Consider the following 72,089-nt stretch of genomic DNA (forward strand, 5'->3'; position numbering starts at 1 on the left):
CTTCTCCGTTGTCTTCCTCCCGGGGGCTCCATGGTTGCCAGCTTCGGCGTTTCTTCAGAGGAGCATTGTTGAACTCGGGAAGACCCCTCCGAATAGGACCTGGAAGGGGGACGTCCTCCATGTAAAACCACTCCGAAGGCCAGTCTTCGAACGTCTTCTTCGGGGTACCTGACAGGTATCCAATCCCAGCGATGCGCCATATTTCGGCTCCGCCCACTTGATATAGTGACCCCTCCTGTGTATGGGGCACAAGGCATAATAACCTCTTCCACAGCTCGAAATGAGCCTCGTAGCCCAGAAACAGCTCACAAAGGGCAACATAACCAACGATGTGTAATATGGAAGCGGGGGTAAAATTATGCAATTGGAGGCCGTAAACCTCCAGGAGCCCACGAAGGAATGGATGGATTGGAAATCCAAGTCCCCTTAGTAAATAAGGGACAAGGCATACCCGCTCCCCCTTGGAGGGATTGGGGAAGCTCTCCGCTTGCTCCACGCCATTATAGGTGGCGAGCCCGGCTCGAACGGGGACCATATATGCTGGAGGGAGAAAACCCTAGGTCTGCAACTCTACTAATTGGTTGTGCGGGACGGAACACTTCTCCCAATCACCGGGCTTAGGGCTACGGCAGTGGGAGGAGGAGTTGCGATGGCCAGCCATGTTGGAATGGATTTTTCCGAGGGCGCCCCGATGGATACTCGCCATGGGAGGATGGTGTGGTTTGGATCTAAGAATCCCCGTCCCTTTAATAGACAGTTTACTTACATGGCTAGGGTGGCAAATGTAAAAATGCCCCGGCTCCTACATGTGGAAGATAGCCCTTATTGGGTGCAGAAGCCAAGAAGTGCAACATTTATGGGGAGCCGGACACTACTCAGCGGATATTCAGAATTTGGAGAAGAACCCGCCTTGCAATGCCGAAGACAATCTGCGCGCCGGACTCATCGTCATTGAAGCCTGGTTTGGGGGCTACTAAGGGAGTCCTGGATTAGGGGGTCTCCAAACAGCCGGACTATATCCTTTGGCCGGACTTTTGGACTATGAAGATACAAGAGAAGACTTCGTCACGTGTCCGGATGGGACTTTCCTTGGCGTGGAAGGCAAGCTTGGCAATAAGGATATGTAGATCTCCTCCATTGTTATCGACTCTGTGTAACCCTTGCCCCCTCCGGTGTCTATAAACCAGAGTGTCTAGTCCGTAGGACAACAACAATCATACCATAGGCTAGCTTCTAGGGTTTAGCATCTTCGATCTCGTGGTAGATCAACTCTTGTAATACTCATATCATCAAGATCAATCAAGAAGGACGCAGGGTATTACCTACATCAAGAGGGCCCGAACCTGGGTAAACATCATGTCCCCTGCCTCCTATTACCATCCGCCTTAGATGCACAGTTCGGGACCCACTACCCGAGATCTACCGGTTTTGACACCAACAGTGGCCATGGCCAAATCATGGAGGAGGTGATGCGATGACGACGCCTTGAGGAGAAGGATGGCGAGGGTGTTAGGAGGGGGTCATCACTAGGAGACAGCACGTCGGCTTAAGGTGGAGAGACAGATCGGGGATTCGGCTGCGCGGGGGAGGACAAAGGGGTAGCGAGGTACTGAGGGAGGGAGCAGTCGTCGGAGGATCGAGTGAACGTAGGCGTTAATGGGCCGGCCCAAATACGCCGTTGTGACATGATGTGAAAGGTAGACGAAAGATAGAAGTGGTGGGACAAGGTGAAAGTGAGGCGAGACTGCCAACTAAGGCATTAGGAGTAGAGACTACACCTATATTGCTACCAAATATATAGAGAGATCTTTACATATAGTTAAGCAGGTGTGTTTCTATAACTCTTTAATCAATAAACTTACTATGTATTTCCTTTCTTTTTCTCCCTTCTTCCCTCTCCTCCTGCCTGGTTAATCTTCTGTATTTTTTCAGCTATCTTATTAAGCTTCTAGAAAACAGAAATCAAAATGCTCACATGAGGGATAAAACCAGAGAAATCCAATTATTTTAGAGTGGCAAAGAAAATTAAAAGATGAGTCAATACCTTGATAATAATATGTGCAGATCCACTTGTATGACTGCTTGGGTCATAGTTCAAATACATTCTCCAAATGAGCTTGTTGTTCATAAGCACAATTCAACACTTGCATTGCACTTGCATCTGTCAAATGGATTTAATCAGTCAAGTATTGTTAAATCACAACGCATGGCCGACAGTTCGAGTAGCCTAAGGTGATGATAAATGAAATTAATAGTAACATAGAGCAATAATAATGCCTTGATTACAACTTCCAAACTATCCCCAAAACTTTAATTCTGAAAGCATAAAATAAAGTTGTGAAAGAATCTGCAAACTGTGGTAAGTAGACAAATTACCATCAGACTACACCGTGGATAATGATCCAAGTAAATGATATACATATTTGTATCGCTGCACTGCTACTGAGAATCTCTATTCTTGATTAACACCTTCACTCATGTCATAAGCTTCTGGCAGTTTGGCTCTCCACCTCAAGCCGACACGGTGTCCCACGGCGATGATCCCCTCCTCACGCCCTCGCCGTCCTCCTCCTCAATTATGAACTAAATACATTGGCATCAAGAGATCAGATTTGCACTCTCAACATGCTCCTTAACAAGATCATTAATCTTATTCTTGTATCTTGCACACATAAATAGATAATCATTAAATGCCCAGGTTTATTTGAAATGCACTTAATAAAGGCCTATGTGTACACATCTAGCTAAAAGATAAAATCTGTAGCATAATTATCATATGTGCATATCCTCACTCCCTGTTACAAAGATATCAGTGGCAATTCACTCTATGGGGGACTCAGTTAAAATCAGTACCAGAAGTATTTTTGCCACATGTTATGTACCAGGGAATTTCGTGGTCAATTAGAACAATACATGAAGTATTTTTTCCACACATGATCAGGAGACCCAGCCATGGGGGAAAACGAGGAGAAGGCCGGGGTGAGCTCGTCCATGGATCCGGCAGCAACCGTCATGGCCACATCGCTGGTGTCATCAGTTGTGGACGGGGAAGCTGCGTTAGTTGTGGCCATGGCCGGATCCATGGAGCACGGCGACGGGAGGTCGGGGAGGGAGAAGAACGTTGACAGCGGAGGCACACCTCCATCGAGCTAGTGACATGGAAGGATCCATCCGGGAGGAGATTGACGGAGGTTAAGGGACGGCGACGTGGAGGTGAGGGATGGCCGGTGGTCGTGGAGAGGAGGGCATCTGTATTGGCCACTGCCAAATCATGGAGGAGGGGATGCGACGACGACGCCTTGAGAAGAAGGACGACGAGGGTATTAGGAGCGGGTCATCGCTGGGAGACACCGCGTCGGCTTTAGGTGGGGAGATAGATTGGGGATTCAGGTGCGGCGGCGGCAGACAAGGGGTAGCAAGGGACTGAGGGAGGGAGCAGGCGTCGGAGGATCGAGTGAAAGTAGGCGTTAATGGGCCGGCCCAAATACGCCGTTGTGACATGATGTGAAAGGTGGGCTATGGGATCGAAAGTATGTCTAGAGGGGGGTGATTAGACTACTTGACCAAATAAAAACTTAACCTTTTCCCAATTTTAGTTCTTGGCAGATTTTAGCTATTTTAGGACAAGTCAAGTAATCATCACACTATTCAAGCAAGCATGCAAAGAGTATATTGGCAGCGGAAAGTAAAGCATGCAACTTGCAAGAATGTAAAGGGAAGGGTTTGGAGATTTCAAACGCTATTGGAGACACGGATGTTTTTCCCGTGGTTCGGATAGGTGGTGCTATCCTACATCCACGTTGATGGAGACTTCAACCCACGAAGGGTAACGGTTGCCTGAGTCCACACAGGGCTCCACCCAAGGGCAACGGTTGTGCGAGTCCATGGAGGGCTCCACCCACGAAGGTTCCACGAAGAAGCAACCACGCACAAAGGGTCCACGAAGTAGCAACCTTGTCTATCCCACCATGGCCATCGCCCATGAAGGACTTGCCTCACTAGCGGTAGATCTTCACGAAGTAGGCGATCTCCTTGCCCTTACAAACTCCTTGGTTCACTCCACAATCTTGTTGGAGGCTCCCAAGTGACACCTAGCCAATCTAGGAGACACCACTCTCCAAGAAGTAACAAATGGTGTGTAGGTAATGAACTCCTTGCTCTTGTGCTTCAAATGATAGTCTCCCTAACACTCAACTCTCTCTCATAGGATTTGGATTTGGTGGAAAGAAGATTTGAGTGGAAAGCAACTTGGGAAGGCTAGAGATCAAGATTCATATGGTAGGAATGGAATGTCTTGATCTCAACACATGAGTAGGTGGTTCTCTCTCAGAACAAATGAGTTGGAATGATGTGTGTGTTCTGTTGGCTCTCTCTTGGAATGAGAAAGAGGTGGAGGGGTATATATAGCCTCCACACAAAATCCAACCGTTACACAGTTTTCCAATCTCGGTGGTACCGAATCAATAAACTCGGTCTGACCGAGATAGTAAACCTAGTGACCGTTAGTGATTTCGGTGGGACTGACATGCAACTCGGTAGGACCGATTCGGTTAGGGTTTGGGCATAACGTAATCTCGGTGAGACCGATCACACAAACTCGGTGAGACCGAGTTTGGTAATTAGCTAACCAGAGAGTTGGTCAGGCAAACTCGGTGGGACCGATTTGCTCTTTCGGTGGGACCGAGTGAAACTCGGTGAGACCGAAAAGTTACAAAGGGGAAACACTGAGTTTACATTGCAATCTCGGTGGGACCGATTCTCTCTTTCGGTGGGACCGAAAAGTTACGAAAGGGAAACAGAGAGATTGCAACCCCATCTCGGTGGGACCGAGAACCTTATCAGTAGAACCGAATTGCTAGGGTTTGGTAGTGGCTAATGACAAGTGAAACTCGGTGGCGCCAGATAGGAAAAATCGGTAGGACCGAGTTTGGCTTAGAGTTTAGGTCATATGTGGATATGGGAAAGTAGTTGAGGGTTTTGGAGCATATCACTAAGCACATGAAGCAAGAGGCTCATTAAGGAACACCTCATCCCTCCTTGATAGTATTGCCTTTTCCTATGGACTCAATGTGATCTTGGATCACTAAAATATAAAATGAAGAGTCTTGAGCTTTTGAGCTTGAGCCAATCCTTTGTCCTTAGCATTTTGAGGGTTCCACTTTCACATCCATGCCATGCCAATCATTGAGCTTTCCTGAAATAATCATCTTGAAATAGAATTAGCTCAATGAGCTATATGTTGTTATGAATTACCAAAACCACCTAGGGATAGTTGCACTTTCAATCTCCCCCTTTTTGGTAATTGATGACAACATATAGATCAAAGCTTCGACAAATGATAATAAGCATGAAATATATCGTCGCTTTGAGAAGTATGTGATAAGCAAGAGCTCCCCCTAAATTTGTGCATATTTAAAATTTGCTTTGGACTGCAAATGCACAAAGAGTTAGAATCATGGGTTACTCTTCCATGTCACAGACATCTTGGTGGAGCGCTCAAAATGATAAGATTGAAATACATGCACTGATCACCAAGAATAGTGAATGATCACAAATGATAGATAACATGATAATATTTAAGCAAGCATCAAGCAAACATTAAGGTAGCTTATGATCAAACACATGATCATCGATGTCTCACAAATAATGACATAGTATCAAGCACTCACAAGCAAACAAAGTTCGAAAAACCACCAAATAAAGCAAGAGAGAAAAGCAACACTCTCTCTCTCGAAGCCTATGATCTATACATCTTCTCCCCCTTTGGCAACAAGTTACCAAAAAGTTTCTAGAAAATGCATAGCACTAGATCGACGCTCAGGCTTGATCTTCAGGTGGTGGTGGAGTCCAGATCACTCCAAGGACGAAGGCTTCTGTAGATGTTGAAGTAGTCGCTGGAGTTGGAGCTGAAGTAGACGCTGGAGCTGAGGCTGTGGCTGGTGCAGACGTTGTAGCTCTGGTGTCAGCAATTGGCAGTGCAGACGACCTCGGACCTCGTGGCACTCTAGAAAAAGCATGAGTCGTGGTCCTGCCTCTCCTCTCATTCATTTCCTCCTGAAGCTGCTCCACTACAAACTGAACTTCCGTTACCCTGACATCCAAGTCATAGAACTTCTGTTCCATAATCCTTTCTAGGCTCTGCTGATTCTTAGTGAGGTTGGCTAGACTTTGCTCAATTCTCAGCATGGATGCAATCAAGTAACTGAGCTGCTCTTGCTTGGTCTTCAAGAAATAGTCAGATGCCTCCTCTTGAGTAGGCATCCTGCCAGCTTTTTCCTTCTTTGCCTTCTCCTTCTTTTCATATGCTTGTGCAGACGATGGCTCATTTTCTGTCATCACAACTTCATTGTCCTCGAAATCTGGACGGATGGGCAGGTGTTCCTTATCCAAGAAATATACGCCCGTGCCCATCTTGGAGTTGATGAGCTCCTGAATCTGAGGGGCATATCCACAGCTCCTCTTCTGATCTGCAGCTGTCCTCTTAATGGTTTCCACAATGAGACTCATGACCTTGAATTTCTGAGGCACGTCAAAGACATGAAGCAGGTTGATCGCGTGACCTCTGATCATCTTGTGATCTCCAGACTTAGGCAACAGTGTGCCTTAGTATCCAATTGATAGTAGGCAATCCTGAGAGCAGATAGTGCACTGAGCCAAACTTGAATGTGTCAAGAGCTTCATTGGGAATTTCCTTGTACATGTTGGACATGGAGTTATGGTCCATCTTCTTCTTGGCATAGATATCCAAGTCCTCATCTTGCTCTTCTAGGCATTGATGATCTGTGCCCACTCAGCCACTGTAGATTGGTACCTTGTACCCTCTGACATCCATATAATCCTTCCATCCGGAAAAAAGTGAGCTGTGGAGTAGAACTGCATGATGAGTTCCTCGTTCCACTTTGTGAGCTTCTGCCCAACAAAGTCCTCTACTCCACATGCTCTGAAGTTGTCCTGAACTCCTGGGTGGTGCTCTTCATTCTCCTTGATGTATGTCCAGTCGACCCATCTCATGTCACAAACGATTGGCTTCTTGTCAAGCAAAACAGTCTCATAAAAGTCTTGCTGCTCCTTGGTGTGAAATCTGTAATCCACGGCAGTCCTTCTCCTAGAAGCATACGGGTCTGCTTCTCTCCACTTCCTTAGCCATGAATCTCTCCTGAGCTTCATATCCTCAGCCACGAGATGAGCATCATTGTGGTCTGGGATCTTGGGCTTGAGCTTCCGAAGGACACTCTCTTCCTCTTCTTAAATAGCTTCAGGCACTGGGGCCTTGTTCTTTTCTGCAGCAGGTATACTCCTTGTGTTTCTCTTTGGAGCTGTCTTAGGCTTAGATGCAGCCTTAGGAGCTTCCTTGGGCTTGGATGCAGCTCCCCCTGACCTTATGGCATCTCCCATAAGTTTAGCTGCCTTGGGTGCTGGTGCAGCAACCTCTTCTTCCTCCTCCTCTTCTACCATGATGGAGGCTCTCCCAAGCACTTTGGCTACAGTCTTCTTTACTATCTCTTTCCTCTTCTTACTTTCAGTAGCAATGGGCTCAATGGGAGCAGGTGCATGCTTCTCAGTTGAGGCTCTAGCCTTTGACATTGGCTGCCTGCCTGCTGGCCTCTTGACTTTCAGGCCTGGCTTTGAGCCTTGAGCTGGCTCAACCCTTTTGGAAGTGGCCTCTTCCTCTGCCACATAGTCTTCATCCTCAGAATCAGACGTTCTCTTCTTCCTTTGACGTGTGGCAGCCTTAGGCAGATTGCTGGGGGTGCTCCTGCTGCCATCATCAGAAGAACTTGAGGGGCTAGTGCCCTCACTCATCACAACTTGCTGCTCTGAGAGGTTTTGGCTGTCACTTTGATCAGACATGTTGCAAACTGACTGCTGACCCTGTGAATAGATTATAGAAGAGATAGAGTGGATGAGCATCACAAAAAAGCAGAGATTTTTGCAAAAGATTAACTCAAAAACTTAGTTTTAGTTTTCCACAGAAAGCATCTCGGATCTACCGATTTTCAAACTCGGTGACACTGAAGCAGTTTTGGCACCAGAACTGGTGAACTCGGTCAGACCGAGTCACAGTTCGGTGGCACCGAGACTGCTAGGGTTTCACAGAATTCCAAAATCGGTCGCACCGATAAGTTATTCTCGGTCAGACCGAGTTTAACTTGTGTAATGGCAAAAGCCAGATCGGTGGGACCGAGTTTTTCAACTCGGTGGGTCCGAGATGGTTTCGGCGGAAACCTAACCCTAAAATTTTCGAATTAAACCTAATCTACGAGCATTTTGACTGGATAGAAGTTTATCAATCGTGGCAAGATTCATGATGATCACAATGTGCTAGGAATCAGATTGAGGAATAGCACAATGATCAAGTCCATACCCTAGTTCGGCGTGGACTTGCTACGGCAGCAACGGCGGGGCAGAAATCCGTTGACGGCGGCGAAGACCAGCGACTGGAGGCTGCTGGCGGCGAGGAGACGATCCGGAGACCTCGGGGGCAGAGCAGGCTATTGCGCGGGCGAGGAGGTTTCGGAGAAATTTCCAAAATTCTGCCCGTCACTATATATAGCCCGACCCTGTCGGTGTGACCGAGTGGAACGACTCGGTGGTACCGAGATGCAAAACTGTGTGCAGTTTTTGCAACTCGTGTGACCGAAAAGTTCAAATCGGTTGCACCGAGATCGAAAAGCTAGATCAACTTAATGAACTCGATAGGACCGAAATGGAGTATCAGTCAGACTGAGATTCATAAAGAGGTTTTGGAAGTTTAAGTCTATGACGAATCGGGGACTCCGAGCGCTCCTCACACAGAGTGGTTCGAATCTGAATTGATCAAATTTTGTGATGCAGCATGAATAGAGTTTGAGACAAGAAAAGCATAGATAGCTAGAGGAGGTTCTTAGGCATTCTTGTCCATCCACTTGGCAAAAGAAGATAAAGCCAAACAATCAACGCAACAAGTGGATGTCCTCGAATGAGTAAAATATGCAATCAGCATGCTCACACAATAAGATGGCAAATGAAATATGTGGCAAAGCATGCACAACCAATTCTAGCATCTATCAAGCAATTTGCGATGACTAGGTCATCTATATATGAGTATATTGACTTAGGAGTCAAGTGAGAACACTTGATCGTAGGTCATACTCATCGTTTAAGCTCAAGTGGGGTTACCACTTTTACATAAAGCATTGTTTTGTTCACATCTTTAGAGTTGCTTTAGCTCAAGTCTTAGAGTAAAGCTCCCCCTAGATGTGATATCCCCCTAAGAGGGATGAACTAACCTTGGGTTTTGTCGATGATGACTTCATGTAGATATTGAAGATGTGGATGCTCAATGTTGATGTAGATCTCTTGGAGCTATCCTTTTGAGTGAATTGCACTTTCAATACCTACATGGGTTAGTCTCACAAGTAACAAACAAGGATATCCATAGACATAGAGTGATGCACACAAAAGATGATGTCCATGAAAACTTTAGGTTACCTTGTCCCTTGTCCTACCAACAAGAGGGTTTGTGACTCCTTGAACTAGTGCAAGATGTGGAAGTTGAGTGCACTTGTTCTTGCCAAAATGATAAGAGTGAAGTATGTTGGCGGAGTCACCCTCAAGAACTCTCTAGTTCTTCTTCTTTTGGATCCACATCATCTTGATGGGAATCCTTGGAGTTGTAGTCGTACTTGATGAAGTGGAACTTGAAGTAGTCTTGGGAATCCACTTGACTAAGGTCTTAGGAGCTTCTTCAAATGCATCAATTTCCTCTTGAAGCTTGTCCTTGCCTTTTTGCTCGTAGTCTTGTGGTGGAAGATCATCTTGAGCTTGTGTCCCTTTGAAAAACTTCTCCTGTTGAGGGACAAACTTCGTCTTGGGGTATTGATCTTCTTCCCATTCAACTCCATTGGCATTGAACTTTCGTTCAAAACCAACACCTTGATTCTTCCGGTGCATTCCTTGCTTGCGCACAATTTCCTCGAATTGCTTACTCCCGGCAAGGCTTTTGTACACTCCTTTCTCTATAATTCCCTTCAATAAGCTATTTTCTTGCTCAAGTGTAACTTGGCTAAGAGAATCATTAGTGGAATCAAGAGAACTACTAGAAGCAACAATATTGGATTTAGCATGATCATTGTTACTACTAGAGGAAGAATCTTTCTTGTTAGACTTGACTTGAGGCATGTAAGTGGATAAGAGTAAACGCTTGGCAGTGTAAGAAGAACTTTTCTTGCGGAGATCATCATTGATTGCCTTTAAGAACTCATGCTCTTGCTCAAGATTGAGCTTTTCAAAGCGTAGCTTCTCATGAGCTCTTAAAAGTTCTCGATGATCTTCGAAGATAGTGTCATGAGCTAACTTAAGAGTTTTTAGTTCTTTAGTTAGGGCCTCAATCTTCTCCTTATCATTGTCACTCGTCTTATCTTGATTAGCATGATTAATTGGTCTTTCATAATAGTATTCATCACTAGAGTTGTCACCAATCAAATCATCTCCTAACAAGTCATCCTCATCACTATTGAAATCAACATACTCGGGGTGTGTTACCTTTGGACCTTTGGCCATGAAGCATCTTCCAATTCCTTCATTTGGTGAGTCAAATATGTCGTAGGAGTTGGTTGACACAAGTGCTAGACCGGCAACACCTTCATCTTGAGTATCTTCGGAGTCGGAGTGATAACTTCTCTCGGAGTGGCTGTCGGAGTCGGAGCCGGATACCCATTCACCAACATGAGCTTGATGTCTTCGTCTTGTGTAGCTCCTTGATGATTTTTCCTTCCTTTCCGAGTCCTTGCTTCTCCGTGAGTATCTTCGTTCATAACGATCATCTCTACTCCCTCTCTCTCTTGGTGGTGATCCTTTGCTTCTTCTTTTTGGAGAATCTTCTCTTCTCTTGTAAGTAGCTGTACACTCGTTGGAATAGTGTCCGGGTCTTCCACAATTGTAACAGTTTCTCTCTCGACTAGAAGATCTTTTGTCCTTGTAGGACCTTGATTTGGAGCTTCTATCTTTGCTTCTATTCTTGTAGAACTTGTTGAAGTTCTTCACCATTAAGCTCAATTCTTCATTGAAGTCTTGTTTCTCACTTGATGATGTAGGGGCTTCACATGAGGCTTTATAGGCACCACTTGATTTGTTGTGAAGTTCCTCTTTATCCTTAAGTGACATCTCATGAGCAACAATTCTTCCAATCACTTCCGTTGGCTTGAGATCTTTGTAATTGGGCATCATTTGGATCAATGTGCACACGGTATCATATTTTCCATCCAAGGCTCTTAGGATCTTCTTGATGATGAATTTATCGGTCATCTCTTCACTTCCTAAGCCGGCAATCTCATTTGTGACGAGAGCAAACCTAGAGTACATTTCAGCGACACCTTCACCATCCTTCATCTTGAACTTGTCAAGTTGGCTTTGAAGCACATCCAACTTGGATTCCTTGACGGAGTCGGTACCTTCGTGCATATCAATCAAAGTATCCCAAATTTCCTTTGCATTCTCAAGGCGGCTGATTTTGTTGAATTCTTCGGGGCATAATCCGTTGAAGAGAATATCACAAGCTTGAGCATTGTATTGCAACATCTTCAACTCATCCGCGGTAGCTTCACGGTTTGGTTCTCTCCCTTCAAAGAAGTCACCTTGCAAGCCAACACACACAATAGCCCAAACGGCGGGGTTATGTCCAAGAATATGCATTTTCATTTTATGCTTCCAACTAGCAAAATTAGTACCATCAAAGTAAGGACCTCTACGGTGATAATTTCCCTCGCTAGATGCCATACTCTCCTAGGTTGTGAAACCAAGGCTATGACCACCAAAAGCTATGGAGATCAAGCAAATGGAGACCAAAGCTCTGATACCACTTGTGGGATCGAAAGTATGTCTAGAGGGGGGTGATTAGATACTTGACCAAATAAAAACTTAACCTTTTCCCAATTTTAGTTCTTGGCAGATTTTAGCTATTTTAGGACAAGTCAAGTAATCATCACACTATTCAAGCAAGCATGCAAAGAGTATATTGGCAGCGGAAAGTAAAGCATGCAACTTGCAAGAATGTAAAGGGAAGGGTTTGGAGATTTCAAACGCTATTGGAGACACGGATGTTTTTCCCGTGGTTCGGATAGGTGGTGCTATCCTACATCCACGTTGATGGAGACTTCAACCCACGAAGGGTAACGGTTGCCTGAGTCCACACAGGGCTCCACCCAAGGGCAACGGTTGTGCGAGTCCATGGAGGGCTCCACCCACGAAGGTTCCACGAAGAAGCAACCACGCACAAAGGGTCCACGAAGTAGCAACCTTGTCTATCCCACCATGGCCATCGCCCATGAAGGACTTGCCTCACTAGCGGTAGATCTTCACGAAGTAGGCGATCTCCTTGCCCTTACAAACTCCTTGGTTCACTCCACAATCTTGTTGGAGGCTCCCAAGTGACACCTAGCCAATCTAGGAGACACCACTCTCCAAGAAGTAACAAATGGTGTGTAGGTAATGAACTCCTTGCTCTTGTGCTTCAAATGATAGTCTCCCTAACACTCAACTCTCTCTCATAGGATTTGGATTTGGTGGAAAGAAGATTTGAGTGGAAAGCAACTTGGGAAGGCTAGAGATCAAGATTCATATGGTAGGAATGGAATGTCTTGATCTCAACACATGAGTAGGTGGTTCTCTCTCAGAACAAATGAGTTGGAATGATGTGTGTGTTCTGTTGGCTCTCTCTTGGAATGAGAAAGAGGTGGAGGGGTATATATAGCCTCCACACAAAATCCAACCGTTACACAGTTTTCCAATCTCGGTGGTACCGAATCAATAAACTCGGTCTGACTGAGATAGTAAACCTAGTGACCATTAGTGATTTCGGTGGGACTGACATGCAACTCGGTAGGACCGATTCGGTTAGGGTTTGGGCATAACGTAATCTCGGTGAGACCGATCACACAAACTCGGTGAGACCGAGTTTGGTAATTAGCTAACTAGAGAGTTGGTCAGGCAAACTCGGTGGGACCGATTTGCTCTTTCGGTGCGACCGAGTGAAACTCGGTGAGACTGAAAAGTTACAAAGGGGAAACACTGAGTTTACATTGCAATCTCGGTGGGACCGATTCGCTCTTTCGGTGGGACCGAAAAGTTACGAAAGGGAAACAGAGAGATTGCAACCCCATCTCGGTGGGACCGAGAACCTTATCGGTAGAACCGAATTGCTACGGTTTGGTAGTGGCTAATGACAAGTGAAACTCGGTGGCGCCGGATAGGAAAAATCGGTAGGACCGTGTTTGGCTTAGAGTTTAGGTCATATGTGGATATGGGAAAGTAGTTGAGGGTTTTGGAGCATATCACTAAGCACATGAAGCAAGAGGCTCATTAAGCAACACCTCATCCCTCCTTGATAGTATTGGCTTTTCCTATGGACTCAATGTGATCTTGGATCACTAAAATATAAAATGAAGAGTCTTGAGCTTTTGAGCTTGAGCCAATCCTTTATCCTTAGCATTTTGAGGGTTCCACTTTCACACGCATGCCATGCCAATCATTGAGCTTTCCTGAAATAATCATCTTGAAATAGCATTAGCTCAATGAGCTATATGTTGTTATGAATTACCAAAACCACCTAGGGATAGTTGCACTTTCATGGGCGAAAGAAAGAAGTGGTGGGACGAGGTGAAAGTGAGGCGAGACTGCCAACTAAAGCATTAGGAGTAGTGACTACACCTATATTGCTACCAAATATATAGAGAGATCTTTACATATAGTTAAGCAGGTGTGTTTCTATAACTGTTTAATCGATAAACTTACTATGTATTTCCTTTCTTTTTCTCCCTTCTTCCCTCTCCTCCTGCCTGGTTAATCTTCTGTAAAAAAAATTCAGTTATCTTACCAAGCTTCTAGAAAACAAAAATCAAAATGCTCACATGAGAGATAAAAATTGAGAAATCCAATTATTTTAGAGTGGCAAAGAAAATTAAAAGATGAGTCAATACCTTGATAATAATATTTGCAGATCCAGTTGTACGACTGCTTGGGTCATAGTTCGAATACATTCTCCCAATGAGCTTGCTGTTCATAAGCACAATTCAACACTTGCATTGCACTTGCAGCTGTCAAATGGATTTAATCAGTCAAGAATTCTTTAATCAAAAGCATGGTCGACAGTTCGAGTAGCCTAAGGTGATGATAAACGAAATTAAGAATAACATAGAGCAATAATAATTCCTTGATTACAACTTCCAAACTATCCCCAAAACTTTAAGTCTGAAAGCATAAAATGAAGTTGTGGAAGAATCTGCAAACTGTAGTAAGTAGACAAATTACCATCAGACTACACCATGGATAATGATCCAAGTAAATGATATACATATTTGTATCGCTGCACTGCTACTGAGAATCTCTATTCTCGATTAACACCTTCACTCATGTCATAAGCTTCTGAAAGTTAGGCTCTCCACCTCAAGCCAACATGGTGTCCGCCGGTGATGAGCCCCTCCTCACGCCCTCGCCGTCCTCATCCTCAATTATGAACTAAAGACATTGGCATAAAGAGATCATATTTGGACTCTCAACATGCTCCTTAACAAGATCATTAATCTTCTTCTTGTATCTTGCACACATAAACCGATAATCATTAAATGCCCAGGTTTATTTGAAATGCACTTAATATAGGCCTATGTGTACACATCTAGCTAAAAGATAAAATCTGTAGCATAATTATCATATCTGCATATCCTCACTCCCTGGTACAAAGCTATCTGTGGCAATGCACTCTATGGGGGACTCAGTTAAAATTAGTACCAGAAGTATTTTTGCCACATGTTATGTACCAGGGAATTTCGTGGTCAATTAGAACAATACACGAAGTATTTTTGCCACACATGATGTGCCATTCCTACAGAGCTGCTTGTAACAAAGAAGTGCCAGTGATCAGGAGCCCCAACTGTGGGGGAAAACAAGGAGAAGGCCGGGTGAGCTCCTCCATGGATCCGGCAGCTACCATCATGGCCACATCGCTGGTATCATCAGTGGTGGACGGGGATGCAGTGTCGGTTGTGGCCACGGCCGGATCCGTGGAGCACGGCGACGGGAGCTCGGGGAGGGAGAAGAACGATGACAGCGGAGGCACCCCTCCATCAATCTAGTGACATGGAAGGATCCATCCGGGAGGAGATCGGCGGAGGTTAAGGGACAAGGACGTGGAGGTGAGGGCTGGCCGGTGGTGGTGGAGAGGAGGGCATTGGTGGTGGCCATGGACAAATCATGGAGGAGGGGATGCGACAACGATGCCTTGAGGAGAAGGACGGCGAGGGTGTCAGGAGGGGGTCAACGCTGGGAGACACCGCGTTGGCTTGAGGTGGAGAGATAGATTGCGGATTTGGGTGCGGCGGCGATGGAAAAGGGGTAGCGAGGGACTGAGGGAGGGAGCAGGCATGGGAGGGGTTAATGGGCCGGCCCAAATACGCCGTTGTGACGTGATGTGAAATGTCGATGAAAGATAGAAGTGCTGGGACAAGGTGGAAGTGAGGCAGGACTACCAACTAAGACATTAGGAGTAGAGATTCCTTGGTTTCACAACTGAGGGAAATACTTAGCGTAGTTGTGTTGCATCATCCCTTCCTCTTTGGGGAAATATAGACGCAGTCTAGCCACGTCAAAGGAATTTCTGGCGCCATTGCTGGGGAGACATCATCAACATCTATTAGGTTTCTAATCACAAATATCATCACCTTGCAATTTACATTATTTGCCATTTGCCTCTCGTTTTCATCTCCCCCACTTCACAAAATTTTGCCTTTTTATTCGCCTTCTTTTTCATTCGCCTTTTTCTCGTCAGATCTATCTTTTTGTTTGCAATCTTGTTTGCCTACTTCATCGTTATGGATAATTCTTCCTCTATTGCATGTACCCCCGAGAACGAGGTTCTTAATTTCAGACAAAGGGGAGGGGATAATCTATAAGATTCTTGGTATAGGATTTGCAATGCTCATAATAGATCTATTCGTAAGCAATCTACCATCATTCTTCTTCAGAGTTTTTATGTGGGCATTACCACTTGGTATACATTTGTCATTGATACAATTACCGGTGGGAATTTCTTGATGTGTCCATCTTTGGATGCTTTTAATGCCATGGGAGATCTAGTGGGTGCACCACCTATCATTATTAATGAAACAATCTTAACTCTTGAGCATGTTATGCAAAGGTTAGATGCTATTAAAAAGAAGATGGTCACCTTAGAGAAAATATAAAATCTGGATAAAAAGATGCAGAACCTTGCTAATAAATTTGGGTCAAAAGCGGGCGATGTTTTTAAATCACTAAATGAGAAGGAAACCGTAGTTAACAAAAGAGTTGGAGAAAGTCCTTCTCGGATTGATAAGTTGGAAGAATTTTTTAGTAACTTAAGCTCGGCCTTCTCGTATGCTAAAACTATTGAAAAAACTCCCGTAAAAATTTGCAATTCTACTCAAGTCACTAATAACAAAGGTGCTACCTCTAACAGCAACAAAGAGGATCTTAAAATGATTAGTATACATCCTAATTTTGTTGAAGTAGTGAAATGCCATACGTGCAAGAATGAATTTTTTACTTTTATTCTTAGAAGTATTGTTATTGAAAATATGCATGCTAAATCCTTGAGGAATTCTAGTTGTGTGATTAAGGATTTGAAAACCAAATATGACAATAATTGAATCTATGCATTATGCCTTGCTAGGTGCATAAAACGATAACGCTTGTTGAGAGGCAACCCAATGAATGAATTTATTTTTGCCTTTTTATTTATGTTCTTGAGTGTTTACACTATTATGCTACTGTTAATATAATATCTTTATGTTTCAATTTGAATTTGTGCCAAGTAAAGCCTTTGCGATAACTTTAGGTGATAGTTGATTTGATCATGTTGAAAACCAAAAAAATTGCATCAAGTGGCAAAATTTTATAAAATCATAGAAGTGACGAAAAATTCTGAATTTTTTACAAAAGATTGATATACAAATTGCCTATGTTGTACTAATTTTTCATAATTGTTCGAGTTACATAAGTATGGTTAGAGTTCAGATTACTATAGACTTTTCTGCTTTTGACAGATTCTATTTTCATTGCATTGTGTGCTTATTTTGATGAATCTATGGATTGTATTGGAGCATATAAGCCATGGAAAAGTTAGAATATAGTAGATATAATGAAATAAAAATATGAATGGGTTTCCAACAGTACTTATAGTGGTGATTTTCTTTATTATACTAACGGATCTCACAAAGGTTTTGTTAAGTTTTGTGTGATTGAAGTTTTCAAGTTTTGGGTGAGATCACAATAGATGAAGGAATAAGGAGTTAAAAGAGCCTAAGCTTGGGGATGCCCATGGAACCTCCAAGTTAGTATTCAGGGATAACCAAGAAACTAAGCTTGGGGATGCTCGGGAAGGCATCCCCTCTTTCTTCTAACAACCATCGGTAATTTTACTTGAAGCTATTTATTCGTCACATATCATGAGTTTCGCTTGGAGCGTCTTGTATTATATGAGTCTTTTCTTGTTTTTCTTTTTAGTTTGTCTCATCTATCCTTGCTGGACACACCTATTTGAGAGAGCCAAAATTATGCTATGATTTGTTAGAATTGCACTATGTGCTTCACTTAAATTTTTTGAGCTATGGAATTCTCTCATGCTTCACTTGGATTTATTTGAAAGTTAGTAATTTTTTTGAAGAAATTATCGCATGCTTCACTTATATTATTTTGAGAGATGAAAAATTTTATGCTCATGATCTTCACTTATATTTATTGAGCTTATCAAAAGCAATTGCAACATATGAAATTAGTCCCAAAGTGATAGATATTCAAGAGGAATATAATAAAAACTTCCATGAAGCTCACTGGACAAAATAAACTTGAGTCCTCGTAATAGTTCTGAGATATGACTATAGTAATATGTGAGTCATGTTGGTGAGTAATTATGCTTTAGTAAGAATACTAGTGTTAAGGTTTGTGATTCCCTATGCAAGCACGAAAGTCAATAGTTATGAATGAAATTATATCCTACTTGTGGTGCATTATTCGGTCTTAGTTATGCTCAATGCTCCCTTATGTGAATTTTCGTTTCTTGGTTGGATGCTTCTCAATCTATTTGCTAGCATTTCGTTGTACTAAGTAGAAATGCTACTTGTGCATCCAAATCCTTAAACCCAGTTTTTCCATATGAGTCCACCATACCTACTTATATGCGGTATTTCTGTGTTGTTCTAAGTAAATTTGTATGTGCCATCTCTAATTTTCAAAATGAATTTCCTTTTTGTGTGCCATCTCGTACTGCTCGTGAAGCGGCAGGGGGTGGACAATATTTTCCATGCTAGATGTCTTATTCTCAAGATGATTGTTTATTCACTTGTCATTGCACAAGAGCACGATGGTATTAGGGATTCCAAGTCCCGAAATGAAAAGGAAATTTACTTTATGTTGTCAAATAATAAATTCCTTGGAAAGTGTTGGTATGGATGGTACTCGTGGATACGGCTAGCTGTGGAGTGTGAAGGTATGATGGAAAAAGGAATAAACTTTATTTTATGTTTGGGAACCCCCTATGATATATCTAGCATGGAAAGTGTTCGGAATTACTAGGTCGTTTTCGTGGACGGGAAAAGTATGCCTCCCAAAATGTTTTTATCTCTCAATTTAAGCTGTGAGCTCTGGCACCTCTACAAATCTCTACTTCCCTCTACAAAGGGCCTATCTATTTACTTTATGCAAATTTTATTTTTATCTGAGTCTTCATCTTCTCTTATAAAGCACCAACTAGGGAGCACTATGATCATACTTGAGCATTGGATGTAGCTAATATGCGAGTGTGTTTCATGAATGGATCAATGATTCGGCACAATGGGCTAGGGATAACTTTCTTTAGTGTTGATATTTTGAAAGACATGATTTCTTGTTGATATGCTTGAGTATTGAAATCTTCATTTCAAAACTAGACTATTTCTTGGAACCATATAAAAGTCCATATATGTCCATGCTACAAAATAAAAAGAATATATGATGAACATGTTAGGTAGCATTCCACATCAAAAATTCTGTTTTTATCATTTACCTACTCGAGGACGAGCAGGAATTAAGCTTGGGGATGCTGATACGTCTCCAACGTCTCTATAATTTTTTTATTGTTCCATGATGTTATATAATCATTCTTAGATGTTTTACAATCATTTTATAGCAACTTTATATCATTTTTTGGGACTAACCTATTGACATAGTGCCCAGTGCGAGTTGTTGTTTTTTCTTGGTTTTTACTTTGCATAATATCCCTACCAAATGGAGTCCAAATGCAGCGAAACTTTTTGGAGATTTTTTTGGACCAGAAGACAGAGCCAAGGAAGCACTTGGGGGAGGCCTGTGGGGCCCACAAGACACTAGGGCGCGCTAGAGGCCCCTAGCGTGCCTGATGAGTTGTGGGGCCCATAGGGGTCTCCACCACTGCCTCTCAGCTCTATAAATACCCAAATATTCCAGAAACCCTAGGGGGTCAAGAAACACAATTCCCGCCGCCGCAAGTTCCTGAACCACGAGATCCAATCTAGAGCCCTTTTTTGGCACTCTGCTGGAGGGGAACACGGTCACGGAGGGGTTCATCATCCTCATTGTTGCTCCTCTAATGATGCATGAGTAGTTCACCATAGACCTACGGGTCTCTAGGCAGTAGCTAGATGGCTTCCTCTCTCTTGTTGATTCTCAATACAATGGTCTCGTGGAGATCTATTTGATGTAATGACCTTTTGCGGTGTGTTTGTTGGGATCCGATGAAGTTCGAGTTATGATCATATTTTTATCCATGAATATTATTTGATCTTCTTTGATCTCTTATATCCATAATTATTTATAGCCTCGTATTTATTCTTCGAATCTTTGGTTTAGTTAGGCCAACTAGATTGATTTTTCTTGCAATAGGAAGAGGTGCTTTGTGATGGGTTTGATCTTCTGGTGTCCTCTCCCATGCTAAACCTAGATTCATTAGGTGGGTTCTCTTGCTACAAGAAGTTGATTTGCATATTACTGATAGGAAAGTAGCTGAGAACCCCGTAGCTGATAACTTGTCTAGGTTAGAAAATATTCTTGATGAGCCACTACCTATTGATGATAACTTTCCTGGTGAACAACTAGCTGTAATAAATGCTTCTCATAATACTCCTTGGTATGCTAACTATGCTAATTATATCGTTGCTAAATTTACACCACCTAGTTTTACGTACCAACAAAAGAAAAAATTCTTCTATGACTTAAGACATTAATTTTGGGATGACCCATATCTTTATAAAGGAACAGATGGTATTATTATACGTTGTGTACCTGAGCATGAACAGGAACAAATCCCACAGAAATGTCACTCCGAAGCTTATGAGGACATCATGCAGGAGATAGAACTGCACACAAGGTATTACAATCTGATTTTTATTGGCCCACTCTTTTCAAAGATGCCCTTAAGTTTGTCTTATCTTGTGATGAATGCCAAAGAATTGGTAATATTGATAAGCGTAAGGAAATGCCTATGAGTTATTCACTTGTTGTTGAACCATTTGATGTTTGGGGCTATGATTATATGGGACCTTTTCCTTCCTCTAATGGGTATACACATATTTTGGTTGCTGTTGATTATGTCACTAAGTGGGTAGGAGCTATTCCAACTAGCAGTGTTGATCATAACACCTCCATTAAAATTCTTAAAGAAGTTATTTTCCCAAGGTTTGGAGTCCCTAGATATTTAATGATTTATGGTGGTTCACAATTTATTCATGGGGCATTTCGTAAAATGCATGCTAAATATGATCTTAACCATAGAATTGCATCACCTATCATCCTTAATCGAGTGGTCAAATTGATCTTATTAATAGAGAAATAAAATTAATCTTACAAAAAACTGTCAATAGGTCCCGAAAGAATTGGTCTAAGAAACTTGATGATGCACTTTGGGCCTATAGAACAGCTTATAAAAATCATATGGGTATGTCGCCATATAAAATGGTTTAAGGCAAAGCTTGTCATTTGCCTCTTGAGTTAGAACATAAGGCATATTGGGAAATTAAAGAACTCAATTATGATTTCAAACTTGCCGGTGAAAAGAGGTTATTCGATATTAACTCACTAGATGAATGGAGAACCCAAGCTTATGAAAATACCAAACTATTCAAAGAAAAAGTTAAAAGATGGCATGACAAAAGAATCCAAAAGAGGGAATTCAAAGTTGGTGAATATGTTCCATTGTACAATTCTCGTTTTAGATTTTTTTGCAAGAAAACTTCTCCCTAAATGGGAAGGACCATATATCATCGAAGAAGTTTATTGCCCTAGAGCTATCAAGATTAATAATGCCGAAGGTACCAATCCGAAGGTGGTCAATGAACAAAGAATTAAACACTATATTTTAGGTATGCCTATTAGTGTTGAAACTAACATTATGCAAACCATGACACCGGAGGAACACATAAAAGAAACCTTCCAGAACACTCGAGAACCCTGAAAAGGAAGAGGTACGTGATACAGTAAGTAAACAGACTCCAAAAATTCCGCAAAAATATATTTTGTCAATTTTGGAATATTGTAAAAAATAAAAAAATAAGAAACAACCGGGAAGGCGACCCAGGTGGCCACAAGGCACCAGGTCGAGCTTGCCCCACCTGGCGCGCCGTGGTGGGTAGTGGGCCCCTCAGGAACCTTCCTAACTCCGTTTTCCCTCCATATGCTTGTTTCCCAAGATAAAAAATCTTTATATATACCCCCGGACGATTTGACCTTCGTATCGCGGAGAAATCCTCTGTGCTTGTTTCTTCTTGTTTTTCTGGCAGATATGAAAATATGTCGTCTCAAGATTCGGAGAGAGCTATGTTGGTAATTATATCAAAAACCCTAAGGTCTATGGGGAGGTTGATCATTACGATCGGACCACGGATGAGGAGGAAGACGTCGGCATGGAGGAAACAATGGATGATAGCTCCGAGGAAGATGAAGATCCACTACCTCAACCTGGAGATATGCACGTGAATTCAAGAAGTTAAGCCTTCCTAACTGTCGGCGTCAAAAAGTAGGGGCCCTTCTGTACCCCTTTACTTGTGCATGGGCAGTCGCAGCCAAACATGTGGCCGGGCTCGGTGGGGCAGAGGAAGCAAAGATACAAGGCTACCGAGGCAGCCCCCAAGCCAGAAGCATAAAGAGCGAAGAGACAACATGGGCTTCCCCCGGCAAGTGCCTTGCCGGGGCAGCCTACATGGTGGCATGAGAGTCATGACGCTGTCGACAATGTCAAGACCAAGGCTCGAGAGCGCGTGCATGGTGGCATGCAGATCTTTGTGGAAACCAAAGGCCTGCAGGCCTAAGTGAGTACCAGAAGACGAAGACCCCCGGCAAGATCTTGCTGGGGACAACTGAAGACCCCCGGTAAGACCCTTGCCAGGGACGCTCGCAACCCCCCCTCCCCCGGGCAAGGGCCTTGCTGCGGACGCCCATGAGATCCCGACAAGGGCCTTGCCCGGGGCGTCTACGGGGCCAAAGCCAACCCCGCACTTACCAAAGCTTCGTTGCCCCGCGCCCGTTCCGGCGTGGCGACGAGCCTACCAACTAGGCACACATTGTTGGGGAACGCAATAATTTCAAAATTTTCCTATGCACACGCAAGATCTATCATGAAGATGCATAGCAACGTGAGGGGAAGAGTGTTTTATACGTACCCTCATAGACCGTAAGTGGAAGCGTTATGACAACACGGTTGATGAAGTCGTATGTCTTCACGATCCGACCGATCCTAGTACCGAAAGTACAGTACCTCCATGATCTGCACACGTTCAGCTCGGTGACGTCCCACAAACTCTCGATCCAGCTGAGTGTCGAGGGAGAGCTTCGTCAGCACGATGGCGTGATGATGGTGATGATGATGCTACCGGAACAGGGCTTCGTCTAAGCACCGCTATGATATGACCGAGGTGGATAATGGTGGAGGGGGGCACCGCACACGGCTAAGGGATCAATGACCAACTTTGTGTGTCTATGGGGTGCCCCCTGGGCACGTATATAAAGGATGGAGGGAGGAGGAGTCCGGCCCTCATAGGGCCCACCCAAAGTGTGGAGTCCTACTAGGACTCCCTAGTCATAGTAGGATTCTACCTCCCACATGGAATAGGAAAAAGAGAAGGGAGAAGGAGAAGGAAGGAAGGGGGCACCCCCTTTCCCTAGTCTAATTAGGACCAGTCCATGGGGAAGGGGCGCGCTCACCCTTGACGCCTTTCTCTCCTTTCCCGTATGGCCCATTAACGCCCAATACGAATTCCCGTAACTCTCCGGTACTCCAAAAAATACCCGAATCACTCAGAACCTTTCCGATGTCCGAATATAGCCTTCCAATATATCGATCTTTACGTCTCCACCATTTCGAGACTCCTCCTCATGTCCCCGATCTCATCCAGGACTCCAAACAAACTTCGGTCATCAAATCACATAACTCATAATACAAATCGTCATAGAACGTTAAGCGTGCGGACCCTACGGGTTCAAGAACTATGTAGACATGACCGAGACACATCTCTGTTAAATAACCAATAGTGGAACCTGGATGCTCATATTGGCTCCTACATATTCTACGAAGATCTTTATCGGTCAAACCGCATAACAACATACGTTGTTCCCTTTGTCATCGGTATGTTACTTGACCGAGATTCGATCATCGGTATCTCAATACCTAGTTCAATCTTATTACCGGCAAGTCTCTTTACTCGTTCAGTAATGCAACATCCCATAACTAACTCATTACTCACATTGCTTGCAAGGCTTATAGTGATGTGCATTACCGAGAGGGCCCGGAGATACCTCACAGATACACGGAGTGATAAATCCTAATCTCGATCTATGCCAACTCAACAAACACCATCGGAGACACCTGTAGAGCATGTTTATAATCACCCAGTTATGTTGTGACATTTGATAGCACACAAGGTGTTCCTTTGGTATTCGGGAGTTGCATAATCTCATAGTTAGAGGAACATGTATAATTTATGAAGAAAGCAGTAGCAATAAAACTGAACAATCATTATGCTAAGCTAATGGATGGGTCTTGTCCATCACATCATTCTCTAATGATGTGACCCCGTTCGTCAAATGTCAACACATGACCATGGCTAGGAAACTTAACCATCTTTGATTAACGAGCTAGTCAAGTAGAGGCATACTAGGGACACTCTGTTTGTCTATGTATTCACACATGTACTAAGTTTCTGGTTAATACAATTTTAGCATGAATAATAAACATTTATCATGGTATAAAGAAATATAAATAACAACTTTATTATTACCTCTAGGGTATATTTCCTTCAGTCTCCCACTTGCACTAGAGTCAATAATCTAGTTCACATCGTCATGTAATTTATCACCAATAGTTCACATCTTTATGTGATTAGTTCACATCTCCATGTGACTAACACCCAAAGGGTTTACTAGAGTCAATAATCTAGTTCACATCGCTATGTGATTAACACCCAAAGAGTGATCATGTTTTGCTTGTGAGAGAAATTTAGTCAACAGGTCTGCCACATTCAGAGCCATATGTATTTTGCAAATTTTCTATGTCTACAATGCTTTGCACGGAGCTACTCTAGCTAATTGCTCCCACTTTCGATATGTATCTAGATCGAGACTTAGAGTCGTACAGATCTATGTCAAAGCTTGCATCGACGTAACTCTGTACGATGAACTCTTTGTCGCCTCCATAACCGAGAAACATTTACTTATTCCACTAAGGATATTTTGAGTCTTGTCCAGTGATCCACTCCTGGATCACTATTGTACCCTCTTGCCAAACTTATGGTGAGGTACACAATAGGTCTGGTACATAACATAGCATACTTTATAGAACCTATGACTGAGGCATAGGGAATGACTTTTCATTCTCTTTCTATTTTCTGTCGTGGTCGGGTTTTGAGTCTTTACTCAACTTCACACCTTACAACACAAGCAAGAACTCGTTCTTTGACTTTTCCATTTTGAACTACTTCAAAATCTTGTCAAGGTATGTACTCATTGAAAATATATCAAGCATATTGATCTATCTATATAGATCTTGATGCTCAACATGTAAGTAGCTTCATCGAGGTCTTTCTTTGAAAAACTCTTTTCAAACACTCCTTTATGCTTTCCAGAAAATTCTACATTATTTCCGATCAACAATATGTCATTCACATATACTTATCAGAAGTGTTATAGTCCTCCCACTCACTTTCTTGTAAATACAGGCTTCACCGCAAGTCTGTATAAAACCATATGTTTTGATCACACTATCAAAGCGTATATTCCAACTCCGAGAGGCTTGCACCAGTCCATAAATGGATCGCTGGAGCTTGCACACTTTGTTAGCACCTTTTGGATCTACAAAACCTTCTGGTTGCATCATATACAACTCTTCTTTAAGATATCCATTAAGGAATGTAGTTTTGATATCCATTTGCCAAGTTTCATAATCATAAAATGTGGCAATTGCTAACATGATTCGGACGGACTTAAGCATCGCTACGGGTGAGAAGGTCTCATCGTAGTCAACTACTTTAACTTGTCGAAAACCTTTTGCAACAAGTCGAGCTTTGTAGATAGTAACACTACTATCGATGTCAGTCTTCCTATTGAAAATCCATTTATTCTTAATGGCTCACCGATCAACGGGCAAGTCAATCAAAGTCCATACTTTGTTCTAATACATGGATCTCATCTCAGATTTCATGGCTTCAAGCCATTCTGCGAAATCTGGGCTCATCATCGCCTCCTCATAGTTCGTAGGTTCGTCATGGTCAAGTAACATGACCTCCAGAACAGGATTACCGTACCACTCTAGTGTAGAACGTATTCTGGTTGACCTACGAGGTTCGGTAGTAACTTGATCTAAAGTTTCATGATCATCATCATTAACTTCCTCACAAATTGGTGTAGGAATCACTAGAGCTGATTTCTATGATGAACTACTTTCCAATTCGGGAGAAGGTACAATTACCTCATCAAGTTTTACATTCCTCCCAATCACTTCTTTTGAGAGAAACTTCTTCTCTAGAAAGGATCCATTCTTATCAACGAATATCTTGCCTTCGGATCTGTGATAGAAGGTGTACCCAACAATTTCCTTTGGGTATCCTATGAAGACACATTTCTCCGATTTGGGTTTGAGCTTATCAGGTTGAAATTTTTTCACATAACCATCACAACCCCAAACTTTAAGAAACGACATCTTAGGTTTTTAGCTAAACCATAGTTCATACGGTGTCGTCTCAAGGGATTAGACGGTGCCCTATTTAGCGTGAATGTAGTTGTCTCTAATGCATAACCCCAAAACGATAGTGGTAAACTGGTAAGAGGCATCATAGATTGCACTATATCCAATAAAGTACGGTTATGACATTAGGACACACCATTATGCTGTGGTGTTCCAGGTGGCATGAATTTGTGAAACTATTCCACATTGTTTTAGTTGAAGACCAAACTCGTAACTCAAATATTAGTCTTCGCAATCAGATCGTAGAAACTTTATTTTCTTTTTAGAATGATTTTCCACATCAATCTGAAATTCTTTGAACTTTTCAAATATTTCAGACTTATGTTTCATCAAGTAGATATACCCATATCTGCTCAAATCATCTGTGAAGGTCAGAAAATAACGATACCCGCCGCGAGCCTCAACACTCATCAGACCACATAAATCAGTATGTATTATTTCCAATAAGTCAGTTGCTCGCTCCATTGTTTCACAGAACGGAGTCTTAGTCATCTTGCCCATGAGGCATGGTTCGCAAGCATGAAGTGATTCCAAAATCCCATCAACATGGAGTTTCTTCATACCCTTTACACCAATATGACCTAAATGACAGTGGCACAATTAAGTTGCACTATCATTATTAACTTTGCATCTGTTGGCTTCAATATTATGAATATGTGTATCACTACGATCGAGATTCAATAAACCATTATGTTAAGTGTATGACCATAGAAGGATTTATTCATGTAAATAGAACAACAATTATTCTTTAACTTAAATGAATAACCGTATTGCAATAAACATGATCCAATCATATTCATGGTCAACGCAAACACCAAATAAAATTTATTTTAGGTTCAACACTAATCCCGAAGGTAAAGGGAGTGTGCGATGGTGATATTATCAATCTTGGAATCACTTCCAACACACATCATTACCTTGCCCTTAACTAGTCTTTGTTTATTTTGCAACTCCCGTTTCGAGTAACTACTCTTAGCAACTAAACCAGTATCAAATACCGAGGGGTTGCTATAAACATTAGTAAAGTACACATCAATAACATGTATATCCAATATACCTTTGTTCAGTATGCCATCCTTCTTATCCGCCAAGTATCTAGGACAGTTCCACTTCCATTGACCATTTCCTTTGCAGTAGAAGCACTCAGTTCCAGGCTTGGGTCTAGCTTTGAGCTTCTTCATGGGAGCAGCAGCTTGCTTGCTATTCTTCTTTGAAGTTCCTCTTTCTTTCCCTTTGCCCTTTTTCTTGAAACTACTGGTCTTGTTAACCATCAACACTTGATGCTATTTCTTGATTTCTACCTTCGCCGATTTTAGCATCGCGAAGAGTTTGGGAATTACTTTCGTTATCCCTTGCATATTATAGTTCATCACTAAGTTCTAGTAACTTGGTGATAGTGATTAGAGAACTTTGTCAATTACTATCTTATCTGGAAGATTAGCTCCCACTTGATTCAAGAAATTGTAGTACCCAGACAATCTGAGCACATGCTCACTAGTTGAGCTATTCTCCTCCATCTTGTACGCAAAGTACTGTCAGAGATCTTCTACCTCTCGACATGGGCATGAGTATAAAATACTAATTTCAACTCTTAGAGCATCTTATATGCTCTGTGCTGTTCAAATCGTTTTTGAAGTCCCGGTTCTAAGCCGTAAAGCATGGTGCACTAAACTATCAAGTAGTCATCATACCGAGCTTTACCAAAAATTCATAACGTCTGTATCTGCTCCTATAATAGGTCCGTCACCTAACGGTGCTTCAAGGACATAATTCTTCTGTGCAGCAATGAGGATAATCCTCAGATCACGGACCTAGTCCGCATCATTGCTACTATCATCTTTCAACATAGTTTTTCTCTAGGAACATATCAAAAATAAACGGGGAGCTATATCGCGAGCTATTTATCTACAACATAGTTATGAAAACACTATCAGGACTAAGTTAATGATAAATAAAAGTTCAATTAATCATATTACTTAAGAACTCCCACTTAGATAGACATCCCTCTAGTCATCTAAATGATCACGTGATCCAAATTAAGTAAACCATGTCCGATCATCACGTGAGATGGAGTAGTTTTCAATGGTGAACATCACTATGTTGATCATATCTACTATATGATTCACTCTAACCTTTCGGTCTCTAGTGTTCCAAGACCATATCTGCATATGCTAGGCTCATCAAGTTTAACCTGAGTATTCCGCGTGTGCAAAACTGGATTGCACCCATTGTATATGAACATAGAGCTTATCACACTCGATCATCACCTAGAGTCTCGGCACGATTAACTGTCGCAACGGTGAATACTCAGGGAGAACACTTATACCTTGAAATTTAGTGAGAGATCATCTTATAATGCTACCGCCGAACTAAGCAAAATAAGATACATAAAGGATAAACATCACATGCAATCAAAATATGTGACATGATATGGCCATCATCATCTTGTGCCTTTGATCTCCACCTCCAAAACACCGTCATGATCTCTATCGTCACCGGCATGACACTATGATCTCCATCATCTTGATCTCTATCAACGTGTCATCACATGGTCGTCTCACCAACTATTGCTTTTGCAACTATTGCTATCGCATAGCGATAAAGTAAAGTAATTATACGGCGCTTGCATCTTATGCAATAAAGATACAACCATAAGGCTCCTGCCAGTTGCCGATAACTTCAACAAAACATGATCATCTCATACAACGATTTATATCTCATCACGTCTTGACCATATGACATCACAACAAGCCCTGCAAAAACAAGTTAGATGTCCTCTACTTTGTTGTTGCAAGTTTTACATGGCTGCTATGGGCTAAGTAAGAACTGTTCTTACCAACGCATCAAAAACCACAACGCGGTATAGTGATTGCTTTTTGATCTTCAGAAAGAACCCTGTTCATTGAATCCGATTCAACTAAAGTTGGAGGAACAGACACCCACTAGCCACCTGTGTGCGAAGCACGTCGGTAGAACAAGTCTCGCGTAAGCGTACGCGTAATGTTGGTCTGAGCCGCTTCATCCAACAATACCGCCGAATCAAGAATCAACTAGTGATGGCAAGTAATATGTATACACCAACGCCCACAACTCCTTTGTGTTCTACTTGTGCATATAACATCTATGCATAGACCTAGCTCTGATACCACTATTGGGGAACACAGTAATTTCAAAATTTTCCTACGCACACGCAAGATATATCATGGTGATGCATAGCAACAAGTTGGGAAGAGTGTTGTCCACGTACCCTCCTAGACCATAAGCGGAAGCATTATCACAACGCGGTTGATGTAGTCGTACGTCTTCACGATCCGACCGATCCTAGTACCGAAAGTACAACACCTCCGCGATCTGCACACGTTCAGCTTGGTAACGTCCCATGAACTCTCGATCCAGCTGAGTGTCGAGGGAGAGCTTTGTGAGCATGACGGCGTGATGACGGTGATGATGATGCTACCGGAATAGGGTTTCGTCTAAGCACCGCTATGATATGACCGAGGTGGATTACGGTGGAGGGGCACCACACACGGCTAAGGGATCAATGATAAACTTTGTGTGTCTATGGGGTGCCCCCTGGCCACATATATAAAGGATGGAGGGAGGAGGAGGCCGGCTGAGCGAGTCCTGGATTAGGGGATCACCGGACAGCCGGACTATCTCCATTGGCCGAACTGTTAGACTATGAAGATACAAGATTGAAGACTTCGTCTCGTGTCCAGATGGGACTCTACTTGGCGTGGAAGGCAAGCTAGGCAATACGTATATGGATATCTTCTCCTTTGTAACCGACCTTGTGTAACCCTAACCCTCTCCGGTGTCTATATAAACCGAAGGGTTTTAGTCCGTAGGACAACAATCACAACATACAATCATACCATAGGCTAGCTTCTAGGGTTTAGCCTCTCTGATCTCGTGGTAGATCTACTCTTGTACTACCCATATCATCAATATTAATCAAGCAGGATGTATGGTTTTACCTCCATCAAGAGGGCCCGAACCTGGGTAAAACATCATGTCCCTTGCCTCCTGTCACCATCCGGCCTAGACGCACAGTTCGGGACCCCCTACCCGAGATCCACCGGTTTTGACACCGACATTGGTGCTTTCATTGAGAGTTCCTCTGTGTCGTCGCCATTAGGCTTGATGGCTCCTACTATCATCGATAGCGATGCAGTCCAGGGTGAGACTTTCCTCCCCGGACAGATCTTCATAATCGGCGGCTTTGCACTGCGGTTTAATTCGCTTGACCATATGGAACATATTGAAAGCTACACCCCTAGTCGCCAGGTCAGATTTGGAAGTTTGAACTACACGCCCGACATCCGCGGAGACTTGATCTTCGATGGATTCGAGCCACAGCCGGGCGCGCTGCACTGTCGCGATGGGTATGACCTAGCTCTGCCGCCGAACAGTACCCCAGAAGCCGCGCCCGCGTCAGCTCCGACCCTTAAATCGGAGCCAACTGCACCAATCGAGGACGGGTGGTTAGAAACCGCCTTAGGGGCTGCAGTCTCAACGGCGATCGAGCCGAACACCAGCCTACACCTCTGCGCAGCCCGTGACTCCAAGGTGTCGGACTCTTTTCCGGACTCCGAGCCATCCACGCCCCTGCCAATCGAATCCGATTGGGCGCCGATCACGGAATTCACCGCCGCAGATATATTTCAGCACTCGCCCTTCGGTGACATTTTGAATTCACTAAAGTCTCTCTCTTAGTCAGGAGAGCCCTGGCGGGATTATGGCCAACAGGATTGGGATGCGGACGACGAAGAAATTCGGCGCCCACCAACCACCCACTTAATAGCCACTGTCGATGACTCAACCGACATGCTCGACTTCGACTCCGAAGACATCGACGATATGGACGACGATGCGGGAGGCGAAGAGGAACCACCGCCCACAGGGCGCTAGACGTCCGCCTCATCATATGACGTATACATGGTGGACACACCAAAAGAAGACGACGACGAGGAACGGAAGGACGCACCGAAGGCTTGTTCCCTCGAGAAGCAGTCAAAGCGGTGGCGCAAGTCCTGCCCCAAGTCCCGCCTCGGCAGAAATAATGATCATATAGACCCAGCATTGGAGCAAGGAGAACCACTGCCGTACTACGGCAATACGGAGAATCAAACCGAACAAACTAAATTTGTCAAAGATAATAGTCCGGACGACATAACGCCGGACAGGCACCCGGAGCAGCATAATGCCCATCAAAAGCTTGTTGTCACCGCGAGGAGTCTAAAAAAGCAGAAGCATAGGCTCAAGGCTGCTAGGACACACTCTAAATCAGATGGAGTAAAGTACTCAACACAGCAGCGAAGTACGGCATCAATCGCCCCACCAAGAGCTACCCAAAGCGGAAGTTGCTACCTGAATTCGATGAGGAGGCCTCAGACCCCCCACAACCAAAAATCAAAACAGCCACATGGCCGGATAGACGACCTCACGTTCAATGTCGAGCGGCAAACAACGCCACGAACAAGCCAATACGCGATACACGCGAGGGCTCGCACCAAAAGGACGACGCAACCAGATCCATCTATGGACCACGCAAGCGCGCCCCGGCATATGATGTAACACAACAAATATCTGAGCAACGCGGTACACCCAGATACAGGGGTGCCGCACACCCCCTATGTTTCATCGACGAGGTGCTGGACCATGAATTTCTAGAGGAATTCAAACCCGTAAACATAGAGGCATACGACGGAACAACAGACCCTGGGGTCTGGATTGAGGACTATATCCTCCATATCCATATGGCTTGAGGAGATGATCTCCATGCCATCAAGTACTTACCGCTCAAGCTCAAAGGGCCAGCTCGTCACTGGCTTAAAAGCCTCCCCGAAAACTCCATTGGAAGCTGGGAAGAGCTCAAGGACGCTTTTCGAGCAAATTTTCAAGGGACTTATGTCCGACCTCCGGACGCGGACGATTTGAGTCATATAACTCAACAGCCCGGAGAGTCAGCTCGAAAACTTTGGAACATGTTTCTTACTAAAAAGAACCAAATTGTCGACTGTCCGGACGCCGAAGCCTTAGCAGCTTTTAAGCATAGCATCCATGACGAATGGCTTGCCAGACACCTCGGCCAAGAAAAGCCGAGAACAATGGCAGCATTAACAAGCCTCATGACCCGCTTTTGCGCGGGCAAGGACAGCTGGCTAGCCAGATGCACCACCAGCGACCCCAGTACATCTGAAGTTAGAGATGGAAATGGGAAATCACGGCACAACAGCAATAACAAACGGCCGGAATAAAGAAGACAGCATGAAGAGCACGACAGTAAACGCCGGATTCAAAAGCTCTTGGCCGGGTCAGCAAAAGCCGCCCTGTAAGGGCGCCAGAGACGAACTGTCCAGCCTAAACAAAATTCTGGACCAAATATGTCAGATCCATAGCACCCCTGGTAAACCCGCTAATCATTGCCACGGAGAATGTTGGGTCTTCAAGCAGTCCGGCAAGCTCAACGCCGTACACAAGGGGGAGGACACACCAAGCGAAGACGAAGATGAGCCTCCCAAGCAAGATACTGGGGAACAAAAGAAATTTCCACTAGAAGTCAAAACAGTAAACGTGTTACACGTGATCAAGGGAAGAAACAAAACGGCACTCCCAGAAAAATATGCCCAAGGGCCTATCACTGCAGAGCCCTGCCACTGGTCGTCTCAACCGATCACTTTCGACCATCGTGATTACTCAGCAAGTATCCGTCGTGCAGGATGGGCTGCCATGGTATTAGACCCAAATATTGACGGACACCACTTCGCACGAGTCCTGATGGATGGTGGCAGCAGTCTAAACCTGATATACCAGGATACAATCCGCGAAATGGGGATAGATCCAACAAAAATTTGCCAAAGCAATACTACCTTTAAAGGAGTAACGCCAGGCCCAAGGGCTCATTCCACGGGTTCCCTGCTACTAAAGGTCATATTCGGCTTCCCTGATAACTTCCGTAGCGAACATTTAACCTTCCACATCGCTCCGTTCCAAAGTGGCTATCAAGCACTACTCGGACGTGAAGCTTTCGTTCGCTTTAATGCAATACCGCACTACGCTTCCCTCACACTCAAGATGCCCGGCCCACGTGGCATCATTACAGTGAACGGAAGTATTAAGCGATCGTTGCGCGCCGAAGGCAGCCGCACACCAAAAACGGCCTGACCAACTAAAGCATTTAACAGGTCGTCAAGACCTTGGACACGGTTAGACGAGTCCAGCACAACTATATGTAATTCAAACCGGACTTTTACTCATCTTGAATTATACATGGTTTCTTTAAAAACTATCCTTTTGCACGACATCTTTTTCACCTAAGTTCCTCTCTTTTATAGATGATCATCATGCTACACCCGTCCAGGATACGGCACAACAGAGACACAGGCGCAGACGTGCAGCAGGGACCCGCTCCAAGGATTCTTTTTAGATTAAGACCCTGCGTAAACCTTTTTTACTGTCTCTTGTTGATACATATCCACCGAATTCTCAGCACAGTTGAGAAGGATGCTGACGTCTTGGCATGTGGCCATGTCAGAATAATGCACGTACCTGGAGAGAAGGGGCTTCTTACAAAGGGCACTATTTAGGCCCGGTTTATACCATAAAGACCGAATACCTTAGGGAGTGTTCGGCATCGCGAGTTTGGCCTTATATGCATCAGCTCCGAATCATTGTCTTTGGTCAAATGTTGGGTTTGCCCGGCTCCTATGTTTTGGTGCCTTACGTTTCGCTTTATCGGCTAAGGTAGCACTAGTAGAACTACTGCGATTGTGCCCTGGTTCATCCGGACGAGCACCTCAGTAGAGAAAGCCAAAAACTGACTGTCATGATATAGCGTGAGACTGGTCAACAACTCGATGACCTATCGGAATGTTAGAATTCCTCCGCCTTAACGAAGGGCCGTTTTCCGGCCAGGCATGTACGCACCCCACGATCGGGAGAGTATGGAGCCACCAGGGGCTATCTAGTAGCCCCACTGTCAAACTCCTATGGCTAAGTGAAAGTGTTAAAGCATTATAGTCCGGTTGCCTTGTTCGCCACGCTATCACCTCCTTAATAGGACCAAGACATTGGGTTAAGTGTGAACACGCGTTTTTTGCGAGCACCTCCACATTATATGCGTGGGGGTTGAAGCCAACGGCTGCAATCTTTCAGGTTATACACATGTATACATAAACGGCCGCACATGAGGCATCATACTACTTTCGGGCAAAAGTATAAACATGGCCATATAAAACTTCATAAAAGCATTGTGTTTACAATGAAAATACATATCACTCAAACATAATATTCTTCGAGCACTGGGCCTCTATAAAACGAGCACCCTCAATAACTTCCTCGAAATAATGCTCGGCAGCCACTCGGCCTATGGCCGAACCCTGCGCCGCAACTGTGGTAGCTTCCATCTCCGCCCAGTATGCTTTAACACGGGCAAGGGCCATCCGCGAGCCTTCTATGCACGCCGACCGCTCCATCGCATTAATGTGCGGCACCGCACCAAGGAACTTCTGCACTAAGCTAAAATAGCTGTTCTGCTTTGGCTTTTCCGGCCATAGCTGATCCACAACAGACCTCATGGCGAGTCCGGACAACCTATTCAGTTCAGCCCATTCGGCTAGCTGGCCAGTCAATGAAAGCGGACGCTCTGGAACGTGGAATTGCGACCAGAATAGCTTCTCGACTTAACGATCTGTCTGACCTTGGAAGTACTTGGCTGCATCAGCAGCACTCGCCGCCAAATCCATATACGCATCTGCTGAACTCCACAGCCGATCCAGAGGGGCATACCGTGGATCTCTGAACTTCCTCCGTAACATGAAGGGTTTCCCAGCCGTAATATCCCCGGCTTCTCGCAACTCCTCCTTCTTCGCTCTCATAGCAGAACGGGTGTCTTTGTCCGCCGCCGTGGCCTTCTCAAGGTTCGTTGCCTTCGCTCGGTTTTCTTTTTCAAGGACCCAACAACGGTCGGCAGTGTCTTTTAGTTCTACAGGCATCTTGGCCATATTCTCTTGGCTCTCGCAATGTGCGGCCTTCTCAGCTTTCAACTCTTCGGCCACCTTCAAAGCAGCCGCATTACTAATCCTCGCTTGTTCCTTGGCTCGGGCAAGTTCTGCCCGCAAGGCTTCCACGGTGGCAGCTCCATCTGCAGTCACAACATATTAAAGATACTAGCATTATGCTGCTCTTACTATGTGGAATTCACCAGATAATAACACTTACCCTGTGCCTCGTCAAGCCTCTTGTTAACAAGCTCGATGTCGGCGTCTGCCGCATCCAGTTGCCGTTTTAATTTGGCAAACTCACTAGTCTGGCTAGCCACTGGAGCTTCCACCACCTGCACATAGGGGCAGTCTGATTGCCTGGGAATATGATCCTCTGTTCGCCGCCGTTCTCGACGACAACCAGAGTCTCAGGGGCTACTATCTACACAGGGCACACCTAACATGTGCAGTACTATCACATATTATCTCACGTACCTCAAAGCCTGTTAGTAGACTCATAAAAGCTTCATGTAATCCGCTTTCTGCGGACGAGATTCTCTCCATCACCGTACTCATCAGCATACGGTGTTCTTCTGAGATGGCCGCTCGCCCCACCAACTCCCTCAGAATGTCCGACCGCACACCAGACGGTGCCGGACTCTTTTGTCTGCTCTCTTCAGGAGCCGGACGCTGGGGACTTCGAGGGTCTATGGGATTATCTTCTGGCCTCACCGGATCCGGAGAGGCCCTCCATGACGACACTTCAGGGTTGCCCGCTTCTTGAGCGGAGAAGTCCAGGGGAGGCGTTTCGCTCTCCATCATCTATGGAAGAAGATCCCCCGAAGACGAGCTCAGCTGAGAGGGGCCAAGGCCCGAACTGCAAGATATATGCGGTGGTTATTCTCTCAGAAAAAAGATAGCATACCTTTACTATTAAAGTATTTTGGATCACTTACAACTCGTTGGAGGGCTGATCCCCCCATGGACTTTGTGCGGCACAAGCAACCCCCGAGGCAGGACCCTCTCTGGGAGACTTCTTCTCCCGTTTGGAGGCTTTGGCTTCCGGATCCTCGGAAGCAGTCCTTTTCCTCCCCCGATTGTCCTCCTTTGTGGAGACGCTCGTTCCCTCCGTTGGAACGGGCAGTGATGGGATGCCCGCGTCCGCCCGTATTATCCCCCCCGGTATCTTCCTTCAAGGGCTCCGGGCAAGGTGCGACCTCGAGCATCTTTTCCAATAACGGATTTTCCAAACCCTCAAGGAGGGGGGCCAAACACCGAATCATCTTCGCCTTTGTTAGCCAGTCCTGGTCAAAGAGCGAACTCTCAGAAATAACTTCGAATAAAAGACAGTGTGTTCGGCTAGAGGATTTCTTACTTGTTCGGCGGTGCGATTACTTCTTAGGCCCACGTCCTCGGTAATATCCGGACATTCTACTTGAGGTCCGAAGTATGACTTGTACATCTCCTCGTGTGTCAGGCCGAGGAAACTTTGAATGGCACGTGGTCCCTCTGGGTTGAACTCCCACAAGCGAAGGGGCCGACGTTTGCAAGGCTGGACTTGACGAACCAGCATAACTTGTATTACCGCAACCAAATTAAAATCTCCCTCGAAGAGATCTCGGATGCAGCTTTGCAGTGTAGGCATGTCCTTGGATGGACCCCAACTCAGACCTCTGCTAATCCATGACATCAGTTGTGGTGGGGGGCCCGAGCGGAAAGCAAGGGCAGCCGCCCACTTGGCACTTCTGGGAGCTGTGACGTAAAACCACTCCCGCAGCCATAATTCGGACACGTCTGGGAAGGAACCTTTCGGCCATGGAGCTCCTTCCATCTTGCCTATTGATGCACCTCCACACGCTGCATGCCCCTCGATCATCTTCGGCTTCACTTCAAAGGTCTTCAGCCACAAGCCGAAGTGAGGGGTGATGCGGAGGAAGGCCTCGCACACGACAATAAATGTCGAGATGTGGAGAAAGGAGTCCAGAGCTAGATCATGGAAATCTAGCCCGTAATAGAACATCAAACCCCTCACGAAGGGATCTAGAGTGAGGCCTAGACCTCGGAGGAAGTGGGAGATGAACACGACGTTCTCGTTGGGTTCGGGCGTAGGGATGATCTGCCCTCGAGCAGGCAGCCGATGCGAAACCTCGGCGGTCAGGTATCTGGCCTCCCTCAACTTCTTAATGTCCTCTTCCGTAACGGAGGAGGGAGTCCATCGGCCTTGAAGGCTGGATCCGGACATGGTTGAAGATCCGGAGCACCTAACCAAGGCTTTGGGTGTTATAACTCGAGGCGAGGGAAGGGTTCGATTGAGCACGAGAGGGAAAAAGCAAAAACCTTTTCCCTTTATAAAGAAGGTGAATATCAAGCGTCCTCTTTGTAGCCGTTTAGGACTTGCCTATAATCTAGGAGTCCTAGACACGGTTGGGTTACCCACGACCCATTAATGAGAATCCCGCAATTGAGGGAACACGATCTCCGCTTCAGCAAGATGTGTCAAGAAACCGCCTCGCGTTATGTGTGGAGAAACGGTTCGAATAATCACCGGGCCATGACATAACGTCGTGCTGCCAAAACAAGCCAGCAAATTAGATCTGCGAAAGTATTATTCTCTCTACTGTGGAATGTGGAACTTATTTTGCAGGGTCGGACACTATCCTCGTATTCAGATTCTTCTGTGATGTATTCGGAGAAGGAACCCGCCTTGCAATGCCGAAGACAATACTGCGCGCCGGACTCATCGTCATTGAAGCCTGGTTCAGGGGCTATTGAGGGAGTCCTGGATTAGGGGGTCTCCGGATAGCCGGACTATCTCCATTGGCCGGACTGCTAGACTATGAAGATACAAGATTGAAGACTTCGTCTCGTGTCCGGATGGGACTCTACTTGGCCTGGAAGGCAAGCTAGGCAATACGTATATGGATATCTCCTCCTTTGTAACCGACCTTGTGTAACCCTAACCCTCTCCGGTGTCTATATAAACCGAAGGGTTTTAGTCCGTAGGACAACAATCACAACATACAATCATACCATAGGCTAGCTTCTAGGGTTTAGCCTCTCTGATCTCGTGGTAGATCTACTCTTTTACTACCCATATCATCAATATTAATCAAGCAGGACGTAGGGTTTTACCTCCATCAAGAGGGCCCGAACCTGGGTAAAACATCGTGTCCCCTGCCTCCTATCACCATCCGGCCTAGACACACAGTTCGGGATCCCCTACCCGAGATCCGCCGGTTTTGACACTGACACCGGCCCTCATAGGGCGCGCCCAAAGTGTGGAGTCCTACTAGGACTCCCTGGTACTAGTAGGATTCCACTTCCCACAAGGAATAGGAAAAAAGGAAGGGAGAAGGAGAAGGAACCAAGGGGGCGCCCCCTTCCCTAGTCCAATTCGGACCAGTCCCTGGGGAAGGGGCGAGGCCACCCTTGAGGCCTTTCTCTCCTTTCCCGTATGGCTCATTAAGGCCCAATACGAATTCCCGTAACACTCCGGTACTTCAAAAAATACCCGAATCACTCAGATCCTTTCTGATGTCCGAATATAGCCTTCCAATATATCGATCTTTACGTCTCGACCATTTCGAGACTCGTCGTCATCTCCCCGATCTCAACTGGGAGTCCAAACAAACTTCGGTCATCAAATCACATAGCTCATAATACAAATTGTCATAGAATGTTAAGCGTGCGGACCCTATGGGTTTGAGAACTATGTAGACATGACCGTGACTCATCTACGGTCAATAACCAATAGCGGAATCTGAATGCTCATATTGGCTCCTACATATTCTACGAAGATCTTTATCCGTCAAACCGCATAACAACATACATTGTTCCCTTTGTCATCGGTATGTTACTTGACCGAGATTCAATCGTCGGTATCTCAATACCTAGTTCAATCACGTTACCGGCAAGTCTCTTTACTCGTTCCGCAATGCAACATCCCTTAACTAACTCATTAGTCACATTGCTTGCAAGGCTTATAGTGATGTGCATTACCGAGAGGGCCCAGAGATACCTCTTCGATACACGGAGTGAAAAATCCTTACCTCGATCTATGCCAACTCAACAAACACCATAGGAGACACATGTAGAGCATCTTTATAATCACCCAATTACGTTGTGATGTTTGATAGCACACAAGGTGTTCCTCTGGTATTCGGGAGTTGCATAATCTCATAGTCAAAGGAACATGTATAAGTTATAAAGAAAGCAGTAGCAATAAAATTAAACGATCATTATGCTAAGCTAATGGATGGGTCTTGTCCATCACATCATTCTCTAATGATGTGATCCCGTTCATCAAATTACAACACATGTCCATGGCTAGGAAACTTAACCATCTTTGATTAATGAGCTAGTCAAGTAGAGGCATACTAGGGACACTCCGTTTGTCTATGTATTCACACATGTACTAAGTTTCTGGTGAATACAATTCTAGCATGAATAATAGACATTTATCATGGTATAAGGAAATATAAATAACAACTTTATTATTGCCTCTAGGGCATATTTCCTTCACACACTCGTGTGGTCACTTGCAACTTCTAGGCCAACCAGCCATGCACCTGCGTGGTGGCATGCCTCGTCACCTTGGATGGGCGTCGATGCAAGGCGAGGCGGCGATGGACGGGATAGCCTCCTTTACCGCCCCCGATAAAGCAAGAGGACACATAGGTGATGCATTAAATGTGTTTTGTCCTAGGATGTCAGGAGATAAACTTGTGCATTGTACATACTTTCCACCTCCTGTGTGCCACTATGGCGACCCCTTTGACATATAAAAGGAGGCCCGAGGCGTGCTGAGGAAGGATTCAGACTTTTTGGACTGGGCATGCACCGCAACTAGTTCAAGAACTCAAGAACACTAAATACACACAAAGCAAAACTAGGGTTTTACGTATCGCTTGCAGCCCGAACCTGGGTAAAAATCCCACCGAGTTGATCTTCTAGACCTGCTCTTTGCGCCGCCCCACGCCCTGCAACCGTAGAAGGGATCCCGTCGACGGATCGTATAGGTGTCGTTCCAGAACCCTGACATCTTTGGCGCGCCAGGTAGGGGCGCTGAGGCTGTGAAAATCTGGTTTTGAAGGCAACCCATCGACTCCTCCATCACGATGGCTCGAGAGAAGAAGGTGACGCCTATCAGCCACGCTCTGGTGCCATCGGCTAGGCAGGGCGGTGCTGTCCATAGCCGCAACAACCATCCGCGTGGCGACAAAATGCTAAGTCACATGAAACCTTGTGCAGTTTTCCTTTTTTTATAGGGCTATCTTCCTCGAAAGAGCTTGCTCCTTGTGTGGAAAACCTGCAAGCAAGGGAACCCTTCCGCTATTGGCAACACCCATGTTCCGTTTTGAGTCCGCTCGACGAAACAGGCAGCTGCGCCGAGAACGGCAAGGTGATTTGCCCGGCAGCAAGCACCCCCCGGCGGGCTGCTAAGGATCCATTCCTCAAAGCACCACAGCATGGGTTTATGCACCGGCAAACCTGTCCAACTAGGCGTAGGGTGTGTACATACAAAGAAAGATCAAACAGGAAGATAGCATGCTTCATTTCAAAGTACTGTAGAGTTATATTACATCGATGCACTCTTCGAGCGCCGTGAGGTCTGTGCCCTCCGGCAACCTCTCAAGCGCATTAGCGAAGTCGACATTGGGGTTCTAGAATGCCATCTTGGTGAGCACCTTGGTCAGGGCACCCCGGCAAAGCCTCTGGGAGCCATTTGACAGATAGGTCGCTCGGTTGGAGCGGAGCCGTTCCAGAGTATCGATGACGCCCTCGAAGAACAAGATCAACCTGGCATTGGGGCTCATGTTCGGCTCCTGGGAGTACCTGATATCCGGCATGCCCATGACGGCTAGCTGCGCAGTGAGCCTCTTGGCAACATTGGCGAGACGGCTGATCCAGAGGTTTATGTTGCCCGCATATTCCTTATGGGTGGCGGCGTCATCGCTCCACAACTGCTTCTTGGTCTCCTGGGCCTTGATCAGGGTCTCCTCCCGGGTCGTGACCTCTGAAAGCATCCCCTCCAAAGCGCCCACCTGCAGCTTCAGATTGTCAATGGAGCTGTTAGCCTTAGAGAGACGCTCGGTCTGGTCAGAGACGGTGACCTGCGAATCCGCCAGAGAACGGTTGGCCGCGTCCCTCTCCTCCGTCAGCCCTGAGACCTTCTTCTTCAGCTCCTCACGCTCCAGCTCCAGCTTCTCCACCTTGCCAGCGTGGTCCAGGGCCAAAGCATTGAGTGCGTCCTTGTGCTTCTGCTCCAGCTCCTGGGTCCGCTGCACAACAATATTCCCAACCTCCTCGTCCTTGCCGCGGAGCGTGGCGGCAAGCGCCTGCTCACGTGCAACGAGGTCTTCCTCCTGGCTGTCAAGCAGAGCTTGCTGCTGCTGCCGAGAAGCTTCATCCTTGGCGGTCTGTTCCTTCGCCGCCTCTTGGACCTTCTCATTGTTAGCCTATTCCCTCTTGTGCTCATCCAGCTCACCCTGGGCAGTCATTAGCTCTTCCCAGGCCTCGCCAAACCAGACCTGCGTCTAGGCAACGCGCTCCTAAAAATCCGCCTCCACCTTGTCCACCACCGCCATCCTGGACTTCACCTTGTCCTGGCTGGCATGGTGGAGCGCTTGGAGCTTCTGGAAGTCAGCGCTCATAGCCCGAAGAAGCTGCTCCTCCTAGGAATTGTCACCGCCGGTGCTCGGTTCATCGACAACCTGGAGCCCGGCGGTGGCGAGCACATCATCATCAAGCACCTCCCCTTCAGCTGGTGCTCGCCATCCTTGGCAGGCAAACAAATAGGTCATCGCCCATCCTCAGGTACTTTCCCGGGGCAGGGGCTGCAGGGGAGGAAGGTTGGTCGTTAGCCATCTCCTCCTTGGCAGGCTCCTCGGTGGCCTCCCCAGCAGGCCCCTTGCTGGGCTCCTCGGCAGCGGCCTTGCCTAGCTAGCTCCCCGGCAGGCCCCTTGCCGGACTCCCCAGCAGCGATCCCACCGGTCTCCCCGGCAGGCCCCTTGCCGGCCTCCTCGGCGCCGGACTTCGCGGTTTCCTCAACCGTGATCTTGGCGGCCTCAGCTTTGGCGTCCTTGGCGACCTCCCCAATGACAGTGTCGATGTCCTCATGGTCCATCGAGGGAGGGTCTAGAAACCCGAAAGGAGAATGAAACAAGGACACGAACAGAAAAAAGAGAGATGGGAGGCGGGCCACTTATCCGTGCCAAGCTGGGAAGAAGTGGTTCCCTCCCCGCCAACGTTTGTGGCCGGGACAAAGCCGCCAGCGCGCATGCTTGCCTCCTTATCCTCCTTGTCCATGCGCGTGGGCTCAGTGGAAGGCGCCCTTGCCGGGGATGCCCCTCTGGGTGGCGTGGTTGACGAGGGCGGCGAGTCGGGGGTGGCCCTCAATGGTTCCTCCTGTTGCCGCTCTCCTCCTGCAAACCTAGCAAGGTCAGCACCAAGGATTCGTGCCCCAACACCCGTCGATGAGGAATGAGTGATGAACTCATGCTGGGGCTGAGGCAGGGGCTGCGCTGAGGGTTGTTGTCCGGGCTGATCAACACCAGCTCCGGCGTGCGAGGGGTGCTCGCCGGGGGCTTGTCGCCCGTCGGAGCCCTGGACCTCTTCGTCGTCCTCTGGTCCAGCATCTCCGTGTCGCTGCAAAGATAAGATCAAGTTAGGAAAGATGACGCAAGCTGAGGGTCCGAAATGATGAAGGGCGAGATCCTTACTTGTCCTCATCTGCTTGCCTCCTCTTCCTCTTCGGGCTGAAGGACCCGAGGTCCAAGTGGGCCTCTAGGGCGGCGTCCGCGGGGGGAGGGGAAGGCAAAGGCGTCCTGCGCCACTTGGATGAGGAAGAAGTGGAGGTCGCGGCCTTCTTCGGTATTGCAGTCCTTGTCTGGCGCACGGGCTGCTCCTGGACCTCTTGCCGGTGCGTGGTCCTGCCAGGCCGGACCGGCTCGCCGGAGCTAGCCCGCCATAGGACGCGTTTTCTCTTCGGGGCCAGGGGGTCCTCCGCCTCGGTCTTCTCTTCGGCCGACTCCTCGACCACATCTTCAAAAAGGGGGGCCCCAGCACCGGTGTCGCTGGATCCCCTGGCAAACCCCGCCCACTCGGCGAACTCTTTCTCTTATGAGGCCATGTCGGCCTCGCCCTCCATGGTGCCGATGCTGCCGGCCTCCATAGCAAGGGCCGCCTCCTCCGCCCTGGCGGTGATGTATGCCAGCTCTTCCAGAGTAGTGTCGTGGATGAGTAGTGGCTCATAGCGAACATACCTCTCTGACAGGTTGTCAAAGAATGCTTGCACCCACTCCACTTCCGGCTCAGCCCAGGTTGGATCGAGGCCGTCCGTGTTGAAGTTCGGCATCATGGCGATGATGGCAATCTGGCGAGAGTTGTTGCTTCCTACCTCTTGACCACTGCGTTGGTTTTCCCTTGATGAGGAAAGGGTGATGCAGCAAAGTAGCGTAAGTATTTCCCTCAGTTTTCGAGAACCAAAGTATCAATCCAGTAGGAGACTACATGCAAGTCACCTCGAACCTACACAAACAAATAAGAACCTCGCAACCAACGCGATAAATGGGTTGTCAATCCCTTCACGGTCACTTACGAGAGTGAGATCTCATAGATATAATAAGATAAATATTTTTGGTATTTTTATGATATAGATTGAAAGTAAAGATTGCAAAGTAAAATAGATGGGAAACTTATATGATAGAAGATAGACCCGGGGGCCATAGGTTTCACTAGTGGCTTCTCTCAAGATAGCATAAGTATTACGGTGGCTAAACAAATTACTGTCGAGCAATTGATGGAAAAGTGCATAATTATGAGAATATCTAGGCATGATCATGTATATAGGCATCATGTCCGCGACAAGTAGACCAAAATGATTCTGCATCTACTACTATTACTCCACACATCGACCGCTATCCAGCATGCATCTAGAGTATTAAGGTCATAAGAATAGAGTAACGCATTAGGCAAGATGACATGATGTAGAGGGATAAACTCAAGCAATATGATATAAACCCCATCTCTTTGTCCTCGATGGCAACAATACGATACGTGCCTTTCTGCCCCTGCTGTCACTGGGAAAGGACACCACAAGATTGAACCCAAAGCTAAGCACTTCTCCCATTGCAGGAAAGATCAATCTAGTAGGCCAAACCAAACTGATAATTCGAAGAGACTTGCAAAGATAACAAGTCATACATATAATATTTAAGAGAAGAATCAAATATAGTTCATAGATAATCTTGATCATAAACTCACAATTCATCGGATCTCGACAAACACACTGCAAAAAGAATTACATCGAATAGATCTCCAAGAAGATCGAGGCGAACTTTGTATTGAGATCCAAAGAGAGAGAAGAAGCCATCTAGCTAATAACTATGGACCCGAAGGTCTGTGGTAAACTACTCACACATCATCGGAGATGCTATGGTGTTGATGTAGAAGCCCTCCGTGATCGATTCCCCCTATGGCGGAGCTCCGGAAAAGGCCCCAAGATGGGATCTCTTGGGTACAAAAGGTTGCGACGGTGGAAATGTGGTTTCGTGGTGCCCCTGGATGTTTTCAGGGTATAAGGATATATATAGGAGGAAGAAGTAAGTCGGTGGAGCTGCGAGGGGCCCACGAGGTTGGGGGCGCGCCCAGGGGGCAGGAGCGCCTCCCTACCTCGTGGCCTCCTCGCTCCTTTCTTGACGTCTACTCCAAGTCCCCTGGATCACGTTTTTCCAAAAATAACTCTCCCGAAGGTTTCATTCCGTTCGGATTCCGTTTGATATTCCTTTTCTACAAAACACTGAAATAGGCAATAAACAACAATTTGCACGGGCCTTGGGTTAGTAGGTTAGTCCCAAAAATAATATAAAAGTGTAACAAATCCCATTAAACATCCAAAATACATAATATAATATCATGGCACAATAAAAAATTATAGATACATCAGAGACGTATCAAGCATCCCCAATCTTAATTCCTGCTCGTCCTCGAGTAGGTAAATGATAAAAACAGAATTTTTGATGTGGAATGCTACCTAGCATAATTCCCATTGTAATTTTCTTTATTGTGGCATGAATATTCAGATCCGAGAGATTCAAGACAAAAGTTTAATATTGACATAAAAATAAGTATACTTCAAGCATACTAACTAAGCAATCATGTCTTCTCAAAATAACATGACCAAAGAAAGTTCATCCCTACAAAATCATATAGTTTGGTCATGCTCCATTTTCGTCACACGGGAATGCTCTCATCATGCACAACCCCGATGACAAGCCAAGCAATTGTTTCATACTTTAGTAATCTCAAACTTTTTTCAATTTTCACGCAATACATGAGCGTGAGCCATGGATATAGCAGTACGGGTGGAATAGAAAATAATGATGGGGGTTATGTGGAGAAGACAAAAAAGGATAAAGTCTCACATCGACGTGGCTAATCAACGGGCTAGGGAGATGCCCATCAATTGATGTCAACAAGTGGTAGGGATTGACATGCAACGGATGCACTAGAGCTATAAATGTATAAGAGCTCAACAAAAGAAACTAAGTGGGTGTGGCATCCAACTTGCTTTCTCACGAAGACCTAGGGCATTTGAGGAAGCCCATTGTTGGAATATACAAGCCAAGTTCTATAATGAAAAATTCCCACTAGTATATGAAAGTGACAAAACAAGAGACTCTCTATCATAAAGATCATGGTGCTACTTTGAAGAAAAAGTGTGGAAAAAAAGGATAGTAGCATTTTCCCTTTTTATTTCTATTTTTTTGGGACTTTCCATTTTTTTGGGACAATGTTCTATTAATGATGATCATCACACTTCTATTTATTTACAACTCAATGATTTCAACTCGATAGTAGAACAAAATATGACTCTATATGAATGCCTCCAGCGGTGTACCGGGAAGGGCAATGAATCAAGAGTCACGTGTATGATAGATTATACATGGTGGCTTTGCCACAAATACGATGTCAACTACATGATTATGCAAGGCAATATGACAATGATGAAGCGTGTCATAAATGAAACGGTGGAAAGTTGCATGGCAATATATCTCGGAATGGCTATGGAAATGCCATAATAGGTAGGTATGGTGGCTGTTTTGAGGAAGATATAAGGAGGTTTATGTGTGATAGAGCGTATCATATCACGGGGTTTGGATGCACTGGTGAAGTTTGCACCAACTCTCAAGGTGAGAATGGGCGATGCACGGTACCAAAGAGGATAGCAATGATGGAAAGGTGAGAGTGCGTATAATCCATGGACTCAACATTGGTCATAAAGAACTCACATACTTATCGCAAAAATCTACAAGTCATCAAAAACCAAGCATTACGCACATGCTCATAGGGGGATAGATTGGTAGGGAAAGACCATCGCTCGTCCCCGACCGCCACTCATATGGAAGACAATCAAAGAACACCTCATGTTTCAAATTTGTTACACAACGGTTACCATACGTGCATGCTACGGGACTTGCAATCTTCAACACAAGTATTTATCAAATTCACAACTTCTCAACTAGCACAACTCTAATATCATCATCTTTATATCTCAAAACAATTATCAAGTATCAAACTTCTCATAGTATTCAATGCACCTTTTTTATGAAAGTTTTTATTATACCAATCTTGGATGCCTATCATATTTGGACCAATTTTATAGCCAAAGAAAATTACCATGCTGTTCTAAAGGACTCTCAAAATAATATAAGGGAAGCATGAGATATTAATAATTTCTATAAAGCTTAGTCTCTTGCCACTCCTTATTCCATAATCCATCAAACCTTTACCCAAAACTTGAAAACTTCACAACACAAAACTCAACAGAAAATCTTATGAGCTTCGTTATTATAAGAAAACAAACCTCCAGTTAAGGTACTGTAATTAACTCATTCTTTATTTATATTGTTGTTAAACCTACTTTATTCCAACTTCTCTATGGTTCATACCCTCCGATACTAGCCATAGATTCCTCAAAATAAGCAAACAACACAGGAAAAACAGAATCTGTCAAAAACAGAACAGTCTTAAGTAATCTGTAGGTTTCGAATACTTCTGTAACACCAAAAATTCTGAAATAATTTTGTGTACGTGAGGAATTTGTCTATTAATTATCTTCAAAAAGAATAAACCTAATCGCACTCTCTAGTAAAAAAAATAGCAGAAAATCTCGTGAGCGCTAAAGTTTCTGTTTTTTACAGCAAGATCGCAAAAACTTCCCCCAAGTCTTCCCAAAGGTTCTCCTTGGCACAAACAATAATTAAAAGCATAAAACCACATCTAAACAGAGACTAGATGAATTATTTATTACTAAACAGAACACAAAAAGCAATAAACACAAATAAAATTGGGTTGCCTCCCAATAAGCGCTATCGTCTAACGCCCCTAGCTAGGCATTGATAATTTCAATGATGCTCACATGAAAGACAAGAATTGAAGCACAAAGAGAGCATCATGAAACATGTGACAAACACATCTAATTCTAACATACTTCCTATGCATAGGGATCTTATAGGCAAACAAATTATCATAGCAAGCAAAAACTAGCATACGCAAGGAAGCGGAAAGAAACAATAGCAATCTCAACATAACGAGAAGTAATTTAGTAACATGAAAAATTACTACAATCATATTTTCCTCTCTCATGATAATTACATGTGGGATCATAAGAAAATTCAACAAAATAGCTATCACATAACATATTCTTAACACGATCCACATGTATGCAAAGTTGACACTCTTCCAAAATAGTGGGATTAAAATTAACTAAAGTCATGACCTCTGCAAACCCACTTTTATCAAAAATTTCACAAGATTGAACATTCTCCAAATATGTGGGATCTAAAGTTGACACTCTTCCAAACCCACTTTCAATAATATTGCAAACACTATTGTCAATCTCATATTCATCACGGGGCTTAAATAAATTTTCAAGATCAAAACAAGAATCACCCAATTATGATCACTGCAACAAATAGTAGTCATAGCAAAACTAGCAGCCCCAAGCTTGAGGTTTTGCATATCGTTAACACAATTGACATTAAGAGAATTTATAATAACATCATTGCAATCAAAATTTTCATCGAAGGAACTATCAAGCATGGGTGCAATAGCAACGATCTCATGTTTAACATAAGGAACTACATCATTTTCATCTTCATAAATATTGGCATCATGGCCACAAGAATAGAAAGCATCATGTTCATCAAGGGATATTTCAATCAAATCACCAGAATCAAAATTATCTATAGATTCATGCATATCATTATTTTCTTCCGAAGCAATAGTCATTCTTTCAATAAATTCTTTGACATAGACATTATAAGCATAGTTTTCATAGCAATATTTAAGTATGTCAAAAAATTTAGATTCGTAGAAAGTAATATCATACTTTTCAATCGAAGAAGCAACTTCATAAGCACCCTTAAAAGCAACAAATTCTTCAGTTTGTTCTATATCGTAGTAACTATAAACACCCTTTGCGTAAGAAGATAGGATTTCATTATCATTAAACTCAAATAGGTAGGGGAGGTGTTTTTTAGGGTTCTTAGAGCAACAAGTAAAATCATAAATTTCACAAAGATTCCAAGCATAACACAGCAATCTGTTTATTTGATCCCATAAGAGTCTCCCTTTTTTAGACAAACGGTGACGAACAAAATGAGCACGCTCTGGCGGATGTGGGGTTCCGGCAAACCCTTAAGGTTCAAACACTGGGGTGCATGCGAAGTCTTGCCCTCCTACAAATCTACGCTTTAGCTCGCTAAGATCTTGTGGACGAACTCGACGAACTCACAACACAGAAAGAAACGGGGTTTATACTGGTACGGGCCACCGTTGTGGTGTAATACCCTACTCCAGTATGGTGGTGGATTGCCTCTTGGGCTGATGATGAACAGTACAAGGGGAAGAACAACCTCCTGAGGTTGTTCTTGTGCATATCAACTTGTGGTGTGTAGATTCCCTCAAGCTAAGATGAGATCCCCCTCAAGCTCTGATGAGCCCCCAAGCTCAGATGAGCTCCCTCAAGCTAAGATGAGATGCCCCTACTATGGTGGTGGCTAGTCCTATTTATAGAGGCCCTGGTCCTCTTCCCAAATATTGAGCGGGAAGGGAGCCAAGAATGGCGGGCTAATTTGAAGGGGGACAGCTAGTACAAGCTATCCTGACAAAAGGTAGTCTGCGCCTGTGAAAAGCTCTAGGGTGACGCCGTCTTGGGCTCCATGATGACCTCCGCCTTGCCGTCCGCCTGGTCTTGGTCTTGTTGCACCGAAATGGCAACCTTTGCATGAGGCCTCGGTACTCCGCGGCTGCGCTTGCCTCCATTGCACCAAAGGGGAAACAAGGACGCTGCGCGCGCTGGCGCCCGCCTGGTGTCAATCGTCATGGCTCACGTCACGAGAGCCTCGTGAGGTTCGCCTCGCCTTGATATCTCTGCTCCTCGTGAGCCTGCCTAGCTAGGCCACTCCAGAGGAGGTCTTGCGTCGTCCGCCTCGCGAGGCTTGGCCCCTCGCGAGGGTCTTGGATGCTTTGTTAGTGAAGACGGCCCGTACAGCCTGCTGCTTGGCCACGCCGCAGGCCGCAGGCAGGCAAGTCTGAGGACGCCCCGTTCCCAGAACGCCGAGAGTAGCCCCCAGGCCCAAGGTGCGCTCGGGCTTGGCTTCGCGGCAAATCCAAGGGTCAAGTTCGGAGCATCACGGGCCCCCAAAGCCTGCGGCCTCGGTTGACGCGTGGCGGTTGATTGGACGTGGGCATCTCCGCTTCCCCATGTTGCCTTGGCAATTGCATGACTTGACAAGTCCTCGCTTGCTTGCTTCTTCCTCCTTGCTCCCCTGCTTGCTCCAATGGTGCCTACCAGAAGGTTCTCCGTCGAAGAGAAGGGTAAAGCTCTCCGTGACGATCTGGGGCCTCTTCCACCGAAGAAGAGGTCGATCCATCGCCGTGATGAAGCGGCGATGCAAGTGGTGACGAGGCCTTGGTGCAAGCGGCCTCCTCCGGGGTATCCACTACCCCTGTACGCCCAAGCCGAGGGCTCGGGAGGAAGAAGTGACGAGCAGTGCCGCATCCGGGGTCGCCGGGCCACGGCGACGCATGCCGTCCATGTTGTGGACTCCTCGCGCGAGTTGGTGCTGTGGGCGCCGATGCCTCCGAGTTCCTGGATCCGCTTCCCATGGTTCTTCTCCGACGTGATGCCGCCGAGGGGGCCGCTCGAGCTCTGGCTGCAGCATGCTGACTGCAGTGCTCCGGCGACCGGAGCGGAGATCAAAGCGGTCCGCACTGGAAAGATCTTCATGACTCGCGGCTGGGGCGAGGTCGCACGGGTCTATCGTGCGAGGGGCGCCTTCGCGATCCACTTCGACTACGACGGCGCATCCACGCTCTTCTTCAAGGTTTTCGACGCCGAGGGCCGCCGCCTGGAGTTCTGCTCCGGAGAGGAGCGCGAGGCTGATGCATGCTCCGCCCGTGACCACTCCAGCAGCAGCAGCCCTTGGGAGTCCAGCAGCTCTCCTGAGCTCTGCGAGACTCCGGAGACGAGCGACGACAGCTACGTGCCCCCGCGCTTGGAGCAGGGCTGCGGCGTCCGGCCGCCGCCTCTGCTGATCTAGATGGGGTTGGCGCCGGCCTCCCGTGGCCCACTGTTGATGATGGCGTCTGCCAAGAAAGGATATACATAGGATTCCCCTTAGCATCAGCCTTTGTTTCCTGCGAAGAATCATGAATCACCCCGTGGGGGCATGTAAAGATCTGCAATGCCTTTGTACTTATTTCCCTTGTTATGAAGATTTGATGAACGCATGTCCCATTAAGGCTCGGTCCCCCCTTTCTTTCCTCCCGATAGCTTGTTGCTCTACGCTAATGGGTCCTGGTCCCAAGGCGGCTATAGTCGTCGCTGGTATGCCAGGTCGCGATGCCGTGGTCAAGGCCAGGAGGTGCACGGCCTGAGGTCCAGTAAAAGCCCCTGAGGCGCGATGCTCAGGAGGTCCTTCTTAGCACCCAAGTGGCTATGGTAAGGAAAGAAAGGAAGATGACTTGGCCACAATGGGGTTGCGGCATGGTATGAGCGATTACTAGGCCCAAATATTTTACCCGATCCGAGGGCGAGACTTATCTTGTTGACATCGCGGTGATTCCTGATGTTGCGCTAGGGCTGCGCGCCAACTTATGCGACATAGCTAGGCCGGTCCGTACGAGTTTTCCTTCTCCCGAGCTCTTCTTAGCACTCTACGTCCTCAGGTCCCAGCCCTCGAGTGAGCTCGGCCGCCACTGGTATGCCAGGTCACGATGTCGTGGTCAAGGCCAGGGGGTGAGGGCCGGAGAGCCAGTAAGAGCTCCTGAGTCGCGATGCTCAGGAGCCCCCTTTTAACGCGCAAACGAATCGCACGAGAGAAAAGGAGACTCGCGGTGCCGCCTGCTATCCTTCGCGTTGGGTCCCTGTGGACAGGCACAAGAAGAAACACGGTTTGCCGTTATTGTCGCATGTCTGCCGCTGGTTGGTCAGGATGAAGTGAAGTTACTGAGGGCCTAGTGAGGTGACGTGCACGGCGCGTGCCACGAGCCAGAGCTCGCCCACTTAGATTTGTCGGTCGTGGCAGGGACGGACCCATGCACCAGCGCCGTGCCTGTGTAGAGGCCCCGAGGGAGGCGATGATCGAGCAGGTGATAGCAGTTGGCACGTTAAGCATGAAGAGAAGATCAACTTGGATAAATGCAGGAAGATACATGCCACTAGGTCTGGCCCGAGTGGCTTAGGGATGATGCAGCCCGAGGGGTGCCCCTAGCAAGGTAAGCTAAAGACTTAAGCAAAAGGGATACATGCCACAGGGACGGACCCGTGTGGCCTGGGAATAATGCAGCCCGAGGGGCGCTCCCAGCTTAAATGAACTTGGAAGATGTCACCTGGTTCGGTAGACGAAGTAGAGTTGGTGCAGCTGAAGCCACACGTTGAAGGAATGGCTCCTCATGAACCACCGGGACCCTGAGCCTTGGGAGCCTCTGGGGGCTCAGGAGGTTTCCTGAAGACCGTCCCCATCTCCTCCTGAATAGCGTGGAACCTGGCCTCCTGACCCGCCAGGACTTGCCGCTCGTTGCGCTGATAGGCCGACGCCACGCTCGGCAAGCTGAAGGGCATGCGAATGTAGCTGTGTGGTGGACCCTCACAGCGGCCCGCACGTGATGGCCAGAAGCGTTCCTGAGATGCGGCCCTGTTGAGCCTTGGGATGTTGATGCAGACGCGCAGTTTAGCACCCTCGCCTGGATGGTGAGCCGCGCTCGGTGAGCGGCTATCGCCGCGCATGGCTCTCGCGTCTTGTAGCTCTTGGGTGGTCTTGGTGATGAAATCCTGGGTGGTGGGCACTCCTCGCCCTGTGCTCTCCTGAGGAAAGTGTGCCATGAAGCACGCTTCCAAGTGGTGCCCAAGCGCCTCCCTCGTGTGGTTGGCAAGGTCTGAGGCTCTCCAGAAGAGAGCCTCCGAGCCCTGCTCGAGGAGGGCGCTGGGCGCGCTTTCCTATGCGGTGGAGGGAGGCGCCCCTAGAGCGAGCGCAGATCCTGACGAGGCTCCAGACGCGACGCCATCTTCTTGGGGTCCTTCATGGCGCGGCTACTTCTTCTTGGGGGTGGTCTCCGGAGGGCCTTCACTTCTGCTGTCAGGGTTGTCGATTGCTGTGGCTTGGAAGGCGCGCTCACGGGAGCACACCGCATCCCTTTCTTCACATGGGACCGTGATGATTCCCCCGCTTCCTGGCATCTTGAGGACATTGTAGCCATGGTGAGTGACTGCCATGAACTTGGCCAGGGCTGGATACCTGAGGATGGCATTATACGGCAGTCGGATGTGCGCGACGTTGAAGTCGATGAGCTCGGTGTGGTAGTTCTTGCACTCCCCAAAGGTGACAGGCAGGCGGACTTGCCCTATTGGTGTGGTGGAACCATCAGTCACTTGTGAGAAAGGCTTGGTTGGCTGGAGCTGCTCATAGGGCACTTGGAGGTTGTCGAACGTGTCGACGGATAGGAAGTTGAGCCCTGCGCCGCCGTCGATGAGAGTCTTGGTGACTTGCACATTGCTGATGACTGGGGAGCACAGCATAGGTAGTGCGCCAACGGTGGCTGCGCACTTGAGCTGGTCGGCTGAGTTGAAGGTGATGGCGCATTGCGACCACCCGAGCGGGCACGTGGCCTCGAGCTTGGGGAGCGCCGCATTCACCTCCCAAGCGAACTGTTTGAAGATGCGCTGAGAGGCTGGGGCCTGAGCACCGCCCAAGATGCAAGCAATCGCACGCGGCTCCTGCAAGCCCCCAGCACCCTCGTCCTGGTGGTGGTCATCGTTCCTTCTTGGTGGCAGCAACGGGGGAAGACCGGCGTTGCCCTGGGGGCGATTCTCATGAGGCGGGTCCCTCTAGGCGCCCTCACGAGGTTGGTCCTGCCAGCGGTCCTCACGAGGCCGATCGCACCACTCCTGGTGCGGGCCACGGTCGTCCCAGCGTCCGCCTCCGCGGCCGTAGCCCCGGTCGTTGCGCTCGGGGCGTCGACCGAAGCGTCCTTCCCGTATGGCTCTGAGCGCTTGACAGTCCTTGGTGTTGTGGGTGTTCAGGTTGTGGAAGGCGCAGAAGAGACGACCATTCTTGGACGACTCAGGCTGATCTCTGCCTCGCTTGGTGTCGGGCTCCGCTGCGAGCACCACTACCTCTTTGCGCTTCACGTCCTTGGCCTTGGCCTTCTTCTCCTCCACTCCTGCAGCTGGCAGCTCAAGGAGAGAGAGGCGCCCCTCCTCAACTCTTGCGCACTTGGTTGTCAGGTTGAACAGCTCCTGAGATGTGCAAAGCTCCTCATGGATAGCCAGCTCTTCCTTCATCTTGATGTCGCGGACGCCGCTGGAAAACGCGGAGATGATGGCCTCGTCCGTGACCTTGGGGATCTTGAGGCGTGTGTTGTTGAAGCGCTGGATGTACTTCTGGAGGGTCTCTCCTGGCTGTTGCTTGATGCAGCGTAGATCACCCGCGGCCGGTGGGCGGTCACGGGTGCCCTGGAAGTTGGCAACGAAGCGGTTGCGCATCTCATCCCAGGAGGAGATCGAGTTGTGCTGCAGGTTCAGGAGCCAGGAGCGGGCCCCATCCTTGAGAGCCATGGGAAACCAGTTCACCATGACTTTTTCATCGCCGTTGGCCGCTTTGATGCTCAACTCATAGAGCTACAGGAACTCCGCGGGGTCGACAGTGCCGTCGTATCGAGGAGATAGATCTGGCTTGAACTTGCCTAGGCAAGCGATGCTACGCAGTTCCGGGGTGAAGGCACGGCAGCCAGCTATGGTCGCCGGGGCCCGCTTCGGAGGCGGAGCTTGGTCTTGGCGAGGTCCGCGCTGCGCCACTACAGGCGGCACGCGGTCTTGATAAGGTGGTGTAGGGAGCGCCGGTGTAGCTTCTCGTGGCCGCGGGATTTCTTGGCAGCTTCTTTCTTCATGCGCGGGCTCCAGGCGCGGTGGATCACGCCACGGAGGCACGCGCCTTGGTGCCAAGGCACCATCTTGGGGTCGAGGCGGTGGAGGCACACCATGAGCCCCGTCGCTTGCGGCTGGTTGAGGGGGAGGCAGAGAGTGGGACGGCGTCGGAGAGCCCCCTGCGGCACGAACAAGCTCAGCGATGCGGGCGAGCCACTCCTCATAGAGGTCGTCGACGGGGCGGTAACGCAAGAGCTCGTTTGTCGCAATGAGCGCGGCCCGTGCCTCCATGGGAGCATGGTGCGTGTGAGATGAAGAACCGCCAAGGATCAATGATGGAGTAGCAGTGCGGCCGTCCTGCCGTACCGAAGGATGCCTGCTGCTTGTTCCCCACCGGGCCGGTGGTAGCGTTGGCGGCGGGGGACGGAGAACGACGAGGTGGCCCACCAACAGGAGTCTTCTGAGCGATGCAGGCGGTGAGGGAAGCCCGACGCTCAGCTCGAGTACGGTGAGCATCCAAAATGGAAACGACGGAGCGACGGACTGACGTAAAGGAAGCTACGGCGCACCCCTACCTGGCGCACCAAATGTCGGATGTGGGGTTCCGGCAAACCCTTAAGGTTCGAAATCTGGGGTGCGCGCGAAGTCTTGCCCTCCTACTGATCTATGATCTATCTCGCTAAGATCTTGCGAACGAACTCGACGAACACACAACACAGAAAGACACGGGGTTTATACTGTTTCGGGCCACCATTGGGGTGTAATACCCTACTCCAGTGTGGTGGTGGATTGCCTCTTGGGCTGATGATTAACAATACAAGGGGAAGAACAGCCTCCTGAGGTTGTTCTTGTGCGTATCAACTTGTGGTATGTAGATTCCCTCATGCTAAGATGAGATCCCCCTCAAGCTCCGATGAGCCCCCAAGCTCAGATGAGCTCCCTCAAGCTAAGATGAGATGCCCCTACTATGGTGGTGGCTAGTCCTATTTATAGAGGCCCTGGTCCTCTTCCCAAATATTGAGAGGGAAGGGAGCCAACAATGACGGGCTAATTTGAAGGGGGATAGCTAGTACAAGTTATCCTGACAAAAGGTAGTCTGTGCCTGTGAAAGGCTCTAGGGTGACGCCGTCTTGGGCTCCACGATGACCTCCGCCTTGCCGTCCACCTGGTCTTGGTCTTGTTGCACCGAAATGGCAACCTTTGCCTTAGGCCTCGGTACTCCGCGGCTGCACTTGCCTCCTTTGCGCCAAAGGGGAAACAAGGATGCTGCGCCCGCTGGTGCCCGCCTGGTGTCGATCCTCATGGCTCATGTCACGAGAGCCTCGTGAGGTTCACCTCGCCTTGATATCTCCGCTCCTCGTGAGCCTGCCTAGTTAGGCCACTCCAGAGGAGGTCTTGCGTCGTCCGCCTCGCGAGGCTTGGCCCCTCGCAAGGGTCTTGGATGCTTTGTTGGTGAAGATGAGCCGTATGGCCTGCTGCTTGGCCACGCCGCGGGCCGCAGGCAGGCAAGTCTGGGGACCCCCGTTCCCAGAACGCCAACACGCTCATCTAAAGATTTCCCATCAACTAGGCTAGTTGGGGTTTCAGCACGAGCGCATAAGGATCGAAGATGATCGAAGTAGAACACTTTAAGTGGATCCATATCAATAGACTTTTAGTAAGCAAAGATGCAAGAAAATGGAAGGCACAAGGGAACACAAACAAAGATACATATGGGAAGAAGGTGAAGAAAAGGCAAAGGTTTTCGAAAATTGTTTTAGAAGTGGGGGAGAGGAAAACGAGAGGCAAATGGCAAATAATGTAATGCGGGGGATAAGAGTTCGTGATGGGTACTTGGTATGTCTTGACTTGTGCGGAGATCTCCCCGGCAACGGCGCCAGAAATCCTTCTTGCTACCTCTTGAGCACAGCATTGGTTTTCCCTTGAAGAGGAAAGGGTGATGGAGAAAAGTAGTGAAGTATTTCCCTCAGTTTTTGAGAACCAAGGTATCAATCCAGAAGGAGACTACACGCAAGTCAACTCGAACCTACACAAACAAATAAGAACCTCGCAACCAACGCGATAAAGGGGTTGTCAATCCCTTCACGGTCACTTACGAGAGTGAGATCTAATAGAGACAATAAGATAAATATTTTTGGCATTTTTATGATATAGATTGAAAGTAAAGATTGCAAAGTAAAATAGACGGGAAACTTATATGATAGAAGATAGACCCGGGGGCCATAGGTTTCACTAGTGGTTTCTCTCAAGATAGCATAAGTATTACGGTGGGTAAACAAATTACTATCGAGCAATTGATAGAAAAGTGCATAATTATGAGAAAATCTAGGCATGATCATGTATAGAGGCATCACGTCTGCGACAAGTAGACCGAATCGATTCTGCATCTACTACTATTACTCCACACATCGACCACTATCCAGCATGCATCTAGAGTATTAAGTTCATAAGAACAGAGTAACGCATTAGGTAAGATGAAATGATGTAGAGGGATAAACTCAAGCAATATGATATAAACCCCATCTTTTATCCTCGACAAAAACAATAAAATGTGTGCCTTCCTGCCCCTGCTATCACTAGGAAAGGACACCGCAAGATTGAACCCAAAGCTAAGCACTTCTCCCATTGCAAGAAAGATCAATCTAGTAGGCTAAACCAAACTGATAATTCAAAGAGACTTGCAAAGATAACAAATCATACATATATGATTTCAGAGAAGAATCAAATATTGTTCATAGATAATCTTGATCATAAACCCACGATTCATTGGATCTCGACAGACACACCACAAAAAGAATTACATCGAATAGATCTCCAAGAAGATCTTGGAGAACTTTGTATTGAGATCCAAAGAGAGAGAAGAAGCCATCTAGCTAATAACGATGGACCCGAATGTCTGTGGTAAACTACTCACACATCATCGGAGAGGCTATGGTGTTGATGTAGAAGCCCTCCGTGATCGATTCTCTCTCCGGCGGAGCTCCAGAAAAGGCCCCAAGATGGGATCTCTTGGGTACAGAAGGTTGCGGCGATGGAAATAGGGTTTCATGGTGCCCCTAGATGTTTTCGGGGTATATGGATATATATAGGAGGAAGAAGTAGGTCGGTGGAGCTACGAGGGGCCCACGAGGGTGGGGGCGCGCCCAGGGCGCAGGCGCGCCTCCCTGCCTCGTGGCCTCCTCGCTCCTTTGTTGACGTCTACTCCAAGTCCCCTAGATCATGTTTGTTCCAAAAATAACTCTCCCAAAGGCTTCATTCCGTTTGGATTCCGTTTGATATTCCTTTTCTGCGAAACACTAAAATAGGCAAAAATTAGAAATTTGCACTGGGCCTTGGGTTAGTAGGTTAGTCCCAAAAATAATATAAAAGTGTATAATAAAGCCCATTAAACATCCAAAACAGATAATATAATAGCATGGAACAATAAAAAATTATAGATATGTTGGAGATGTATCATTGCTCAATGGGACCACTCCCGCTGGCAACCCAAACAGAGACCCACCGACCTTGGCGGCTTGCCGGCCTTCTCGGCCTTCCCGGTCCTCTCAACCCCACCGGCCTCGTCGGCCTTAAGATGAAAGAGTCTCTGGCAAAGATGAGCATGTTGCAGCACCGTGAAATTTTGTTTCGGGCCGGGGCGGAGCCTCATGACGTCAGCCGCATTCCTGAAGTCCCAGGCCGGCCTCCCCTTGTTGTGTAGTGGGGCAATCCGGCGGCGAGTGAAGTCAGCCCCAATCATATCGAGTGTAAGCCCGGCTAAGGTGAGGCGATGGATCCTGGTGGTGGCGACCGTGAACTTCTTGTCGTCAGCGTCAACGTCGCTCTAGTCCTTTCGGCGGACCGGCGGTTTCTGACAGACCCGGCAGAACTCCTGCGGATCTGCCTCCTCAATCCAGCACCACCGGCCCCGCCACTCTTCCCACCTCTCCTTCTGGGCACCCTCCAGGTACGTGCCCTTGCTCTGACCCCTTGGGATCTAGGTGATTCAGCCTGGGATTGGCGCCCCTGGCTGGATGCGAGGGGTCAAGTAATGTCGGAAGAGCGCCATGCCGGGGTGCACTCCGACGAAGCCCTAACAGAGATGGGCAAAGAAGGCCATGCACGCCACGGTGTTCGGCATGAAATCCAGAAGATGGAAGCCGAAGGTGTGCATGAGGTTTATACGTCTCCAACGTATCTATAATTTTTGATTGCTCCATGCTATATTATCTACTGTTTTGGACATTAATGGGCTTCATTATCCAGTTTTATATTATTTTTGGGACTAACCTATTAACCGAAGGCCCAGCCCAGAATTGCTGTTTTTTGCTTGTTTTAGGGTTTCGAAGAAAAGGAATATCAAATGGAGTCCAAACAGAATGAAACCTTCGGGAATGTGATTTTCTCAACGAACAAGACCCAGGAGACTTGGACCCTACGTGAAGACACAAAAGAGGAGGCCACGAGGTAGGGGGCGCGCCTACCCCCCAGACGCGCCCTCCACCCTCGTGGGCCCCCTGTTGCTCCACCCACGTACTCCTTCCTCCTATATATACCTACGTACCCCCAAACGATCAGATATGGAGCCAAAACCCTAATTCCACCGCCGTAACTTTCTATATCCACGAGATCCCATCTTGGGGCCTATTCGGGTGCTCCACCGGAGGGGGCATCGATCACGGAGGGCTTCTACATCAACACCATAGCCCCTCCGATGAAGTGTGAGTAGTTCACCTCAGACCTACAGGTCCATAGTTAGTAGCTAGATGGCTTCTTCTCTCTTTTTGGATCTCAATACAATGTTCTCCCCCTCTCTTGTGGAAAACTGTTCGATGTAATATTTTTTTTGCAGTGTGTTTGTTGAGACAGATGAATTGTGGGTTTATGATCAAGTCTATCTATGAACAATATTTGAATCTTCTCTGAATTCTTTTATGTATGATTGGTTATCTTTGCAAGTCTCTTCGAATTATCAGTTTGGTTTGGCCTACTAGATTGATCTTTCTTGCAATGGGAGAAGTGCTAAGCTTTGGGTTCAATCTTGCGGTGTCCTTTCCCAGTGACAGTACAGGCAGCAAGGCTCGTATTGTATTGTTGCCATCGAGGATAACAAGATGGGGTTTTCATCATAATGCATGAGTTTATCCCTCTACATCATGTCATCTTGCTTAAGGCATTACTCTATTTTTAACTTAATACTCTAGATGCATGCTAGATAGCGGTCGATGAGTGGAGTAATATTAGTAGATGCAGGCAAGAGTCGGTCTACTTGTCTCGAACGTGATGCCTATATACATGATCATGCCTAGATATTCTCATAACTATGCTCAATTCTGTCAATTGCTCAACAGTAAGTTGTTCACCCACCGTAGAATACTTATGCTCTCGAGAGAAGCCACTAGTGAAACCTATGGCCCCCGTGTCTATCTTCATCATATTAATCTCCTACTACTTAGTTATTTCCTTTGCTTTTTATTTTGCTTTTACTTTACTTTTCATCTTTATCACAAAAATACCAAAAATATTATCTTATTATATCTATCAGATCTCACTCTCGTAAGTGGCCATGTAGGGATTGACAACCCCTTATCGTGTTGGTTGCGAGGATTTATTTGTTTTGTGTAGGTGCGAGGGACTGGCGTGTAGCCTCCTACTGGATTGATACATTGGTTCTCAAAACTGAGGGCAATACTTACGCTACTTTGCTGCATCATCCCTTCCTCTTCGGGGAAAACCAACGCAGTGCTGAAGAGGTAGCAAAGGATTTCTGGCGCCGTTGCCGGGGAGGTCTACGTAAAAGTCAACACACCAAGTACCCATCACATACCCTTATCTCCAGCATTACATTATTTTCCATTTGCCTCTCGTTTTCCTCTCCCCCACTTCACCCTTGCCGTTTTATTCGCCCTCCTCTCCATCCTCCCTCTCTTTCTCTATTTGCCTCTTTTTGCCAGCTTGCTTTTTGTTTCCTTGTGTGTTAGTTTGCTTGCTTGTCACGATGGCCCAAGATAACACTAAATTGTGTGACTTCACCAATACCAACAACAATGATTTTATTAGCACTCCGATTGCTCCTCTTACCGATGCTGAATCTTGTGAAATTAATACTACTTTGCTGAATCTTGTCATGAAAGATCCATTTTCCGGCCTTCCTAGTGAAGATGCCGCTACCCATCTAAATAGCTTCGTTGATTTCTGTGATATGAAAAAGAAGAAAGATGTGTATAATGATATTGTTAAATTGAAGCTATTTCCTTTTTCACTTAGAGATCGTGCTAAAGCTTGGTTTTCGTCTTTGCCTAAAAATAGTATTGATTCATGGAACAAGTGCAAAGATGCTTTTATCTCTAAGTATTTTCCTCCCACTAAGGTCATCTCTCCTAGAAACGATATTATGAATTTTAAGCAACTTGATCATGAACATGTTTCACAAGCTTGGGATAGACTGGAATTAATGATACGTAATTGCCCTAATGGTGTAAATTTGTGGATGATTATACAAAATTTTTATACCGGATTGAATTTTGCTTCTAGAGATCTTTTAGATTCGGCCGCGGGAGGCACTTTTATGGAAATCAATTTAGGAGAAGCTACTAAACTCCTAGATAATATTATGGTTAATTATTCTCAATGGCATACTGAAAGATCTACTAATAAAAAGGTGCATGCGATAGAAGAAATTAATGTTTTGAGTGGAAAGATGGATGAACTTATGAAATTATTTGCTAGTAAGAGTATTTCTTCTCATCCTAATGATATGCCCTTGTCTACTTTCATTGAGAATAATAATGAATCTATGGATGTGAATTTTGTTGGTAGGAACAATTTTGGTAACAATGCATATAGAGGAAATTTCAACCCTAGGCCTTATCCTAGTAATCCCTCTAATAATTATGGTAATTCCTACAACAATTCTTATCGAAATTATAATAAGATGCCCTCTGATTTTGAATCTAATATTAAATAATTTATTACTTCGCAAAAGAGTTTCAATGCTATGATTGAAGAAAAATTGCTTAAGATTGATGAGTTGGCTAGGAACGTTGATAGGATTTCTCTTGATGTTGATTCTTTGGAACTTAGATCTATTCCTCCTAAGCATGATATAAATGATTCTCTCAAAACCATGAGAATTTCCATTGATGAGTGCAAAGAAAGAACCGCTAGGATGCGTGCTAAGAAAGATGCTTTTATAAGAGCGTGTTCTTCTAGTTCCTATGAAAATAAAGATGAAGATCTAAAAGTTATTGATGTGTCCCCTATTAAATATTTGTTTTGCAATATGAATCTTGATAATGATGGGACTGAATATGATCCACCTTGACCTAGAAGGCGTTCCAAGAATTCGGAATTTTTTGATATTGATGCTAAAATTGATAAAGGTGGTATGGAAGAAATTAAAACCCTAGATGTTGCTAAACCCACCATTATGTATTTCAAGGAATTTAACTATGAAAATTGCTCTTTGATTGATTGTATTTCCTTGTTACAATCCGTGCTAAATTCTCCTCAAGCTTATAGTCAAAATAAAGCGTTTACTATATCGTTGATGCCTTGATGCAATCTTATGAAGAAAAACTTGAATTGGAAGTTTCTATCCGTAGAAAAATTTATGATGAGTGGGAACCAACTATTAAAATTGAAATTAAATATCATGAATGCTATGCTTTATGTGATTTGGGTGCTAGTGTTTCCACAATTCCATAGACTTTGTGTGATTTGTTAGGTTTCCGTGATTTTGATGATTGCTCTCTAAACTTGCACCTTGCGGATTCCACTATTAAGAAACCTATGGGAAGAATTAATGATGTTATTATTCTTGAAAATAGGAATTATGTTCCAGTAGATTTTATTGTTCTTGACATAGATTGCAATCCTTCATGTCCTATCATTCTTGCTAGACCTTTCCTTAGAACGATTGGTGCAATTATTGATATGAAGGAAGGAAATATTAGATTCCAATTTCCATTAAGGAAAGGCATGGAACACTTTCCTAGAAATAAAATTAAATTACCTTATGAACCTATTATGAGATCCACTTATGGATTGCCTACCAAAGATGGCAATACCTAGATCTATCCTTGCTTGTTATGCCTAGCTAGGGGCGTTAAACGATAGCGCTTGTTGGGAAGCAACCCAATTTTATTTTATTCCTTGATTTTTGCTCCTGTTTAGTAATAAATAATTTATCTAGAATCTGTTTTGTTTGTGTTTTTTGTGTTTAAGTAGTGTTTGTGCCAAGTAGAACCGTTGGGAAGACTTGGGGAAAGTCTTGTTACACTTGCTGTAAAAACAGAAACTTTAGTGTTAACGATAACTGCTGCCATTTTTATTTGGAAAGTGATATTTAGTTAATTCTTTATTCAGATGATTAATAGATAAATTACTCACGTCCATCAATTTATTTTAGAATTTTTGGGGTTCCAGATCTTGCGCTAGCTACAGATTACTACAGACTGTTCTGTTTTTGATAGATTCTGTTTTTTGTGTGTTGTTTGCTTATTTTGATGAATCTATGGCTAGTGAATTAGTTCATAAACCATAGATAATTTGGTGTACAGTAGGTTTAAAACCAATATAAATAAAGAATGAGTTCATTACAGTACCTTGAAGTGGTCTTTTGTTTTCTTTCGCTAACGGAGCTCATGAGCTTTTCTACTTTGAGTTTTGTGTTGTGAAGTTTTCAAGTTTTGGGTAAATATTTGATGGATTATGGAACAAGGAGTGGCAAGATCCTAAGCTTGGGGATTCCCATGGCACCCCCAAGATAATCTAAGGACACCTAAAAGCCAAAGCTTGGGAATGCCCCGGAAGGCATCCCCTCTTTCGTCTACTTCTATCGGTAACTTTACTTGAAGCTATATTTTTATTCGCCACATGATATGTGTTTTGCTTGGAGCGTTTTGTATGATTTGAGTCTTTACTTTTTAGTTTACCACAATCATCCTTGCTGTACACACCTTTTGAGAGAGCCATACATGAATTCGAATTTGTTAGAATACTCTATGTGCTTCGTTTATATCTTTTGAGTTATATAGTTTTGCTCTAGTACTTCACTTATATCTTTTAGAGCATGGTGGTGGATTTGTTTTATAGAAACTATTGATCTCTCATTCTTCACTTAGATTATTTTGAGAGTCTTAAATATCATGGTAATTTGCTTAAAATCCTAATATGCTAGGTATTCAAGATTAGTAAAATTTTCTTATGAGTGTTTTGAATACTAAGAGAAGTTTGATGCTTGATGATTGTTTTGAGATATGGAGGTAATAATATCAAAGTCGTGCTAGTTGAGTAGTTGTGAAATTGAGAAATGCTTGTGTTGAAGTTTGCAAGTCCCGTAGCATGCACGTATGGTAAACTTTATGAAACAAATTTTAAACATGAGGTGTTATTTGATTGTCCTCCTTATGAGTGGCGGTCGGGGACGAGCGATGGTCTTTTCCTACCAATCTATCCCCCTAGGAGCATGCGCGTAGTGCCGAGGTTTTTGATGACTTGTAGATTTTTGCAATAAGTATGTGAGTTATTTATGACTAGTGTTGAGTCCATGGATTATACACACTCTCACCCTTCCATCCTTGCTAGCCTCTTCGGTACCATGCATTGCCCTTTCTCACATTGAGAGTTGGCGCAAACTTCGCCGGTGCATCCAAACCCCGTGATATGATACGCTCTTTCACACATAAACCTCCTTATATCTTCCTCAAAACAGCCACCATACCTACCTATTATGGCATTTCCATAGCCATTCTGAGATATATTGCCATGCAACTTTCCACCATTCCGTTTATCATGACACATTCATTATTGCCATATTGCTTAGCATGATCATGTAGTTGACATAGTATTTGTGGCAAAGCCACCGTTCATAATTCTTTCATACATGTCACTCTTGGTTCACTGGATATCCCGGTACACCGCCGGAGGCATTCATATAGAGTCATACTTTCTTCTAGTATCGAGTTGTAATCATTGAGTTGTAAATAAATAGAAGTGTGATGATCATCATTTTCTAGAGCATTGTCCCAAGTGAGGAATTATAAAAAAAGGAGAATAGAAAGGCCATAAAAAAGAGAAGGCCCAAAAAATGAGAGAAAAAGAGAGAAGGGACAATGTTACTATCCTTTGCCACACTTGTGCATCAAAGTAGCACCGTAATCTTCATGATAGAGAGTCTCTTGTTTTGTCACTTCCATATACTAGTGGGAATTTTCATTATAGAACTTGGCTGGTATATTCCAACAATGGGCCTCCTCAAGTGCCCCAGGTCTTTGTGAGCAAACAAGTTGGATGCACACCCACTTAGTTTCTTTTGTTGAGCTTTCATACATTTATAGCTCTAGTGCATCCGTTGCATGGCAATCCCTACTCCTTGCATTAACATCAATTGGTGGGCATCTCCATAGCCCATTGATTAGCCTCGTTGATGTAAGACATTCTCCTTTTTTGTCTTCTCCACATAACCCCCCTCATTATATTCTATTCCACCCATAGTGCTATTTCCATGGCTCGCGCTCATATATTGCGTGAAAGTTTATAGGAATCTCACATTGATATCTATTGATGGGCATCTCCATAGCCCATTGATACGCCTAGTTGATGTGAGACTATCTTCTCCCTTTTTGTCTTCTCCACAACCACCATTCTATTCCACCTTTAGTGCTATGTCCATGGCTCATGCTCATGTATTGCGTGAAAGTTGAAAAGGTTTGAGAACGTCAAAAGTATGAAACAATTGATTGGCTTGTCATAGGGGTTGTGCATGATGAGAGCATTCTTGTGTGACGAAAATGGAGCATGACTAAACTATATGATTTTGTAGGGATGAACTTTCTGTGGCCATGTTATGTTGAGAAGACATAATTTCTTAGTTAGTATGCTTGAAGTATTATTATTTTTATGTCAATATGAACTTTTGTCTTGAATCTTTCAGATCTGAATATTCACAGCACAATTAAGAAGAATTACATTAAAATTATGCCAAGTAGCAGTCCGCATCAAAAGTTCTGTTTTTATCATTTACCTACTCGAGGACAAGCGGGAATTAAGCTTGGGGATGCTTGATACGTCTCCAACGTATCTATAATTTTTGATTGCTCCATGCTATATTATCTACTGCTTTGGACATTATTGGGCTTTATTATCCACTTTTATATTATTTTTGGGACTAAACTATTAACCGGAGGCCCAACCTAGAATTGCTGTTTTTTGCCTGTTTTAGGGTTTCAAAGAAAAGGAATATCAAACGGAGTCCAAACGGATGAAACCTTCGGGAACGTGATTTTCTCAACGAACAAGACCCAGGAGACTTCGACCCTACATCAAGACACACAAGAGGAGGCCACGAGGTAGGGGGCGCGCCTACCCCCCCCCCCCAGGCGCGCCCTCCACCCCTGTGGGCCCCCTGTTGCTCCACCGACGTACTCCTTCCTCGTATATATACCTACGTAACCCCAAAAGATCAGATACGGAGCCAAAATCCTAATTCCACCGCCGTAACTTTCTGTATCCACGAGATCCCATCTTGGGGCCTGTTTCGAAGCTCCGCCGGAGGGGGCATCAATCACGGAGGGCTTCTACATGAACACCATAGCCCCTCCGATGAAGTGTGAGTAGTTCACCTCAGACCTACGGGTCCATAGTTAGTAGCTAGATGGCTTCTTCTCTCTTTTTGGATCTCAATACAATGTTCTCCCCCTCTCTTGTGGAGAACTATTCGATGTAATCTTCTTTTTGCGGTGTGTTTGTTGAGACCGATGAATTGTGGGTTTATGATCAAGTCTATCTATGAACAATATTTGAATCTTCTCTGAATTCTTTTATGTATGATTGGTTATCTTTGCAAGTCTCTTCAAATTATCAGTTTGGTTTGGCCTACTAGATTGATCTTTCTTGCAATGGGAGAAGTGCTTAGCTTTGGGTTCAATCTTGCGGTGTCCTTTCCCATTGACAGTAGGGGTACCAAGGCACGTATTGTATTTTTGCCATCGAGGATAACAAGATGGGGTTTTCATCATATTGCATGAGTTTATCCCTCTACATCATGTCATCTTGCGTAAGGCGTTACTCTGTTTTTAACTTAATACTCTAGATGCATGCTGGATAGCGGTCGATGAGTGGAGTAATAGTAGTAGATGCAGGCAAGAGTCGGTCTACTTGTCTCGGACGTGATGCCTATATACATGATCACGCCTAGATATTCTCATAACTATGCTCAATTCTGTCAATTGCTCATCAGTAATTTGTTCACCCACCGTAGAATACTTATGCTCTCGAGAGAAGCCACTAGTGAAACCTATGGCCCCCGGGTCTATCTTCATCATATTAATCTCCTACTACTTAGTTATTTCCTTTGCTTTTTATTTTGCTTTTACTTTACTTTGCATCTTTATCACAAAAATAGCAAAAATATTATCTTATCATATCTATCAGATCTCACTCTCATAATTGGTCGTGTAGGGATTGACAACCCCTTATCGCGTTGGTTGCGAGGGACTGGCGCGTAGCCTCCTACTGGATTGATACCTTGGTTCTAAAAACTGAGGGAAATAGTTACGCTACTTTGCAGCATCATCCCTTCCTCTTCGGGGAAAACTAAGACAGTGCTCAAGAGGTAGCAGAGGTCGTTGAAGAAATCGGAGAAAGGGGGCAGAGCCCGCATGAGAAGTAATCAACGAAGAAGGGGTATCGATTTAGGCCATCCTTGGCAAAGGCGGCGGGTATGATACGCGTGGGAGGGTGCCCCGACGTCTTGCTTCCCCACAGGGGCCTGAACATGTCCCTAAGGATGAGCGCATTGACCGTCGAGGTGAAGAGGGTGTGTTGCGTCCGAAGCTCCACCAACTCACTCTCCTGTGCCTCCTTCCCTCCGCCGGCTTTGGCCACTCCCTTGCCCTTGCCAGTCTTGGGCGCCACATCACGACCCCACGCACGACCCCCACATCACACACTCAATGCGGTCCATGGGGAAGCACAACTAGCGATGGAGTTACCATGGTAAAAACTCTACCAGCGTGCCCGTGCACCGTTCTGGGCCTGGCCCAACAACGCTCCGTGCTTATGTGTGGCCCAGGCCCAGGGGCTCCTGTCAGTGTACAAAAGTAGGGGCCCTTCTGTACCCCTTTACTTGTGCACAGGCAGTCGCAGCCACACCTGCGGCCGGGCTCGGCAGGGCAGAGGAAGCAAAGATACAAGTCTACCGAGGTAGCACCCAAGCCAGAAGCATAAAGAGCAAATAGACAAGATGGGCTTCCCCCGGCAAGAGCCTTGCTGGGGCGGCCTACATGGCCCCGACAAGAGCCTTGCCGGGGAAACTTTCCAAACACTAGCAAGACCGCCACCCTTGAGTCTGAGAGTCATGATGCTATCGACAACATCAAGACCGAGGCTCGGGAGCGCCTGCATGGTGGCGTGCAGATCTTTGTGGAAACCAAAGGCCTGCAGGCCTAAGTGAGCACCAGAAGACGAAGACCCCTAGCAAGATCTTGTCGGGGACGACTGAAGACACTCGGCAAGACCCTTGCCGGGGACGCTCGCAACCCCCCCCCCCCTGGAAGGTCCCGACAAGGGCCTTGCCGGGGGTGTCTATGGGGACAAATCCAGGCCCGCACTTACCAAAGCTTCGCTGCCCCATGCCCGTTCCGGCATGGTGACCAGCCTACCAACTAGGTGTTGGGGAACGCAGTAATTTCAAAAAATTCCCTACGCACACGCAAGATCATGGTGATGCATAGAAACGAGAGGGGAGAGTGTTGTCTACGTACCCTCGGAGACCATAAGCGGAAGCATTATGACAACGCGGTTGATGTAGTCATACGTCTTCACGATCGACCGATCCTGGTACCGAAGGTACGGCACCTCCGTGATCTGCACACGTTCGGCTCGGTGACGTCTGACGAACTCACGGTCCAGCAGAGTGTCGAGGGAGAGCTTCTTCAGCACGACAGCGTGATGACGGTGATGATGATGCTACCGAAACAGGGCTTCTCCTAGCACTGCTACGATATGACCGAGGTGGATTATGGTGGAGGGGGCACCGCACACGGCTAAAAGATCAGTGATCAACTTGTGTGTCTATGGGGTGCCCCCCTCCCCCATATATAAAGGAGTGGGGGAGGGGGAGGGCCGGCCCTCCTATGGCATGCCCCATGGGGAGTCTTACTCCCACCGGGAGTAGGATCCCCCCTTCCCTAGTTGGACTATGAGTGGAAGGAAGGGGGAGAGAGGGGGAAGGAAAGGGGGGCCGGCCCCCCACCGAATTCGGATTGGGCTTGAGGGGGGCACGCCCCCTCCTAGGACTCCCTCTCTTCTCTCCCACTATGGCCCAATAAGGTCCATATACCTCTCGGGGGGTTCCGCACTACAAAAAAAGATACATCCGTGACATTTTGGGCCGAACGAATTTTTTTTCTGTCATACGTATGAAACTTCTATGACGATAGTTGTGACAAAACCCGGTATCATCATAGATGTGGTGGGCTCCTACTTCTATGAAAAAAATCATGACAGAAAATGGGCTTTTCGTCCTGGGCGGGCCGGAGACGTAGCTGCATGACATTCTTTGGGCCATCCATGACGGAAAAAACCGTGGTAGAAGCGAGGGCGAGGAAAATTTCAGGGGGTTCCTGGTTACGGTGGGAGGTCGGGGGCCGAGCGATGCGTGTTTCTCTCGAACACGTACACGCGTGTGTGCGAGGCATTGGCTCTAACTGAACCCGAGCGAGGCGTTGGGCTCTAACTGAACCCGAGCGATTGCACTGCAGGCTACGCGTTACTGAACCCGAGCGATCGATCGATGGCTGTTACTGAACCCGATCGAGCGATTCCTTCGCTACTGCTGCTAACTGAAGCCGATCACGTGGATGAACAGTGAGCGGTGGCGTTGCCTCTGGATGAACAAGACCCCGTGCTGTGGTGGAGGGCTGGATGAACAGTAGACGGTGGAGGGGTGCCCATGGAGGGGTGGTTGAACAGGACCCCGTGGTGTGGAGGGCTGGATGAACAATAGACGATGGAGGGGTGCCCTTGGAGGGGTGGTTGAACAGTAGTCGGTGGAGTAGCGCGCGGTGGAGGCTGGATGAGCAGGAGCCCATGGAGGTTGGAGGAGGTCGACGGTAGCCCGTGGAGGCTGGAGGAGGTCGACGATGGAGATGAACAGTATCCCGTGGAGTCCCGTTTTGCGGCACGCCACACCCCTCCTGATGAACAGGACCCCTGTTTCGACCGAGGAGGTCCGTTTCATCCGTTTTGCGGTACGCCACACCCCTCCAGATCAACAGGACCCCCGTTTCGACCGTAGGAGGTCCGTTTCCTCCGTTTTGCGGTATGCCACACACCTCCCGATCAACAGGACCCCTGTTTCGACCATAGGAGGTCCATTTCCTCCGTTCTGCGGTACGCCAGGCCTCGTTTCCATCGCTTGTTCCGTCCAAGCCCTCCCGATGAACATGGCCATGCATTCCGTTCCGACCCAGCCAGTTGGCTCCCACGCGTTCCGTTGCCTCCCGTTGAACACGACGCATTCCGTTGCCTCCCCATGAACATGACGCATTCCGTTGCCTCCCCATGAACACGGCGCATTCCGTTGCCTCCCCATGAACACGATGACGACGTTGTTTCTCCGTTCTGACCCAGCCATGTACACGAGCCCTGGCCGTACGTATGCGCGAGTAGGCGTTCGAGACCCCGCCCATATGTACACGTATGTGGCCGTATTTTCTTTCTTGCACCCTGGCCGTTGTTCGTACGTGTACATGCTACATGCGTGCCTCTACTACGACACGTGCGCACCTCTACTATGACATGTGCGCGCCTCTACATCGACCAGTATGTACGTACACGTTCGCGACCAGAATGACAACGCTACGTACGCTTCGACCAGGTGGGTCCCGATTGTCAGGCACTTCCTTGCGTGCGAAGATGTAGCGGCTGTGTCCCAGCAGTCAGGGGAGCGAATCATTTGTTTTTTTTGCCCAAACGCACTTCCTTGCATGCGAAGGTGTAGCTGGTGGGTCCCAGCAGTCAGGGGGGAAACGTTTTTTTCGCGAAATACAGTGGCCCGTCCGATGGGTCCCCGCTGTCAGGTGTAGGAATAATTATTTTGCACGTAATAAGGAGGAACTTCCTTGCTGCGGCCGTGGACCCAGCTGTCAGCCTCTCCATGTACAGTCCACATCCGATGGAAGCCATTCCTTGACCATGTTGACCACGCCGCGCTGAGAGCACCAGGGCAGTGGACGACGGCGAGGCCTAGGAAGGGGATGACGCGGAGCTGGGGAAGACGCGGCAGTGGATGCCCACGCGTAGAGGAGTACGAGGGTTCACTAGTTCACTGTGGTGCGAGGTTGTCGTCGTCGCAGAATAACAGGGGGTGTGGGTGAGTAGAGGGATGGCCTGGCCAGCGGTGGGAGTAGTAGGGGGCGGTGTGGCCTCTGCCGCATCGCAGCCGGCCACGGGAGGCAGGAGCACGAGGCACGACCGGCTGGTTTGGGCGGCTGGAGCAAGAAGACCAGAGGTTGAAGAAGCACTACGGCCGTTGGATGGACATCGTATGGTCACTGGAGCTAGAATCGTGCATATTGATTAAGTTGACGAAGCCCTCCGTCCCCGTCAACTTAGGAGGCCCACAAGTCAGCCTGCCACTATACTGGGTCCCAGCTAACAGGGGGAGTATTCATTTTTTTAATGTGCGTAATAAGGAAGCACTTCCTTGCGTGCGAAGATATAGCTGGTGAGTCCGAGCAGTCAGCGACGGTAATGTTTTTTTCGTGAAATAAAGAGGCCCTTTCGGTGGGTCCCTGATGTCAGGTGGAGGAATCATTATTTTGCGCGTCGTAAGGAGGCATTTCCTTGTGTGCGGCCGTGGACCCAGTTGTCGGCCTATCCACGTACAGTCCACTTCAGATGCATGTCGGTCGTTGATCACATTGACCAGGCCGCGCCGAGAGCACCAGGGTGGTGGATGACGGCGATGCCAAGGAAGGGAACGACACAGAGGCAGTGAAGACTCGGCAGTTGTTTCCCACAAGGAGGGGAGTACGACTGTACGAGGGTTTACTGGTTCGTCTGCCGTCGCCGGAGAATAACAGCAGGTGTGGGTGAGTAGAGGGATGGCTAGGCCAGCGATGGGATTACGGTGGGGTGGTGAGGCCTGTGCGGCAGCAGAGCCGGCCGCGGGGAGAAGGGAGCAGGCAGTCCCGCCGACGCTTGTTTGAGCGGCTGGAGCAGGAAGAGCGGAGATTGAAGAAGCACGACGGCCGTTGGATGGCCATCCAACAGTCACTGCTTGTGCGTCAACCTTTTTTTAGGAAAGCCTCAAATTTTTGCAAAACAGGATATGGCCCATCTGCAATTATTTCTAATAATTTACAGCCCATTTGCTAATTATTAAGGTTTTTTTGGAGCCCATATTCTTTTTGTTAACATTACAGCCCATATTGTG

The sequence above is a fragment of the Triticum urartu genome, chromosome 7 (genome assembly GCF_003073215.2).
Source record: "Triticum urartu cultivar G1812 chromosome 7, Tu2.1, whole genome shotgun sequence".
NCBI lineage: Eukaryota > Viridiplantae > Streptophyta > Magnoliopsida > Poales > Poaceae > Triticum > Triticum urartu.